At 36.8% G+C, this 72,089-nt stretch overlaps 4 protein-coding genes across 13 annotated transcripts; 2 read left to right on the top strand and 2 right to left on the bottom strand.

Annotated features, from left to right (window-relative positions):
- On the bottom strand, positions 5,509-18,626 carry LOC18778648 (zinc finger CCCH domain-containing protein 13). Of its 3 annotated transcripts, XM_020561277.1 has the most exons (13): positions 18,422-18,626; positions 16,692-18,134; positions 15,862-15,869; positions 13,675-13,847; positions 12,960-13,020; positions 12,730-12,828; positions 11,377-11,471; positions 11,019-11,132; positions 8,750-8,817; positions 7,588-7,698; positions 6,496-6,560; positions 6,329-6,376; positions 5,689-5,801 (listed from the first exon to the last, which is right to left on the bottom strand). In XM_020561277.1, the coding sequence occupies exons 2-12, from the start codon at positions 18,026-18,028 to the stop codon at positions 6,339-6,341; spliced, it is 2,169 nt and encodes a 722-aa protein (XP_020416866.1). In that variant the 5' UTR covers positions 18,029-18,134; positions 18,422-18,626; the 3' UTR covers positions 5,689-5,801; positions 6,329-6,338. The 3 variants fall into 3 exon arrangements, with proteins under 3 accessions (XP_020416865.1, XP_020416864.1, XP_020416866.1); XM_020561276.1 differs by having other exon boundaries at positions 5,509-5,801; positions 6,329-6,560; positions 18,325-18,626; XM_020561275.1 differs by having other exon boundaries at positions 5,509-5,801; positions 6,329-6,560.
- Positions 45,905-48,126, top strand: LOC18778270 (uncharacterized protein At1g10890). Its single transcript, XM_007211803.2, has 4 exons — positions 45,905-46,041; positions 46,163-46,399; positions 46,603-46,822; positions 47,609-48,126. The coding sequence occupies exons 1-4, from the start codon at positions 45,962-45,964 to the stop codon at positions 47,867-47,869; spliced, it is 798 nt and encodes a 265-aa protein (XP_007211865.1). The 5' UTR covers positions 45,905-45,961; the 3' UTR covers positions 47,870-48,126.
- On the bottom strand, positions 51,444-59,481 carry LOC18778402. The gene is made up of 5 exons (XM_007211406.2): positions 59,240-59,481; positions 59,060-59,123; positions 55,854-57,128; positions 54,496-54,570; positions 51,444-51,950 (listed from the first exon to the last, which is right to left on the bottom strand). The coding sequence occupies exons 3-5, from the start codon at positions 56,757-56,759 to the stop codon at positions 51,834-51,836; spliced, it is 1,098 nt and encodes a 365-aa protein (XP_007211468.1). The 5' UTR covers positions 56,760-57,128; positions 59,060-59,123; positions 59,240-59,481; the 3' UTR covers positions 51,444-51,833.
- LOC18781023 (pentatricopeptide repeat-containing protein At5g46680) lies at positions 59,548-63,476 on the top strand. Of its 8 annotated transcripts, none has more exons than XM_020561716.1 (3): positions 59,548-59,760; positions 59,944-61,748; positions 61,949-63,476. In XM_020561716.1, exon 2 carries the CDS (start codon positions 59,991-59,993, stop codon positions 61,362-61,364), a length of 1,374 nt encoding a protein of 457 aa, XP_020417305.1. In that variant the 5' UTR covers positions 59,548-59,760; positions 59,944-59,990; the 3' UTR covers positions 61,365-61,748; positions 61,949-63,476. The 8 variants fall into 8 exon arrangements, with proteins under 8 accessions (XP_020417305.1, XP_020417309.1, XP_020417311.1 ...); XM_020561720.1 differs by lacking the exon at positions 59,548-59,760 and having other exon boundaries at positions 59,767-61,748; positions 61,949-62,010; positions 62,609-63,476; XM_020561722.1 differs by lacking the exon at positions 59,548-59,760 and having other exon boundaries at positions 59,767-61,748; positions 61,949-62,010; positions 62,599-63,476.

Raw genomic sequence — 72,089 nt, 5'->3', positions numbered from 1 at the left:
TTTTATTTTAATGAAATATTGAATTTTATTTCAAGTAATAATATTTAATATATTTTCATTTATGAAATTGACGAAATTCAAACATTTGACTTGATTTGTTAACAGTTGTAAATACAGTGACCAAAATCAGAAAATTGAAATTTTGGTAACCAAATTTAAATTCGACCCTAACCCTAGTGACAAAAAATGTAATTACCTCTTTTAAAAATATCTTTCTAAATGATTAAATAAAATAATATGAAAAAAGTTCATTACAATGAGAATTATACAATAAAATGGTTTTAAAGAGATCTTTAAAAAGACACCAATTTTGAATATATATATATAATTAATAACAAAATTTTCTTTAGTTGGTAAGAATATTATATTAACACTTTTTTTTTATGAAGAATTGGAAGTTGAGATTAAAGGGGAACACATCATAGCACCTCTTCATCAGGTTATTGCATAACAAAACTGAATATGAATAAGTCATTTGTGTATTTATAGGTAAGTAACTAGCCATTTTTAAAGGGAACTAGCCATTTGTGTTTTTTAAAAGTGAAATAAATTAGTAGTGAGTAGTATTTATAATTAGCTATCCTTCTTTTGAAAAGTGAAATAAATCAATAATGACTAATATATATATTAACTAGATGTTTGTTTTTTTTAATGACCGAAATGGTCCCTCAACTATTGCTCCAGTATCATTTTGGTCCACCAATTAAAATTTTCATTTGAACTATCCTTCAACTCTTTATTTGGTATCAAGATGGTCCTACTGTCAAAGTCTATGTATTATTCCATAAAATCGAGGGACAAAACCGTATTTTTAGGTGATTACCCATGTTCTCAAATTTTCTTGAATTGGGGTTATTTGAATAACTAGGAGAAGCATATAACTTAATATTCCACTGAGTATAAACAAATTAAAAGCCATTCCATTCTTGACCACACGGGCTATTTGCAAAGTGAACATCCATATAAACATTCCAATTACAGAGTTTGAGCCCTTCAAAATCAAAACTAGTTAGACAAAGTACATAAAATTCACCTGCCTAGAAAAGTACATAACCCAAAATAGACAACCAATTACACAATTTGAGCCATTCTAGCTCAAAACCAATTCAAAGTACACAAAATCCTCCTGCCTAGAAAAGTACACAACCCAAAATAGACAACCAATTACACACTTTTAGCCTTTCAAACTCAAAAACTAATTACACAATCTAAACTCAGAATCAGAACCAATTACACAAAATCTTCCTTCCCATAAAAGTACATATCCAAAATAGACAACATATGACACCCTTGGCAATAATTTCCCCTATTTTCAGGCCATGTTATTATTATGGGAAGTGTTGTCCATATCTGCTCCTCCATGTGACAGGACCCGACCCAAATTCTACTTTGAAATCCAAGTCGAACCCTGTGCGTGTTCGACACCTGACGGTTACAGGACACAATTCACCAAATTCCCCTTCTAACCAAAATTCAATGAAATTCAAGTACAACTTCTGCCGAAAATTCGGCAGAGTCTCCCCTGTAAATTGAACATTTCCCAAAAAATCCCACCTGTAAAACAAGCATATATGTTTATATATAACCCAACTGCAAGCATGTATCGAATTATATCCAAAAATCAAGCATCATATTATTCTGGCCTCCAGTCTCAATAAATCGAATAAATCATTCTGCTAACAACATTCAATTCAATTTCTTATAACATCCCCAGAACAGTGTTAGATTTCATAATAACTTAACTGGACTACCTTTTATTACTTGACCTCGTGGCTGCACCTTGTAACATTAGGCTGCCTACGTACCCTTACTGAGGGATCAAGCCACACGTAGTTCTTTCCCTTTAATAATGTAATTGAACATCTTATTCACAACTCTACAACAATACTTTGCAACTTCCCAATACTCGTAACAGTCATATACTGATTATAAATAAGCCATAAATTGAACTATCTCTATTTTAGTTTAAGAACATCTCAAAACTGAAATTCTCTCCACCTAGGCGTACCCCCATTCCTAATCCATCAATTCCATCTTCGCATGCCTCGGAGACACCAAGTCTACTTGAACTGCAATCCTCGCAGGCCTCAGAGACACCACTTTTATTCGAGCCGCAATCGTCGCAGGCCTTAGAGATACCATTTCTATCCGAGCTGAAAGCCTCGCAGGCCGTGCTGCAATCCTCACTGGCCAAGCAGCATTCCTCGCTCCGTACGGTTTAGGAGTTCCCAAAACACGTGGGGCATTATTCATAAATGACACTATTTCAAAGCAACTAGGGGTACCCTTGTGGTGGGTTTGGAAAACCATATCCCAAACTTATATCAATACCTAGAGTGCACATTCCATTGGTAGCTGCAAAATTGAAACAACAATATGTTAATTTAAAGTCATAGTTTTGTTGTTAATGCTAAGGACAACAATTACTGAGTTGGGTGTGAAGTAGACAACCAAGGGACCATAGACATTTAAAAAAAACCCCATATTCTGCAGTCAATGTAGCAAAAGACAAACCCACATATAGGAAAACAATCTCTTTACCCTTACTTTAAACATAAAACAACCAAAAAGCCGAACACAAACACTGAAAAAGGAATCTTTTACACATAAAGAAACCACTTACAGACAAGGACAACTCATCTATTTGTAGACAAAAACAATATAAAATGCATTACAGAAGCCCATACCATATTTAGAAGTCTTTCCACCCGAAAGGAATTCAAACTCCATTATTAGCAAGTAGTGAATTTCCCAAAATCAAACCCTAATCCAAACTCCCAAATTCGAACTCCAAAATTAACATTGAAATTACGCACTAACTTGACCAATTCAGCGACTCGCACACTACTAGAGTATCGACCAATTCAGCAACTCACATAAGAATCCTTTTCAGTCCACGGTAATCTTCTAAAATAAGAGAAACATGGACCAAACTGTAGGTATTTTGCTTTTAAAGGATAGAGCTTCTCAAAAAGTTGCATATACCCTTCAAAACTCAATCACGTGATCAGAAGTGACAGAATCAATCAGGGTATGACCATCTTGATACCAAATAAAGAGTTGAAGGACGATTCAAATGAAAAATTTAGTTGGTGAACCAAAATGATACTGGAGCAATAGTTGGGGGACCATTTCAGTCATTAACCCATCAAGAATGACTAGTTGCTTTGAAAAAAAAAAAATTACGGCTAGTTTACACTAATTAAATATAACAAAAAATTTTAAAAGTAATGTTGTCCACAGAAGAGAGAGGCTGTAGAGTTACGGCTCATTTAGGAGTGCTTTTGGAGCAGCGAAAAGCGCTTCTAAATAGGTGAAAACGCTTCTGTCTTTTAAAAATGGTGTTTGGCAAAAATTGCATAAGCACTTTGAGTGAGATCCAAAAGCACGTGGAGTGGTTTTGGAAGAAGCACTTGAGAGGAGCTTCTTCTTAAAAGCGCTACAGGACAAAAACACAGAAAGCACTTGACTCCCCTTAATGAAACTTTTAAAATGCCGAAAATATCCATATTTAATTTTTTTTAATGCCAAAATACTCTCTCTCTCTCTCTCTCTTCTATTAAAATGCCAAGATGAATTGATTCTCTTGTTCTTTGCTCTCAGTATAGGGTCCGGATATTCCACGATTTTTCATTTTGCGATGGTTTTTGAAATAAAATTGAAATGACCCTCACCATTGCGGATGCTCTTAAGCTGAAAAACAACAATTGTCTATCCATCTAAGTCCAAGTCCTTCTAATTCCTAATACACCAGCACTAACCAACTATTCCAAACCTCTTCACACTTGAACCAACACTTATATTTATATAAAAAAGCATATTTACTTTCTTTTCTTGTTTTTTTTTCTGTTTTTAATATTGACACCAGAAAAGTTTTCATTATTTTTTGTTCTCAGAAAAACATTTGTAGAATTACAATACCAAACACATTTTTAGATCCACAACATTTTTTTTTCAAAAACAGTGATTTCCAATTTTGCGAAGAGGTACATGCTATGTTGCAACTTAACAAAGTACAGTCACTTTTTCATATCCTTTTTTTAGTTTTTAGGAACAATTTAGCCATATTATTGTGGTAATTTTTTTTTCTTAATTCATTAGAAATATATTTCCAAAATAATTGTATGGATAGAATGCTTTATTTAATATCTATTTATTGTTTAGATTATTAAATATATTGCAAGTAAATAGTCAAAATTATAAGAAAATATTTTTAAATATATCATGTATCATAAATATTATTGTGGGAGCATATATTTTCGTCTCCAATCAGGGCACGCCACGTGGAAAAGAAGATTATCTCTTAAATTAATTAATTAAACCAGTTTATCTGGCTAATTAATTAATTAGGATAAACATCTTAATTAATATGATATTATCTTTATTTAAAAAGATAATATCATTAATTCAGCCATTATCCTAATAAAGAGAAGATAATATCATTTAATTCAGATATTATCTTCTTAAAAAGAGATAATATCATTAATTCGAATATTATCAAGTCCGATTCCTACGAAACCCTAGCCCCGAGACTTCTATAAATAGACGACCTCATTCATCATTCAAGGTATTTCAGAAAACCTACTCCTAATACCCGAGAAAAATACCCGAAGCTCTCTCTCCCTCTCCACTCTCCATATTTGCTCCGGCCACTCGGTTTACACCCTACATACAACTCCGTACCTTTGCTTAGCTATTGTTTTCCTACAAACACTCGAACTAACTTAGGCATCGGGAGGCCTTTGGCCAACACCCCCCGGGTGTGGTCTATTTACTCCAATCTTTTTTACAGAAATCGAGGAGGAGAGAGAAAGAAGATCGAAGGTTGAAGAATCTAGAAGCAAATATTCTCTCGCGAGATTATTTGCATAAACAATTATCAAAGAGAGTAATCTACCCCTTGAAGACTTTTATTTAAGTTTATTTTATACAAGTGATATTATACTTTAATATAATCTAAATAATAGGAACGAGATTCGAATCTGTGTGCAGAGTGAAGAACATATCTGCTTTAACCTCTAGCCACTAGCCAACTTGACTAAAGCCCATATCTACACCACTTGAAGATTTGAAACTATCAAGTTGTAAGTAAAATATAATTCCTTTTGTAGTCAAACTAGTTTTCGTATTCAATTCTTGACAATTTAGACAATTTAATAGGAGTTATTTACATTTTTATTTTGAATCCAAACAATTTAATAAAAGTACCTTGGAGTTACTCATGGTCACTCTGACTAATGTTATTAATTAGTAAACATGTCGTCAGTCTTTTGGGGAGCAACAAATGAATTAAACCTCATTGACGACATTTCCCAGTTGATTTTAACATTGTTATGTACATTACATTAGGAAAAGTTCCGACTTCTCTTCTTTGTAACTGAATTACTATGTTCAGAGAAACAGAAACAGCTTGATGAAAGCTTGAATGCTTCTCCAAGAAATTATGATCAAATCCCTGGTGCTGGTAAATTATTTCTATTTTTCCCAAAATGGAATCAGAGAACATAATTACAGGGGAAAATGCTTATAATTACAAAGAAAGGGGAATAAATAGTAATATATATAACTGTATAAGCGTCATCATTGAGTAAAATATATTATACCAAACTCATACATTAAATCAGGATGGCAAGAAAAGAAGTCAAGAAACATTGTTGTTCGAACAAATTGAGAAAAATATAAAACATAGGTTAATTTGTCGACAGAAAATGCACCCGAGCAAGTGTATATTCTTTCCCAGCAATCCAAACACCAGTCTGTGACCATTGGACATCCTCCCAGTCGAGATTCTCCTCCAACACCTAACCAGGAAGAAAGCTCAAAAAAACTATGACAAGTAACAATATATTAAGGGTGAAATTTATCAACAAAATAACTAGCAGCAACATGCATCTAAAAGCGTGTATCAGAATTCTAGTTCACATATAACCCATCAAGAGGCACCAAACCAAGCAGCATAGCCAATACCTTCTCTCATAAAAGTAGATGATCTCAAATTGTTGATTCTGTTTTAGCACAGATTCGAAGGAAGAAGGCTTGCGCACGCGTGTATGTGTGTGTGTGTGTGTGTGTGTGTGTGTGTGTGTGTGTGTGTGTGTGTGTGTGTGTGCGTGTGTGTGTGTGTGTGTGTGACATTGATAACAATAGCAATTTGTCTCTCTGCAGTTATTATGCATATTCACCTAAAGACTTCAACATGCAAGATTGGATGGCACTAAATAAAGATTTTCAACATCCCCACATCATACAGTGAAGCAAGAAAACAAAATCACAGAATTTCAGTATAAAGATTATCCGCTTTTGAAACATTATTAAATTTTGGTAGTACCTCCACATATTCAAGGGGCAGTGGGATCCCAACTGACCGTGTGACCTTCTGGGGAAGAGGTGTTTTACATCGAGACCATCGAAAGACATCAATCATAATGTTATCAGAATCATTTCTTTCACCATTGGTGGAATGAGATACATGATTTTGACTTTTCTCTGTCTCACCTTCATGCATCTGTGATAGCTGTGTAGCTTTGACCATCTTCTCTCCGGTAAAACAAAGCTCATACCTTCAGATAATAAAATACAACACACTTAAAGAATAATGTTTTGCTCACAACATTCTACATAATTTTCTGTAAGGCACCTTTTTTATTTTTTTTGGTAGAACAGATGGGCGAAAATGATTCAAGTAGAAACTGCTTCAGACAGTTAAATGCTGTAAACTAATGTTGATTTCAAATGCTTGCCCATGGTCATTTATAACAAGGGATCAAGGAATTAGACCAATTCCAGTTTCTTGCATACTAGAAATGGTAAGCCAACAATTCCAATCAGACCATTGGACATAATGATCTTCTAAAAGCCCCAGAGACCCCAGCTTCTGAAACTCTTGTTATCACAATTCTCCATCCAGATATGGCCCCCAAAAAAAAAAAAATTCCCGTACTTTCTGAAAAGTTTATCTTGAAAGTTATTACGCGCAACAAGACATTTCCTAATCCATGCGATGCATCCTACATCACTTTCTGTATAAACAACTCAATTAATTCTTCTGATTCTTTGTATTGCAGCATCTTTAGAATCCTCGCCCACCACCAAGATACAGTTTCTGCTTTATCTTTTTCCCTAACTAAATGTTTATAACTCACTTATGACCAAGAACCATACCGGATTTGAATGAGGGAAAATAAAAAAGAACCACCAGTTAAAAGGTACAAATTCAATATTAACAAAAGAGGAAACCATATCACATGCATATTGCCAAATCCCAAAGGAACATATGATCATGAAACCAAACAAGATCAGGGAAAATAAGAAGAAACGTAAAAAGGGGGAAAGACAAAGAATAAAGACAGAAGTCCGTATTTTATAGGCAATCAAACTCTCCTCAGTTATGTTGTTTAGCTAAACAAACTAGAAATAGGAAGGAAAATGTCAATGTTCCCTCATTTACAAGTAACTCATCTCCTATGTTACGTAACATTCAGTAGCCAAAACAAATGAAGAAAAATATGTGATAATCAAATATTAGTCCTTAAAACAGATCATGGTCAAATCCCAGATACATAGTACAATATATAATTAGCATTATACCTGCATGAATGTGTTTCTAAATAAAGAACTTCTCCCTTCTTCAAACGGGCAGAAGTATAAAGAGTTTTCTTCAAACCCTTGTCAGCAACAATGCTTATACTGTACTTAATCCTGAAGAAATTTGAAAGAACGAACTTAGGAAGGTGCAATAATCATTGATGGATAGGGAAACAAGAAAGAAAAAATGAGCAGCAAAACACATAAGATGAAGTAAAAAGAAAAAATATTTCTGTGAAAGTTTAAATTTTGAGAAGACTACAATAACAAAATTCCAAATCAGGTAACATCATAAGCTGCGTCCCATTGGATTAGAGTGTTTGGTCCAGCTCTTTCTTATTGTAATTTGGCTGTGGCTTTCTCATGAGCGTATTGTGCATAGTCTTTAATAATCTTTTCCGAAAAAGGAAAAAAAATAGTTGCCATACTGCACACATTATGTTTGAGTGAAGCAGTTAACATGCATTCCTAGGTTGAGCTGTTACAGACAGCACAAGATGCAATTTTGAAAAGATAAGAAGTTTCTCCCACAAGAGCACTAACACTGAGATTCAAGGATTATTCATTAGATGCCTTGAATGTCTGTAACCTTGAAAATCAAGAGTTTTTTTTTATTCTAAAAAAGAAAAGAAAACTTATATCGGATCCAAACAGAAACGAGGTTAATTGAGGTTCATATTTAGTGGAAAGAAACCTCGTTTAACGTATACGGGGGATTGAGTTCAAGAAAAACCAAAAGAATATCTCCACAAACGAACAAATGAGTATCAACCTAGTGTAATATAATTAACCAAAAAAAGTATTATGAATGCATAAAACATTAGTCTGTATGGTAAAATGAACATATAACAAGGTGAGTCATCAACAAATTAAAAGTGGACAATTATTTTCAAAGAATCTGACAGCTGCCCAAGAGAACTGAGGGAGTTAAGGCATGAGATGCAAACATGATAAACACCGTTAAGCACTCGGACGAACCCCTGCTATAATATAAAAGATATTATTTGATAGTTATACAGGCAGAGAATGTCATTGCTTGGGTTAAAATATAGCACACGTCTGAAATTCATTCCACATAACGAAAGAGAATGCAAGTTTGTAGTTAATACAAGCATCTGAAAACCAAGGCTCAACAGAATTAAAGGGTAAGAAAGATGTGGTGTACCAAGGCTCATTACAGAGGTTGTACTGTATTGTAACTTCTCGTACAAATCTTTGTTGCCGCAATGCATTCTGAAGAATAAAGCCATTATGTAAGCTGGGAAATAGTGATGATTGTTGAAAGGTCATGAGTTTTTATAAGATTAAAATCATATGACAATACACAGATATACAATCCAAGTATGAAACTATATCACTGCAGTAATGACTGGAAATCTAAACATAAGCACAAGTAAAAAATCATCTGATGAAATTTAACAAACGAATTTTTTTTTCAATAGTACATGCATATGCATGTAAACTTTAAATTGGTTACGGTGGCGCTGCCTAACCATGGTTATACTGTTTACAAATTACAATTAACTTAAGTGATAGCACCTTTTGCATTAACTTGAAAAAAATGTTGAAAGCAGTTGAGAAAAACTTGACATGCACTTTCAAATAAATCATACATCGGTCAAAATGGCCATTAGAAGTTGAGTTCTTACCTTAGCAAGATGTAATCAAGAAAAGATAGCAAAGTTAGAGGGATAAACCCATCGTAGCAAACAAAGAAAAATGTAAGGCGAGGTGGCATTGTTTAACAAGTATATGTGTTCACCCCAAATAAAGCTTAAGGTTGTTTGCTCTCGCCACCCAGTCTCATGGAGGCCTTTCGTACTTCCATTGCCAATGAACGTTGAAGGCTAGAGAAAATTACAAACTTAAAGGCAGAACACAGACAAAAACTGAAAAACAATAGGGTAGACCATCAGACCAAAGAAAAAAACAGGGTATAGTCTTTATTGCCCAAGAATACAAGCACCTCAGAACATTATAATTAGCCTCCAAAGCAGAAAGTTCTAAACCCTCAAAAGGAAGGAAATTCAACTTAAGTCGCATAAATCATGAGGACCAGAATAAGATGTATTGGATCTCAGAAGACAACCAATAACAAAATTCAACCTCAAACAACTCTCCTAGAGAAACTCCACCTCATCTCACATCTCCAACCCCTCAAACTCTAGTTCCATAAACAACTTTTTAAAATGACGAAACATTCCCAAATACCCTCCAAATAATCACAAACCCGGCATTCTTGCCTGTTGCCAACTCAAAACAAAACACGAGGGCAAAGCTTAAGGCCTGACCTACCAGATCAAACCTGTCTTAAAGCTGTATAACCGCAATGTTGAAGGCTACTAAATGCAAGACCAAAGAAGTTCAAGACATAATTACTATAATAGATCTACATGCCAACCCACTAACAAAAAGGGCACATTATCAAGAATGTCTAGAGCTGAACCTTCCTTTGAGGTAAACGTTATGTGCAAATACAATTAATAATAACAAAGCAAAAACATTGAAAGAAAGTTTCACACATTTGGGAAAATCTATTGCTGATTGATTTCCAGTGTAAACTACTCTGAACATCGTTCAAATTCATTTTCCATACATCTACACTTTATAATACAAAATGCAAAAGGCCTCATGGATTGCTAGAAGGCCCACACCAATTCTGCGTCAAAATTAGTTGCAAGATCTTCAACACAACACATAAATTGCCAGCAGTTTACCAAAAGTTGTATTGGGAGCAATACGTATGGATGAAATCATTGTGAACTCTGCTTCATAAAGATTTCTAAACTAAAATATTGGTCTCACACAAATGCAGCAGATAATATTGTAAATCATTTGAAACATATAAATGCAGCGGCCATATTCAGTTACTATTTGGTATCCTTCATTGAGTCACTCTTCTTGCATAAGATTGCATTTCCAAAGTTTACAACAACTTATGGGTAAATTCTACAACAATAATTTTCCTAACCCAAGTACATATTTGTGTGCATAAATCCTGTTCTGGGTTTGTTCAATAACACACCACATTTTACAGTTCAAAAGAATCAACTCTTTTGTCTGAGTGTAAATTCCAGATCACTGCCGTATTCTATCACAGTATTTTATGTGTCAGGAAAGGGTTTCACAAGATGTTGAATACTTGAGAATATGAAAATCCCCAAACCACTTACATGTTTTGAAGATTTAAACTAATCAGCTGCTGGAGATAACGGCAAATGAAATAGGACATATAATCCAAAAGACAAGTTTCTATTACAAATAAATAAATAAAACTTCCTTAAGCAGTGGTTTGCATGTTTCAAAAATTAAAACTTAAAAAGTGGCTGCAATAATGGAAAATGGACTAGGGGACATATTCCAAAAGGAAGAAAATTTTCAACTAAAATAGAAATAAAAAAACATTTGCTGAGTAGAGGATGTCAGAATAATACCGAAGCTGCAGCCCTTGTAGTCATTGTACGCTCAACAATCACTGGAGCAAGGGTAGGCTCCACTGTAGAAGTGTGCGTAAGACAAGGCTCAAGATCAATGGTTCCTCCTGCCTTCTGAAAACCAGATAATTAGGAAGAAGCATCAGTGCTATAAGCCCAGAAGAATCATTACAAACCACTAGTTTCCAGTTCATGCTAACAAATTATTAAATCCAAGTCCCTAAATATGTACTTAGCATCTGCAAAATCATATGAAGCACTACATAATTTAGCCATTACATAAAGTGTAAAAAAAAAACAAACACACACACACACGCGCTTAAAAAGGATAAATAAATTGGCTTTAAGTTCTTATCACCTTCACGATGCAACAGCGCTCAACACGGTAGCTACAACCAATTGCAGCTCCCCAGGCTCGAGATCGAACATTGTTTCTCAGAGTAGAAATGTAACCTAATAAAATGTTAGAATTAAAAGTAAACAAAGCATTAATTTACTCATTGGGGTGTGTGTAAATGAAAAAGAACTAGCTTAGGTTTTTTAATTGAATAACTGGTGGACTGCCATTAAATTGGAACAAACAACGTGGGCATTTCATTACTATATAATATAGGGAATGCTATCTTTTCTTCACTTAGAATGATAATTCGGCAAGCGCAACCCTTTAAATAGACAATAAACCTATCAACCAAAGACCCAAATTTCAGCCATTTTTATTATTAACTAACAGATGAAGGCTTCCAAGATTACCAGTTCGCTGACATCAATACACCCATAAGCCCTTCTAATACCCTCAAAAACCCTAGACATGCACCACCAGATTCAGACCTCACAAATATTTACCCTTTCATGAACAAGTGCACCTTGGGAGGCACTTTGGCCTTCCATATCGTAAGGAATGGGGAGAAGTTGTCATGCATAACAAAAGAATCAAGAAATTACTCGCAAGAAAACAAACCTAAAGACACAGCAAACTCTCCATCAGCTCTAAAGGATGAAAGTGAGAAGTTCTCAATCAAGGAGAGCAGGGAGAACAGGAGGGGAAAAGCACTTCAATTCCCACCCAAGTAATCCTCCCAAAATTGAGTTTTATCCCCCTCCAAACAGAAAGGCCTTCAGAAATGCTTTGCAAAGCACTGACTCATGCCTCAATCCCAGTTGTTTGCATGTAAGCCATATTTTACTCTGGATGACCAAGTGCCACAAAGAATTGAATTGACCTCAACGGGAAATCTCTCGTCATTCCCTAAAACCATCAAGGATGAGACACCACATTCGAACTCACTAACTGATCCTTTAATTAATGATAGCTAATTACTTATTTATATTTCTTTACCTATTTCTCTCTTCTTCTTTGATGTTATTTTAATAATTTTTTTTTAATAAATATTTTAAATTGAAATTAAGCTATTTGCTTGATAAATATATGAATGAAAAAGTGCTTATATGTATTAACCATTAACATACTTATTGTATTAATTGTTGGGTAAGCAAATGAATGAATGATTAATGATATTCGTATTTAGGAATCTAAGTAGTCCTGAGTTGTTCATCTAATTCAACATCACAAGTACAACGAATAAACAATTGCTTTAAATCATTTTAAATCAAAATTCGAGGTATATTCAATCAAATTTCCATGTCCATATTCTTTGTAAGTAACAGACATTGACAGCGGCACCTATTCACACTAAGCAAGAAATACACTTACAGTCTTGTGGAGGTAGTACTCGAACTGTAGCACGCAACTCTTGGATTGCAGGAGGTGGGGGAGACGCTGTTGGTCGGCAATATCCTGTGTGCATGAGAACTGGAAAGCAACACTGAACCATTAATACTCACTTTCATACATGACCAGGTCATATAGCATATAGACTCACTACTAACTGAAACCAACCATCTGAACAAAGAAAAACTTAAACCAACCCTAAAACCACATACCAGCAACGAGATCTGAATCATCTGTGTATATATCTGTCCCCCACAGCTGGCCACCTCTAACCTGCATGTAATGGAATTAAAAACATAAAACAAAAACAAATCAAAAGAACAAACGAAGAATAGACAAAAGCAAACATTAATGTTTTCCACAACCTAAACACTGATAAGAATGAGAATTGAACAATAAACTTTCAAAACAAATTGGTTCAGAAGGGCAAACAAATGTACAACCAACCCATAAAGGCAGTTAATTAATTTGGAAAGAAAAAATGACTACACTCTAAAAAGCACCTAGTAACAGAAAAGTGTTTTAAAATAAAATAAAATAATTAAAAATAAAAAAATAAAAAAAACCATATATGAAGACTAGATCAGCTGCTAATATCAAATACCTACAGAATTCTGTTCACATCTGACATACCACATATGAAGCAAAGGAATACACAAACAATGAGCAATACTTGTGGAAACCATAAACAGAAATATACCAAAAAGTTTGAACACAAGAGCACTAGAAAATTATCACAACGAAAATGCAAGAAAACAAGTACATTCAAAGGAATACACAAACAATGAGCAATACTCTCTGTGGAAACCATAAACAGAATATACCAAAAAGTTTGAACACAGGATCACTAGAAAATTATCACGACGAAAACACAAGAAAACAAGTACATTGTAGCCCAATTTCGTACGAACATAATTTAGATCTTACTTGGCGATTTGTTGCGGTAACATGCTCAGCTGGGATCCGAATTTCAAGAGTTGGACCAGTTAGACAGCTTTCATTTTTTTCACCTTGAGATACTTCATATTCCTTCCACAACTTTATCAGTTCTTGCATGCATTCACCAACTTTATAAACAACAGAGGATACTTCATTTTTACCTGAAACAATAGCAGTGTTAGCACACAACCAATGTGCAACAATAACCATGCAATACAGAATACTGATGTTGACTATTACAGAAAAGCTAAGAAAACTTTTTACTACATGACTAGAAAACACTCTTAACTCTCTCCTGCTCAGTTTGAGTGTGTTGCATGTTTGCATCTGTTTAAAAAAATTAACTAGAACGGAACCTATTTTCAAAGAATTTAGAAGCTAAGAATGTAGATGTTTTATCATGGAGTGTTCTATAACAATGTAACATACATTGACCCAAGAAAAATAATATCCCCCCAGTCCACCTATCCAAAAGAAGGCTGTGAAATCATTGACAATTTTTCCTCCCTAGGAAAATGCTTATTTATGGATATTTGTCTCTTTAGATTCAATGAATCATGCAACTCTACAAGCAATTGTTCTTATTGCTTCTTACTTTCCGAATTCCAGACAAGGTCAGAGCTCCCTTCTTTCAAACCAGACTACTTCACCATGACGGTAGGGGGACGGCTCCTTTCTTTCGGACCTTAATTCACCATGGGGGTAGAGAGAAGAATTTTTAAATTATGAAAGAGGCTAATTTTTGGGCACGAAAGACAACCCTTAACCAACCAGCATCAACCATAGCAAACATTGTCCACACTGAAACCACCAGAATGAGAGGGTAAGCATGGGATAAAATTGAGAGAAGGACATGAGATTTGGGCATGTCATTTAGGGTTCTTTTCCTTAGTGTTGATCAGTAAATGATTCATCAAACTGGCGAGCAGTTGGGGTCAACAGAGTAGTTTTCTTCTCCCCTTCATTTCAAATGGGATTGCGCAGCAATTTTCCATCCACATGCTCTGTCACTATCATCTAATGCTTGTTTGTTTGAGGTTCTACTAATAGTACATGCCAAACAAAGTCAAACTTCAGGGGATGTTTGTGTAATTAACTCAAACAGAATTTCCAAGGAATTACAGAAAATATGCTTTCCAATCTGACAAAATAACAGAGTAAACTCCACCTCCTAACATGGTATTTTAACCAACCAAATCGTGCAAGGATTAAAATTGGGGAGAGATGGCTAATCTATCAACCTACTATAACAAGATTTACATGCAAAGTTCCCACAGGACCAAGTTTCCAAAATCTTATATCCAGTCTACCAAAATGAAAGGACGCATTTACAAGTGAAGAAAATAGAGAGACAGCTCCACAATCTCCAAACCAGTCAGATTTCTGTGAAGATTAAAATTCAAGCCATGTTGGAAATGGAATAATTTGAGAGTCGGAAAGCCTACAGAGTCGAGGGAGATATGCACAACAATGGAGGCAGACTCGAAAAAGCTGTTCTAAATCTCATTCCCCACCACAATCTCCAAACCAGTCAGATTTCTGTGAAGATTAAAATTCCAGCCATGTTGGAAATGGAATAATTTGAGAGTCGGAAAGCCTACAAAGTCAAGGGAGATATGCACAACAATAAAGGCAGACTCGAAAAAGCTGTTCTAAATCTCATTCCCCACCACAAATGAAGGTAAGGATAGAAAAAGCTAAAACCCTGAGAAATGTTTTTCCAGTGACATATACTCAAACCTTTAATCATGAGATATTGAAATCCCACCCATTAGGATTAAGCCTATACATTAATTGTAGATGATATAATTGCGATCATCAAAAGCAGCACATTGAATTCCAGAAAGATGAATATATGTACCACAATAGCCTCAATCACATCAAGTCTGAAGCTTCATTTAGACAAACACCTCTGGTTTTTGTATATATAATCAAAACAGCAGTGACCACAGTAAAACTATAAGTGCAGACTTATGTGTGTATAAATTAATGTGTACAAGAATGGAAGAAATTATTTATGAACAAGGGATATGGTTGGGATGTTGTACATATACATGTATGCATTTATTGGAGGGTAAAGTGAAGAGCACAAACAAAATAAATTTCTGCTGACATCTACAGAACTTCACCAACAAAAAAATTATTGTTCCACGAAAATGGAATACAAGGGCGCACCTTGGGATCTGCAAAATACAAGAACACATAAACAAAATTAAATTGTGTATGAAACGAGGGACACCACTTCCATCACAAGACAAATGAATATCCATTAACTTCAACATGAAACCAAATTTGACTGTATGCTGACGAATGACATTTTGCTGAAGAAAACAAGGATAGCTGTACGTTGATATTTCAACGCTTTAAGGAAAAGTATACTTTTCATTTAAACTTGATTCTTGAATTTATAATGGTATTATAAGATTTTTGCTTTACCAAGCTATTACCTTGGGCTGCCATTACATTTAGCAAATGACTTATGATAACAAATAAAGTGATGGCAGTAACAAATATGTTTATCATTTATAATTCACACCACCAAATTACAAATTGAATCAGTAAAAACAAAATTAAAAGATAAACCTTTCAGCGAATGACTTACGATAACTGTAGTAAAATTAATTTCAGTAAACAAATGTCCTATAAAGAAGTGGAGAGATAACTGCCACTTTATTTTCACACCAATTATGCTTTTAATATGTGCAGACAGTATATCATTGTCTACACTGCAAAAGTTGATAATCCACTTCCAAAGAATTTTGCATATACCTAGAAAATATATTGCTTGTAGCCATTGCACAGATTACTACAGACGAATAGCTTTTCTGAATCCATATGCAAAACAAACACAATTATCAATCTACTAAATTTAGGTTCAAAATTAGTAGTTTATCTATGCAATATCAAAATGCTAGAGCATATTTTCACATACTTTTTTGAATATGTGAAATCAGTAACCCATCATACTTGCAATAAAATCGGAAAAGGAAAATATTTAAACACACCCTTCATTGTCTTGAGTGCGGGACCTAAAGCGCAGCTCACGATTTGCCACCTGAGGGCTACCCCTTGACCGTTGCATCCTTTTACGCTGCTGAACTCCATAATTACAAACTTCCTTATCTCGGTCTGTGGCCCCTTCACAATCTGCACATCCATCATCTGATTCTTTGTCATAGCCCCTACTGCGCTTTTCAGTTCTATCTCCTTCAACATCAACATCTCTTTCTTTCCTCCTGTCTCTGGATTCCCTATCAACATTTCTCCAACTATCAAAATCTTTCTGTTTCTTCTGCTCTGCTGGCAGAATTTCCTGTTCTGACACTCTAATAGACCCGTCCCCCACTTCCTTCTCATTATTTGAACCATCTTTCTCTACTCCATTCCATGGGTCTTTCTTGGTATGATCCCTTTCCCTCTCTCTTAGTCTTTCCTTGTCTTTGCCGGTGTCCCTCCTCTCCCTCTCCCACCTCTCTGAATCTCTTTCTTCTTTTGCTGGTTCTTTGCACTCACTACTGCTGTTAGCTACTGGAATAGTGCTCCTACGATCACTTCTTTCCTTATCCCTGTCTCCCCATTCCCGGTACTTCATATCTTTCCTTTTTCTATCCTTATCTTTGAATTTATCCTCACCTTTAGAATCAAATTTATTTTCCCCAACAGCCTCATGTGCCTCTACATGATCCCGCTCCTCAGTAGCAAGGACTTCCTTTCCCAGCTCAACATGGCCTTGTGTACTACTGCGATGCCAGGCATCTGTACTTCCAGCTGGGGCATCAGAATACCGTTTTCCTCTATGGTATTCTTTTGAGTCTTTCCAATTCAAGTGACTACTGGGCACAACATAACCTTCCATTTTCAGGTCAGCCTTCACATCATTAAAATTCTCCCTTTCATATTTCGTCTCCTTATTGTCATCCCCTCGACTGTCATACCTCACATCCTTTTCACCCTTAGCATTCTGTGTATCCCTCCTTGACTCACTGTACAAGTCCCTCGTCTCTGTCTTTGTGTCTCGGTTCTCAAACCGAAGATCTCTAGTATCCTTGGAATCTCTGGACTCCAATCTGTTTTCAGAAGGAGCCGCCTGATCTACATGCAAATCATTTGAAGTTGATGGCATTCGATATATTGAATGAATGGGGGATCTTCTATCCAGGTCACGGGATTCTGTACGGGGAATCTTCGGCAAGCGAGAATCTTGAGCCATCTCATAGGGAGGATGGTACTCATTGGAAACCGATGATGACAGCTTCGGGTAAGCTCCTGAATCATCATGTGGGTATTTTGAAGAGGAGGAATGACCACTCTCTTCGTGAGGTCTTTTAGGTGCACCGCTCATGCTCAACTTCCTACAATGTTATGTACCCTACTTGGTCTGAAAAACAAAAATGATAACAGCAGCAGCTTCTCGTCCTTCTTATAACTGGAGCAATGGACGTTGCAAACTGCATAAACAGGTGTTGAAACAAACATTTGAAAGTGAACACATCTAATTTGTAGCCCAAAGCATTCAGACTGCAAAGATATTATTATTCACAGAACCCAGACAACGAGAACTGTAAACTACGCACTTCACATAGAGGTAATAAGTGAAAAATCACTAAAATTTAGTCCACAGTTGCCTAATTCGCTCACCCCCTACGAATTTCGATCTGGATCGAGCGTACTCGCGGTCCGGTATCGATCTGGAACGAAAGATTTAACGACTCAGTTCCAGAGGAGAGAACAGTACCTGATAGACGACGTCGCTGCTACAGAACAGTACCTGACCGCCGACAGCACACGAGCAATCGAGGGCACGGGGGAGAGTGCTATAGCTGATGAGCCCACGTTTGATTCTGGGTCTCTTGGCATAAGGGGAGGGAAGATATAGGGTTCGGAGAGGAATTTTTTGGACGAAATAGATTCGAAGAGGTGGGATGTGTGATAAATGGAGAGTTGTTCTATAATAAGGTCCGTATTTATATGGTCTTCAAGTGACATAGTTTCAGCCGTTGGATTATTTGATGTTATCAAATTCTTTCAATATCAATTACACTTTTTGGAATATGTGTACGTGTTGTTGAGATGTGTGGTCCGTTTCCAAGGTCCATATATGGAAGACTTATTACAGAATTTCGCGATAAATGGATAGCGTAGAATTTTGCAATAAATGAATAGGCGTAAGAGTAATTCCGGCGTACAAACTAGCCCAGGCAAAAGGCCTCCGGTCTCCCAAAATCAGCTCCAACAGTGACATCCAGTCCGGATAAGGCCCAAGACTAGATAGGCACTGACCTCAGCAAAGATAAACGGATTAATTACAATTTTTGTCATTGAATTTTGGCTCGAAATCAAATTTGATGACCATAATTTCAATTTTTTCAATTTTGTCACCGTAATTGCAGCAGTCCATCAGTTTGTTTAATTAAAAAATATTTAATATTTAATAAATCAAATAAATAAATCAAAAGAAAATTATCACTACCTCTCTCTCTTCCTATCCCCACCGCGGATCGACTACCTCCTCCCACATGAGAACATCTCAATATCTCCTTCTCTCTCCTCATCAAACACTCCCAGAAAATACACACTTTGGAGTGCAAAATAATTGATTATGTTGTATACATTTCTTTAAATGGAGGAACTATGAGAAATCCAAAATCTATAACATTTTGATGGGTTACAGAGATAAAAGCTTGTGTTTTGTTCGCTCTCATCCATCAAATTCAGGAATTACTCATAGCCGTAGACATCCAAAACTCTTATAAATTTTTGGGTTCAGTAATAATCACAATTTCACAAACATCCAAAGTATGAGATTTTGAGTTTATAAAGAAGACCCATAGCAATAATCAGCAAAACTTGTGAGCATAAAAATACCCATAGGAGGCACGATTAACGGGTATTTGAGTATTCCCTGAGAAAACAAATTCCAGTAGATTCATCATTCATGTAGACTGAGAAAACAAATTCATGTAGATTCATTTGCCGCATTTGGGTATTCCCTGGAAAAAGCTCAAGTTCGTCGGAGACGACTGAGTTTCGTCAGAGGTGATGGAGGCCGTGAGAGAGAGATAGAGTAGAACTTTGGTGTGTGGGTGGGAGGAGGAAGAAGAAGGATGGGGCGGCGGAGATGCTGGGTATGGGGTGGGGTTGGTGATATTGTTAGAATACCCACGTGCTATTCACGTGTTAGTTTGTTAAGCATTGGCTGTTAGTTACAATTGTATATAAGCTGAACTATGCATTGTAATATTGATTCAGTGAATAATCATACAGAAATTCTTAATACATTCTCTCTGTTTCTCAGTCTTCTTCTTCCCTTATTTTCCAAATCTCTCTTCTGTTATCATGGTATCAGCGCCCATGGTGGTGATCCAGATCTGCTATTCCGCTTCTCTCTCTCCGCTTCCTTCCTCTGTCTTGTTCTTCTCTCTCTGCAATTCCTAATTCTCAGCTTTCTCAGATTTCTCAGTTTTTTTTCATTTCTTCGAATCCACATTTTTTCTAAAACCCTAATTTCTTCATGGCTTCTTCTTCTTTTCTCAAAATTGAGAGTCTTCTTGGCCTCCTTACAATTCGTCTTGCTGATGATAACTTCTTAAAGTGGAGTTATCATATTGAATCTGTGCTTCAAGGCTACGAGCTTTTTGGGCATTTCGATGGTTCTTCGATTTCACCTCCTAAATTCGCCATTGTTGATGAGGAAGGCGAAACTTCTGAGCTTACCACTGCTTATAAGGAGTGGATTCGTACTGATAAGGCACTTTTGAGTTTACGCATTGCTTCTCTGTCTGATGAGGCGCTTGAATACGTCATTGGCTGCAAAACGGCTCGCGATGCTTGGATTAATCTCTCTGATCGCTATGCTTCAGTTTCTCGCGCTCGGATCAACCATCTCAAAACTGAGTTGCAAACTGCGCAGAAAGGTGGAGATTCCATCGAGCGATTCTTGCTTCGTCTCAAACATCTTCGAGATCAACTGAATGCTGCTGGTATCAAGATTTCTGATGATGATTTCGTTATTACTGCTTTGAATGGCTTACCTCCCGAATATGACATAATCAAGACTGTCTTGATTGCACGAGATACTCCTTTGTCTCTCAAGGATTTCAGAGCACAGCTTCTTGCTGCAGAACAAACTGCTGAGGCTCGTATTGTTCATCATACTGCGTTATATGCGGTTAATTCCTCTTGTGCTCAAGGTTCCTCTGTGTCATCTGGACAGGGTATTTTACGTACACCTTCTGAGCCTTTGCCACATGTTTAGTCTTTTGGTGGTCAGCAAAGTTCTTTTTCTCGTGCCTCTGGTTCTCGAGGTTTTTCTGCACATTCCTCTGGTCGTGGAAGGTTTAATGGTGGTCGCCATGCCTCTTCTCAGTTTCGGGGCGGTAGTACTTCTGGTTTTCCTGGAGGTTCTCCTTCTTATCGATCTCATGTGGTGCCTGAGTGTCAAATTTGCAGCAAGCGTGGACATACAGCTGCTAATTGCTATTTTCGTCATGCCAATGCCAATTCCTCTTCTTCTACTCCTAATGTTGTTGAATGCCAAATCTGTGGCAAACGTGGACATGGTGCACTTGATTGTTTCCACAGGTCAAACTACTCATTTCAGGGCCACGCACCTCCTTCTTCTCTGACTGCTATGACTGCTCAGACTTCTTTCTCTCCTGAGCATGTCTGGATTGCTGATAGTGGTGCTTCTCATCATATGGTTGGCAATTCCTCTCAATTGGATCATGTGACTCCTTGTAATGTTGATGAGAATGTTACTGTTGGCAATGGGGCAGGTTTGACTATTCAGAATCTTGGCACTGCTACTATTTCTTGTGCCCAATCTCCTTCACTACATCTTCCGTCTGTTTTGCATGTTCCTAAGCTCAAAGCGAATCTATTATCCGTCCATCAATTGTGTAAAGACAATAATTGTTTTATCACATTTGACGTCTCTAGCTTTTATATACAGGACAAGATAACCAAGGCAATTCTTCTTCAAGGCAAGAGTAATCAAGGTTTATATTCCATTCCTTTTTCTGCTTCTCAAAGATCTCGAGGTGTTTCTTCTATTTCTTCAGCTCCAGTTGCATATCTTGGACAACATGTCAACGTCTCTATCTGGCATCAAAGGTTAGGACATCCAACAAATACCGTTGTGCAAAGAATGCTTCAAGATTCTGCTTTATCTGTTTCTGTTGATAGTTCTCAAGCATTATGTACTGCTTGTTTACATGGTAAAATGCACAAGCTGTCTTTTCCTAAGGATCATGTTAAGTCTACTGTTCCCTTTCAGAGGATACACAGTGATGTATGGGGTCCTTCCCGACAAAAATCCATAGATGGTTTTAGATACTATGTTAGTTTCATTGATGAGTGTACTGGTTACTTGTGGCTTTATCCACTGTTTAATAAATCTGGAGTGTTTGAAGAGTTTCTCAAGTTCTATGCTCTTGTCACTAATCAGTTTAAAGCTACTATTCAGTATTTTCAAAGTGATGGGGGTGGTGAGTTCATTAGTAGGCAATTTTCTTCTTTTTTGGATTCAAAAGGGATAATTCATCGGGTCTCTTGTCCATACACCCCTCAGCAAAATGGTTTGGCAGAGAGGAAGAATCGCCATATTATTGAAACTGCTCTTACTTTACTTGTTGCTTCTGCTCTTCCTGATCAGTTCTGGTTTCATTCGGTTGCTCATGCTGCTTATCTCATCAATCTTATGCCTAGTTCGGTTTTAAGATACCAGTCTCCTTTTCAAAGCTTGCATGGCAAGGCTCCTGATATCAAGTCTCTTAGGATTTTTGGTACTGCAGTTTACCCATATATCAGACCTTATAATGAACATAAGCTTCAGCCAAGAACAGCTCAATGTGTTTTTATGGGATATTCTCCAGGTTATAAAGGGGTCATTTGTTACAATAGATCCACCTCAAGGTTTGTTGTTTCCAGACATGTCATTCATGATGAATCTGTTTTTCCTTTTAAGTCTCATTCCATCTCAGCAGATTCCGTTCCAGTTTCATGCTCTTCCAAGCCCCAGTCTTTACCAGTTTGTGTTTCACTTCCTCCATGTATACATGCTTTAAATCCTAGTGCTATATCCGGTTCTGTATCTTCTCCACCTGTTTCTTCACAAAATCATAGCTTACAGAATGTTTCTATTCCTTCTTTAGAATCTCCTGAGAATCCTGCTTTGTCTTCCAGTGATTCTGTCTTATCTGTGATTAATGATCAGCAACTACAAGTTCTCTTGCCTGTCTCCCCTGTTGTCTCTAGTTCTGTGTCTCCTCCTTTTAACACTCATACTATGCAGACTAGATCAAAGGCAGGTATTGTTAAGTCTAAACAGTTTGAAGATTATCAGTGTTATTATACCACTCTTCCTGTTATACATGATGTTATTGAACCAGCCACTTATAAGGTTGCTTCTCAATCTATTCTTTGGATTCAAGCTATGAAGGACGAAATTGAGGCATTACATGCTCAGGGTACTTGGGAGTTAGTTCCTAAGCCAGTTCATAAAAATATTGTCGGATGTCGATGGGTATATCGAATTAAGAAAAACTCAGATGGTACTTTGGCTAGATATAAGGCCAGATTAGTTGCCCAAGGCTTTAGCCAAGCTCCTGGACTGGATTTCAGTGAAACTTTTAGCCCTGTGGTCAGACACACCATAGTAAGGTTGATATTAAGTATTGCAGCGATGAATCGATGGTCACTTCGTCAACTTGATGTTAAGAACGCGTTTTTACACGGTGATCTTGAGGAAGAAGTCTATATGCGTCAGCCACAAGGTTTTGAGGATCCAAAACATCTCAGTTATGTTTGCAAGTTACGAAAGTCTCTTTATGGTCTTAGGCAAGCTCCAAGGGCTTGGAATGCCAAATTCACAGGTTATCTTCCAGCCATTGGTTTTGCATCATCTCATTCTGACCCTAGCTTATTTGTGAAGCATCTAGGTTCAGATATTGTGATCCTTCTCTTATATGTGGATGATATAATATTGACTGGTTCAAAGGTGGCTTTGGTGCAAGAAGTTGTTGATGAGTTAAGCTCAGCTTTTGATATGAAAGATATGGGGAAGTTGAAATATTTCTTAGGATTACAGATTTCTTATAATACAGCTGGAGATATTTTTGTTAACCAGGCTAAATATGCAAAAGATTTGCTTGCTAAGGCTGGTCTGAGTTCATGCCGATCTTGTCCTACCCCTTGTAAACCACATGGTCAATTGTTACAGACTGAAGGTGATGCTTTGGCTGATCCTACAATCTACAGAAGCATTGTTGGTGCATTACAGTATTTAACATTTACCAGACCTGAAATCTCTTATGATGTTAACACAGTATGTCAGTTTATGACAACTCCTTCAGAGCTACATTTTCAGTTAGTTAAGAGGATTTTACGCTATCTTCAAGGTACCTTGGATCATGGACTTACCTTTACTAGTGGTGCTTGGGAACTTAATGCCTACAGTGATGCAGATTGGGCAGCAGATATTAACACTAGACGATCCACCACTGGTTTTGTGGCTTTCTTAGGCCATAATCCTATCTCTTGGCAATCTAAGAAACAGAACTCAGTCTCCAGGAGTTCAACCGAAGCAGAATATAGAGCATTAGCTCATACAACAGCAGATTTGGCATGGATCAGACAAGTTCTGCTTGATTTGAAAGTGTTTCTCCCTCAGCCTCCTACTATACATTGTGACAACCTTTCTGCTCTAGCATTGAGTTCTAATCCTGTATATCACTCACGGATTAAACATCTTGATATAGACTTTCATTTTGTTAGAGAAAGAGTACAAAGAAGAGATCTCTCCATGCAGTATATTCCAACAGATGAACATGTTGCAGACATATTTACAAAAGGGTTACACAGTCCACTCTTCACAAAGCATTGTGGTAATTTGCGGCTTGGGAACCCAACTGGATTTGAGGGGGAATGATAGATGAATACATTAGCTTAGTATTGTTAGAATACCCACGTGCTATTCACGTGTTAGTTTGTTAAGCATTGGCTGTTAGTTACAATTGTATATAAGCTGAACTATGCATTGTAATATTGATTCAGTGAATAATCATACAGAAATTCTTAATACATTCTCTCTGTTTCTCAGTCTTCTTCTTCCCTTATTTTCCAAATCTCTCTTCTGTTATCATGGGCTGGGGGGATTCGGTCGGGATTAATGGTTTTAATTGTTGTTACATTTTTTTTATATTTCTTTTAGATAATGTTTATTTTAAGTTAATTATTTTAATTTCATATTGAATATTTTTTTAATTAAGCAAATTACGGAATTGATGAATTGGACTTGTTAACTGCTGCAACTACGTTTGACGAAATTAGGAAAATTTGAAATCACAACGACAAAATTTGATTTCGACTCAAACTCCAATGACCAAAAATATAATTAACATAAAAAAGAAAAAAGAAAAATCTGAAAAATTATCAAAAAATTTCAAATATTTTATACATACCTATCAAATTTTTATTTATTAATCTCATACATATAAATAAAATTAATCCTATGTAATAGTAATTGCCCTTAGGTTGTCATGGCAATGGGTGAAAAAGTACCAAAAAAATTGCTAGGTCGTATACTATTGATGGGAGTCTCAAATTACATTTTTTTAAATATTATTTTAGAGACTTTATTATATAAACTTGGCTTAATAAAGATAATTTCACTTGCTGTTACATTTCATTCTCACTAATTGGATTTATGAATTTTCTGTATTAATTTGGTGAACTTATTAGGTGAATTTATCTTTTGTAGGAAGTTGAAAAGCCAAAATATGAAGATATATATTTGTCCAAGTTCAAGCCATGTGCAGAGAATTGCTGACGGATTTTATTGAAGAATTGATTGTGGGATTATTGTGGTTATAAAGAGAAGTAAAAAAGGAGAAGAGAAACAAAACCGTTGAAGCTAAAAAGCCTATTTCATGTCATTCATAGCCATTTAACGCCGACTACCTCACCGTTATTTCTTTTCTACTAACTCTCCATCATTAACACATGTTTAATCCAATTAATCTCTCACTTAAACCTTTCATTACCCACCATGAATGTATTAACTTTCCACTCACCTCATTGATTATAAATCACCCATCAACTTATTTGGCAAGGGACTACAACAGATTTCTTTATCCATTTCATTAAAAATTCAGTTATGTTTTTCTTTGTAATGAGTTGCTAGAACTCTAACTAAGGCTAAAGGGAATGTCCTTTGAGTAAGTTTGTGAATTGTTCTTTAATCCAATATACAGTATGAATTGCTAAATTCTTTTATTTTTGGTTATTCAATATTTTCATATCCTTTTATTTTGATTGATGTTAAGTGCTACTATCTTTTCATGAGTTCAATTATATTTTTCTCAATGTTAAGAACTGACTTAGCATACTTTTAAATTAAAAAAATTAGATATTAAGCATTTTTTTTTTGAACAATCATTAATAAAAGATAACATTGAAAAATTAAATTAATTTTAATTTCTTTATCTTCCGGTTAAAGTTTCTCAATGATAATTTTAATCGAGTTATAATTTGGATTAAAGAGCATGAAACATATTTTGCTTAAAGAATTGAACCTTGATGCCTTAGCATTTTCATTATTGATATTTCGTTTTTAAACTCAATCTCTACAACACTCAAATCAAATTACTTTTTCAAATTGCTTGTCACTTTTATTTTGGTACTTTTAATTATTTCTTTGTGTGCAGACATTTACCTTCCTTCTCCTTGAGGATACGATACTTGGACTTCCTAGATTATTACCACGTGCGACTACTTGCACTTGGGTAGACACAACAACTATTCAAGTAAACTTAACCGCTCTTACTTGCCCTTACTCTTTGCCATGACAAATGGGTGGAAGTGCTCTAAGGAGAACGTATAAGAGATTGGGTGGGTGGGTGTGTCCATATAGTAAAAGTATTGCTTCTAGTTTCAACAATTTAGTCTTTTTCTCCTGGACCCTATGGTCCAAGGAAATTGTGGTTACCTACTATTAGATCTAATCTAACGGTTGAGAAGAAATTGGTTTAAATATCAATATGTCATCTTTTATTTTTATTTTTATTTTTATTACAGTAAAATAAAAGATGACATAGATAACCAATAGGAATTAGAGTGAATCTTAAACGACACGTATTCTTGATTTTCGTTTGCAACACCGGAGTTGAAGGTAGTTGTGAACGACAATGGAGGAAGAACATGTTCTTGGTTTTCTGAGAGAGAGCGTGTTGGAGTGATTTTTTCTTTTTTTAAGCTTTTGTTTTTGTTTAAGTTAAATTAATATTTTGTACACTAAAAGTAATAAAATAATGACATATTGATATTTAAATAAGTTTTTTTTTCAGCCCTTATATTAGATCCAAGGGTGAGTGACCAAAACTTCCTTAGATCCTGGAGTCCAAAAGAACGGAACTGTTCAAGAATTGCTAGGAAAGAAGGAAAGTCACAGTTCTTTTAATACATTAAACAAATAAAATACATAACTGATTGAATAAATAAAAAACCACTTATTCATAAAATAAATATGTTCATAATTAAAATTGCATGTAGGAACATAAATTAAAGTTTATTGTTGAAACTTCAAACCAAACAAAACGGAAATTGAGAATACTTAAAATTAAAAAATAGCAACTTTAGCCAACTGGTCATTTTTCCTTCGCTTTTGCACTAGTCCTTGTGCTTGAGCTCCCTCCAAGAGAAAAGTGACTGGGCATAGAGGATGGTGAGGATGATGCTTGGTTGTGAACACTTGCATAATCGCCCTCCAACCCTTTCCATCTCATTTCCTCCAATTTTATAGCAGTCATCTAAAAAAGAGGATTCTAGATCAATATCTCATTTCTTGAAAGGCTCATCTTTGTAACTCTCACTGAAACGTGATTGGAGACAGATACTGGAATGGGTATAAACCAATTGATCAGCTATTGCAAAATTCTGCTAGTTTCTCTTAACATTATGGATGTAAGAATATGGACTCCAAATTCTTTCCACAAATGAACTTGATATCGGTTGAGCCAACACCTTTATCATTTGTTAATATATATATAATTATTTAAGATAAAAAATAATAATTAAAAAATATTGAAATTAAATTTATACCTTTTTAGCAACCTTTGATAATTCTATTGTTTCTGCACCATATGTTGACCACTAATCAATGAGATCCATAATCATAGCATCTATTTGAGCCTCTAGTGAACCATAAAAACCTTTTTGTTCATAGAAGCGAGCGAATTGTTCTCGTAGCAAACAAGCCTAAGCTTTAGTTTATGATATCTAATCACAGGCTTTCACAACATTTGTCATCACTTATATGCCTTCATTAGAGCTTGTGGGGGCTTTTTTGTTCAGGCAATTATTTGTGGGCTTGGACTGCCATAAAGAGAGAGTGCCCGAGTTCAAGAATCAAACCCCAAAACACTCCGAAAGAATGTACTACTCAAGAAATGCTCTAGTTTCTTCTCACCAAGCTGATAATGATTGTTGTGAACTTAGATTTTGGCTTGCTTGAGAGGCTTGTGGCATAGGGAGCTAAGTCTACATGAGTTTAACAAGAGAGCGTTTGCTTGAGTTGAAACAGGGTATTGAATGAAGAATATTTTAGGGCTTAAACTAGTTTAGGGATGAAGAAAGGACAAGACGATTTTAAGAAGACGATGGTTTCTTGAAGAAAGAAGAGGATGAAAGGGCTTGAGTGTTTCCAGCAATATGACTATGGCTTGCTCATATTGCCGTGTTGGTTCCTTTGGGTTACCATTGCTTCCTTTTATAGCCTTTGGAGCTCAATCAAGCAATGAATGAGTGGCTCAGTCCCTAGGCAGAAGTTGGCGACACAGTAAATCAGTTTAAGATGTTTGACTGAGGTTTGAGTGATAGGCAGTTGGGGGTTGGGTAGTAGGCGCTGGATTAACTATGGGTAGTAGTCCCTAGGCAAAAACTATGGTCATACTTACTTGTAGCACAGTAAGTATGACCATAGTTTTTGTGCTGGAAGGTAGGAAATTGGAGGTTGGGTAATAAATGCTAGAAGAAAACGCCTCTCTACTTACCCACTCAATGGGCTTAATAGAAATGGGCCTGTGTTTTGGTGCTCCCTGTTAAATTCAGAGAGATGGACCAGTGGCTCACTACTAGCAACACCAACATTTTCCCCAACTTAACCACCTACAAAGCTCAGTAGGTGTGGGGTTTTATCACAAAAAGCCTTGATGTTATTAGGAATGGAACCACTTATTATAAGTTGTAGTTTATTTAGTCAAGTTTCCGATGTGAAACTTTATATTCTTCAACACGCCTCCTCACGTGGGACCTCCACATAGTGGACCACAAGTGGAGCCAAATCCATATTTAAGTTAATCATCTGGGTCCATGTGCATCAAAAGATTCATAGGTTATAGTCTAAGTCAGAGTCGGTCGGGTTAATGGCAACACCCAGTCAATGTGTGGCCAGTCGGTCAGGTCGGTGACTATTGAATACTAAATTTTTTTGGAATAGAATTATCATTTCGAATTTTTTTTTATTGAAATTGGAATCCCCTCATTCCTATTTGATCCATCCACAAATCAGCCATAAACTTGACTTATTTTAAAAATTAACTCAGGTCTGCAGCAGATTTTCAAAGCCGCTTGGACCTCGCTTCCTAAAGCTACTACGAAAAAAATATAAAAGCTGGTTCTTTTAATGAATATTTCATTTTTCCCATAACACCCCGAAAAAGAATATGTCATATGAGCTCCTATCATGCTCTTCTCTCACTCTTCTTCTCACTGCTAGCTCCTTGCAAGCTCAAGCCCAAAATAAACCCACAACAATCTAAACCAATATAGTTAAGATCACGGATAATCAATCTCCTTTAGATGAGATCATATAGAAACCCTATTGAAATAGGGAGGAAAATAAAAATGAAACAAGAAATAGAAAACAGAATTTTGGAAACGACATCGTATAGATTCGAACCTCTAACGAAGACCAGAGCTTATTCACAATGTCCAACAAAAGCTGTAAGATTCTAGAGAGGAAGAGAGAGAGAGAGATATATATATATATATATATACAGTCCCATTCTATTGAGGGATTCCTCAAATAATTTTATTTGAGGGACACCATTTAGGGTACCGCACGATTTTTTTTTCAACGATCCAAACCATCTATTTTTTAAGTCTATATTTATAGATCATCATTGCAAAAAATTAGACAAATCGGAAAACATTTCGACATCCAATTGTGTCCTACAAAATCAATGAACACGATGCTTCAAGAAAGTATTAACATTTCAAGTACTCAATTGAGTGGTCAAATTATATCATATTCAAGTGATTTTTATTTTTATTTTTATTTTTTATAGAGATGATTTTTGAATTATTATATAAAAAATAGATGATTTGGATTAGTGGAATACAATGTGGAGTGGGGCCCTACAAAGGTGTCCCTCAAATAAACTTATTTGTGGGATCCCTCAAATAAGAATTGCTTAAAGTTTTATGAAAAGGTTTTTAGAAAATACAGGGTTAGTATGTTCATTATACATATGTTCAAAACTTTATTTTCTTTGATTTGCGCCCCTAGGACACGCAAAGACAAGGTCGAGCTTTTAGCCACTCAAAAATTTCAAAAATACGCTCACAATATTAATTGCACAGTCCTATTTGAGGTACATTGAATTTTTTTCACAAGTACATACCACTATTATATTGGAGAATAAATTACTTCAGACATATTTGAAGTTTGAATTTTGGTGTCTTAACTTCATAGAAAAATAGTAGACGTCATTATGAGCATGTGGTATTTTTCATAACTCGGAAGTAATTTTCGAAGTTGGAAAATAAGAAAATTTAAAATATCTACAACAACGTGTCATTGTATGATTAGCTGGTCCAAACCAATCATTGAGTCAGACTTTGACTCAGATTTTTTTTAAAGATACAACTAGGTTCTATGATGCTATTTCGTGAACTCATTTAATCTTGACCAACGATCTATTCTAGGATTAGATCAGGACCGTGGATCAAATCAAAGACTTATGATTTGATCTGGGCCATTAGATAGGTAATTGGGAATGCATCTGGACCATCAATCTTCACTACAAGAAAAAAAGTCCTTTAACAACACGCAATGTGCGTTGTTAAAACATATTAACAACATGCGGCGCACGTTGTTGAAGCCGATGTAGTTAAAAAGTTTAGGGCTTTTGACAACACGCATTACACCTCGTCGTTCATTTTTGCGCTCGTTGTGAACAACATTAACCACAACACTCACACGTTTGTGGGAGCAATTAACAACAACGTGCCTGGCGCGTTGTCTTATAATATTACGACAACGTGTCTGAGCTCGTTGTTGTTTATGTTTTGACAACAGCCAATGCGCGTTGTTATATCAAATATATATATTTTTAATAATTATCAAAATTACCCGATATAATTTATCTATAAATTGAAGCTCTATGATAAACATAAATATTTCCTTACTTAACATTCATACAACAACTCAAAATACAAAGCTTTCATTCAAAAGATAATTAAGGAAGCACCTGAAAAAAGTAACATACATAGCAAAAAAGAGACTAGTATGTTATATAGAAACTTTGAATGTTCAGCAATGTCAAAGTAAATAGAAAAATACCTTAGTTAAGCAATTTTATACAGCTTTTTGGCCATGCAACAGTACTTCCTAAAGCTTTACCAAGTCTTCGCGCTTCATCTGTGGGTCTATACAAGTTAAGTTCTTCATCAAGCACTTCATCAACCCAAACCTTCCAACAATCACGTCCAATAGGCATATGATGAACTTTAACAGTTGGGTCTGTTGAGGCAATATGTCCCTCACCTACAACCCTCAGCTACAACTTGCTCCAACTGAATATTGTACCAGTGTAAAAGTTGGCATCTTCCATATTCAAGATTGCTACTTTGACCACATCTTGCATTCACATTGTAACTTTTATCTTGTACATGACGGCTTCCTTGTTGTGACTATATGAAATACAATGGAAGATAACAATAATTTAGAAATTATAAGCTATCTCACATATTACTATATCATGCTATAATTATCATGAAAAATACTTACTTGAGGAGTACATGCATGTGCACTTATCATATCCTCTACATTCTTATTGTGAGGCTGTAAAAAGTTAAAGATAAGCTTGAGACAAAATTTGTGATTTAATAAATAACTATATGAATAAATGCTTCATAGATTATTTTAAGAGTTTTATACCTCTTGAGACATTTTAATAAATGCTTCAACTTTGGCTTCAATTAGCTCCATCCTTTGAGATTGAGATTGAGATTTCACTATGGATTCAAGTTCTTTAACTCGTCCGCTGCCTTGAATCACTGCATCTACTCTAGAGGGTGTTACACCAAACCCAAGCCCTCGAACTTGGCCACGAGTTTCAGGTCCTAAAACTCTTGCTATAGCGTCATCTCATATAAAATTTCTCGCGGGTGGATTCTCTTTCGACTCATTGCACGTCTTTATATCTTTCTATAACATATAAAACATAAGCTTAATAAACTAACATCACTTATGCAGAAACAAGAGCTTATATTCTTATAAAAATTAATGCATCATAACCAAACCCCAACACTTCAACAAAAGAAATCCCAGCAGCTTCAACTGACTAAGTCACACAGACAAATAATATTAATTTGAAACTTCCATTTGGTTTCTTACCAATATGTTGCTAACAACTTCGTTAATTAGTGTACCATCCTTTCTCTCATGCGCTTTTGTCCACAATGTCACTCTATTTATTTCTTCAGGATTTGGATGATTTAATTTCTACATGAGAACAAATTAGGTATCTACTCGAAAAAAAAAATTAAATTAAATATTTGGTAATATGCTTAGTAATCATACCATGTCATACTCCATACGGGCATAGCCTTTTCGACTCATTGTATGTGTACTTTTTCTTCTTTCTCATTGCTTTAAACTTTTCACTCAGTTTCTACAAGAGACAACAAATAGTTACATGAGTAAAAAAAAAAAAAGTTAGAAATTGATAAGAATACCTGAAAGTATAATTATTGCTAAGAAAGAAATACCCACTTGAAATGCCGCTCCAAGTCTTTCTTTGACAAATTTGTCCCAATCTTCCTTTGACTTTACATTGTCTGGCTTCACAAGGGAAATGGCACATGCCTTATGCTTTCTTTTACTTGCTTCACGAATTGTTGTTGTTATTTTTTATTTATATTGTCTCCAATATTTCCCCATCATCCTAAAAATAAATTTTTTATGCTCATCTCCCACTATGTAGTTTTGCTATATTTTTCAAATACAATAGTAGTTTAGTTTCTAAATAGAGAACAAATCAAATAACAGTTTGGTATATACAAAAAGAGAAAAAAGAAAAAGCAAACCTGAAGTAATGACCAAAGCTCATCCTTGTTTTTTTCTTTAAGGTCCTTCCAATTTGACATAACAATAGGCACATGCGCTCGTGTTAAGACCCCAAGAAATGAGGCAAAAGACTCTGAATTTGGACCACATAGTTGTCCCCCGAGATTGAAACAACTTCTAACTGTGATTTTTTGCCTTGGGGAATAACTGTCATTCTAGTAGGACCTCGCTTCTTTTTTTGTTCTTTGGTTTGTGTAACATTTTGAGCTTGTGCTGGCTGCTCTTCTACATCAGTAGCTGGATGAGTAGATGAAGCATTGGACCTCACATTAGATGTTCTAACCTCATTTTCACGATGTCCTCTCATTGTAGTTTCCCGCTGCGAATTGTCTTGTTGTGTACCTCTTGGTTGTTTCTCTTTGTTATTCATCCTTTCATCACATATACGAATTCCTAAATTTCGACGTTGAGTTGCAATAGCCAATGTTGCCTTGAGTTGCTTTGTTGTTCGCTTTGCAAAAATCTCATAAGACTTCACAGCAAAAATACATAAATAAAATTATTACCAAGTATTATTCATTTTGAAGAAAAGTAAAAAAAAAAATTAGTCCTACCTCACAACCAGACATCTTGCGATATAATTTTCAAAAGACTTTGATAGCAACCAACCTGAAAAACAATAAGAAGTACATGATTTAGCTATGAAGTGACATATTATCCCTATATACTATCAACTGAGAGTGAAATTTAATAAATCACCGCTCATTGAAGTATAGTAGAATACAACACAAAAAGTTAGAACTCATTTGTTTCATTGAACACAACAATACAACACAAAAAGTTAGAACTCATTTGTTTCATTGAACATAATACACCAAGTGAAGACATATATTTAATATTATCCTTTCACATCCAATCTTAGACGATTCATTGCACTACTCATCAAAAAACATTCCATCAACGTCCATCCCCACATATTGTTCACCCTCATTATCATCATAATCAAGTCTTGATACATCAAATGGGGTAGATGTGCCACTTTCCATCTCATCGGATATCTCCAAGTCTTGAAATCCTTTGGGTGGTGCTTTCATGACAACATACCAACTAGATGTCTCATCCTCCCTAGAATAAAAAACTTGTTTAGCATGTGATGCTAAAATGAAAGGATCCCTTTCAAACTGACTTTGTCCTTCGTGGAGATCAACTAAGGTAAATCCATCATCTAGTTTGATACCATTCACAATGCTTGCCCAATCACACTTGAATAAGGCAATATAAAATTCATGATATGACAAGACTATGACTTCTCTCAAAACCCCCATAATAAGCTACTTTCCCTGTGACTGGTGTATTATCTCTTGCACTAGATATATAAATAGTTGTTGCTTCAAGTGAAACACCGCTGTCTTGTGTAGATTTCTCAAATTCTTTAGTGTGAAACCGAAGACCATTGATAACAAAATCAGAATATGAAACTGTTTGGGCCAACAAATTACACGCCCAGCCCAGCAATAGGAGCCTAGGAAGACAAAACTCAGGACCCAGGCAGTTTGGACTAGAATTGGAATCGAGGGCCCAAAGTCAAAAAGACCAAACCCAAGTAAGATTTTTTACCAGAACTCAAAAACTGGAAGGAAGCCCAGTACATACTAATTGCTCAACCCTGCTCAGCCCACAGCCCCAAAACTCAAAATTGGGCTTAACATGGATGAATATAGGGAACAACCCAAAATTGAAGAAGCCCAAAGGCAGTTTTATCAAAACTGCCAGCTCCCTACCCAAATTGAAAAGAGGGCCAAAACACCACTTTAAGCAAGAAGTGAGGCACTCAGCCCTGAATCACAGAGAAACCCACGTGACTATCTGACTTTGAGAGGTCAACAATTTCAACTAGTCACATGAGAAGTTGATTGGGAATTAATGAAGACAGGATTTCATAAAGACTTTTCTAAGACTTTGCAGCTAAAAGATCAGAATCCCTTTCTATATAATTATGCATAAGAATAGGTAGTCTTCCCAAGAGATAAGCATACTACAATTTTAAGAGATAAGTAGAGGGAGTTGTTCAAACAAGAAAAGCAAACTAACCATCATGGCAGATTGTGTTCTTTCTCCTTACCAAGCACAAACAGAGAACAAAGAAAAGACCTCCATAAAAATTGACTACTGATGGTTCTTCTCTGCCAGAATAGATAACTTCCCTTTTTCTTTGCATTTTAAAATAAAAGATCTTGTTTTTGGAAAATCTGCCGCCCATTATTAAAAGATTAGAAGCCCCACTCCAACATTTTCTATAAATATGAGAGTAGGTGAACATATCAAAGGATAGCCAAAAAATCAATCAAAAACAAAAATTCAAAATGATCACTTGATCTCAAAGAACCTTCAAACAACCTGAAGCAACCAAAAGCTCATTGTGACAGGACCCGATCCAAATTCCGCTTTGGAATCCGAACCAGACCTTGTGCGTGTCCGACACCTGGCGAATGTCGAGCACAAATGATCTATTTGCCCTTCTCTACAAAATACGAGAAAAATAATAAGGTGAACTTCTATCGAAAAACCGGCAGAGTTCGGATTCCAAAGCGGAATTTGTATCGGGTCCTATCACATTGAGCCACAAGAAAGAAGCCAGCTACAAATCAAAACTTCCAGTTTCAGACTTAGAGAAATAAGTAATTCAAAACGAGATTTTTCTCATTACAAATTTGGTTCAGCATAAGCCAAAAGACAAGCAGAGTTCGGATTTTTACAAATATGAAAACCTCACTAAATTTATGGAGAGCCCTGATCAAGCAGAACAGGTACCACAGTGCAGTTCCAGCCCAGTAATCCTCAAGTCCAGCCACTTCTGCCCCTTTCAGACTGAAGAAGCCGCAATTCCGCCCGTTCAAGAAGCCTTCCAGGGCTTGAAATAGATTAAGCTCTGCCAAACTCGAACGTTGGTATCGATTTACAGCTGAAACTTAGCAGTTGAAGTTGTTGACAGTCCAGTCCAACACAGGCATGCCCAGTCCAGCCCGGATCAGAAGCATCTATCTAGGCAGAAATGGAAGTCCAACCCTCTTTTTGTCTTTCTAGAGTTGGTTTTTCATTCTTGAGTTTTGTAAAAGGGAGTTCTGCCTAAAACAGTTCGCCATCTTATCATTTATTCTAGCCAGAACTACCAGTTTTGTACCGTGAAAAATTGTGAAAGTCCTCACCAGTCTGATGCAAGAAACGAACTTACTTGGGAGATATTCCTCACCCAAATTCACAATTGCTTGCTTAGAAATTAGTAACTTGGGGTGCAAGTAATCTATTTTTGAGAAGTTTGCTAGAATTCTTATTACTAGCAGTGGCACGCTCGCACACTAAACAAAGTTGACTTATTGACCAGTCAATGATTTTCAAGGCAATGAAGAACTTTACCCTACCATCACAGGAACGAACATAAAACGAGTGAACAAAAACTGCATAGAGACCAGGCTCACGTGCAAGCCACTTTAAAGCATTTGACACATTGTGGACCATCTCCTCTGCCCTAATCTGTCCAAAATGTAAGCATGTTTTAGAGATAAGTGTCAATTACACAAAATTAAAAATCCACTAAGTATGATAAGATCTCTTACAACCTTATCATCCAACCATATGCCAAATGACTCCACGTGCTTTTTCTGTAATAAAGTTTCATTCTTTAATAAACGTCTATTTGAATGCCTAAGTTCATCCAAATGCATCCTAACATAGTAAGTAATTTGTTAGGAATTTCTTGAAATGTCACTTGCATGCAAGTTGCAAATTAGTAAAAAGGTTATAAAAACTTACTCTATATAGCGCTGCACTTTTGCCATATTGAGCAACACTTGGCGATGAGCAACTTGTAACATCTCATTTGTAAAAATTATTCATTTTTCTTGAGATATTGGACGCCCTTCCAGCAGTAAACCATTTTCAAACTCTTCATTGCTCGCATTCCTAGAGCCTATATCAGCAGCTTGCTTTATATACTTGCTACATAACAAAGCACACTCTTCAGCGAGGTAGGGTTCAGCCATACATCCTTCTGGTCGTGCACGATTCATAACATATCCTTTCAACACTTTCATATACCTAAAACACCAATGAGTTAGAATTCAAACAAATTTCATTTGAAGTTTAAAATGTACATTATTTTTAATAAATTGAAAACTACCTCTCAAATGGATACATCCAACGATATTGAACCGGTCCGCATAGACGAGCTTCCCGTCCTAGGTGGATTGTCAAATGCACCATTACGTCGAAGAAAGAAGGGGGAAAGAACCTTTCTAACATGCACAATGTATGTACAATGTCTTCCTCCAATTTTTCTAGTTTGTTTCTTAAAGCGTGCGCACGACTTTCGAGGAGTTCTTAAGGTCAATCTAATACTTTTCGAAGGATGAGACGACTTCGGAAGACTCGCGGTCAACCGAGCTGTCAAACTTTCCATATTGGTCAATCGGGCCCTTGGGCCCACGATCTCCAATTTCCGATCTAAAAGTTCCTAAAGGTCCAACAAAGTCCACAAAACAAGTCCTGTAAGTTTAGTCTCAATCGAGCGGTTGGATCTAAGCCAATCGTACGATCAGACGGCGATCATTTCACCTGAACCTAGAAGCATTAATTCGGAGTATTGGGAGTCCGATTCTAGATTAGTGAATTCTTACACGATTCTAAAGGTACAGAGAACAACATAGTTGAAACTAAAATCGATCGAATGGTCCACACCTATCGAACCTGGATATCGGATAATAGGCGTAATATCCGTTCGATAGTCACATGATAACCAACTCCAAATTCGAGCATACTGTCATGCTCAGGACGACGTGGGGAGTGTTTTTTTTTTTGTTTCTTTTATACAATGGGCTTCCACTCAGTGGCCCTAGCGGCGCCACTCGCCACTAGCAGTATGTAGGTGTCTTGAGAAATTTCATTCTCAGAGACGGAAATTTCTTGAAACTCCCTACAATACCTATACTAACCGGACCAGCACAACTAGGGAAACAGGTTTTGGTCTTGGACCATGGCCAAAAAGTGGCTAGAGCTTGCCAAAAAAAAACACCTTAACAGCCGGCTCAAAACCTAATCTTTAGATTTGATTCAAAACTCCCAAATCGACCCAAACCATCTACCAAAACAGCTAGAGGGCATTGAGAGGATGAAGAACCAGACGAAAATTGTTGTCGAAATCACTAGAAACGACGAGGAAAAAACCGGCCAAAAAACAGTTGATCTAGTCACTTCTGATCGGATTTTCGAGCTACGAAATAGGGTGGGGTGGGTGGAAGAGAGAGAGAGAGGAGAAATTTGGTACAAGGGTTTAGTCACCGGACGGCTATGAAATCGCGGTTTGAACATCTAAAAATTTACGCGTGGGGGAGAGAGAGGGCTGGTATGTTTTTAAAAATTGAACTTCTAAAAATTTACGGTTGTGCCACTGCCGTTGACCACAACTTCTTTGTTAAAACTTCGATTTGGGTTCACTACATTTTTAAGAACTCGTAAGAGGGAGCTATAAGAAATAGTGCCACTCAAATCCCAAAAATCCTTACGGATCGAAAAGTGACTAACGTGACCCTACCCCAAGGGCAAAATTATAAATTCTACAAATTAATGAAATAATAATTAATTTGGGTCGGGATGTTACAGATCCTTCCACGCTTGTTGTGCCTACGAGCATGCATTTTGGAAGAGAGTGGTCCGGGAAGGAAAAAAGGTCTTGTTTTCGGGATGGGATATCTTGGTTTTAAAGTCAATTTTATTATATAAATATGTATATGGGTATTTGTGTGGGTATATTTGTGGATTTGTTTCCAGGTTGAGTTTTCTAAGCATGTGCATTGAGACTGCTTTGCATAGGTATGAATTTTTGAAATGAGGTTTGGATTTGAGATTGGGTATTTGCAAATTACTTGACATTTTATGTTTGCAAGCATACGCCTAAGTAAGGGAATGGTTGCGGGAGAAAAAGGATATTTTGTGTTTTGATATTTATATTTTACATTAACGGGTTTATTTTGAAAGTTTCGATTATACGGTATTACAACAAAGACTAAATTATTAAGTTCGTATTTTCCAAGAAATTGAGAAATATTAATTAAATAGATTTCTTTATTGTATATTTTGTTATTAGTATACTGAATTGGATTATTTTCAAGTATCAGTTCATATATACGTACGCATATAAGGATTTTGTAGCTTGGCATTATTTTCTAAAATGGAGTGGTTATTTATGTTGCATATAAATTATGTTAAACACTTTGTTTTCGTCTAATCACATTTTATGTTGTGCGTCCCCTAGGTCCTAGATATCCGAGGTCGAGACCACCAAGTCTAGACATCGCAGTTGTCCGCTTTGTAGGAACTTTTCCTTTACTTTTCTCTACTCTCTTTTCCTCGGGTTGTAAACTAAATTCTTTAGTTGCTCTACTTGCTCTATCTGAGTTTGGGTAGAGGGCGTGAAGCCCATTTAATTAGTCTTAATTGTTGTGTGTGCCTTTATCTTATCCATGCTGGAAGTTGGGGTTATTTCTGTACTTGTTTGCAGGTATTGTAATTCGGGAATTGTTTATCCATTTAAAGTAGGGCTACAAGGTTTTTAGTAAAGTGGGTACGGCATTGGGTAGATGTCGAACGGGAAGCAGGGTTCGTCACGGATTTTGAGGGGGAATCCGGGGACGGTCGTGTAAAACACATTGAGTTTTTATCAGTTGTGTTCATTGACTTCTGTCGTCAAGGTACTTTACTGTTATAGGTGACAGGACCTGACTCAAATTCCACTTTGGAATCTGTGTCGAACCCCGTGTGTATCCAACACCTGGCAGGTTTCAGGCACGAATAACCAAAATACCTTTTTGGCCCTAATCCCAAAAACGGCTTTAGGGTTTGACTTCTCCCGGAAAATCGACAATCTCCCGTGAAAAAGGCTCAAAACCCAAAATCAACCTATATAGTTTCAATGGGTTTGAGGCGCCACCACCCCCTTCCCCCCCGGCCTCGGGCAAATTTAACTTGACAAAATTGAACATAACAAACTGTAGGGGCTTTTTTATTCCAGCAGCTACAGATGGCCACAGGCAACTGTAAAGAGCAAATGGATGGAGTTGCCCCTTACTTGAGTTGAATAATTAGGCCCCAAGAATGCTTCAAAAGGTTCGTGGAGCCTTAGGAAGCACTTTGGTTTCTTCCATCAACAAAACCGACAACTGCTTATAGATTAATATTATGGCTTAACCTGAGAACCTTGTGGTATGAGAGCTGAGCATTTATGAGTTTAGCATTAGAGAGAGAAAGCTTGGATTTCTCATGAGAAACAGAGGTTCAAAGCAAAGGGAGAGGGAAATTTTGGAAGATTTGTTGAAGGAAGAGAGGGACAGATGAGGATGTTAAGGATGGGTGGCTTGAGTAAATTCCCAGCAACTTAAAGAAAGTTTCGTCACACTCTTGGATGGTTTGCTCGAAGAGGAAAAAGGACGATGGGAGAACAAGGCTTGAAATTGAAGGTTCTAGCAGTGAGTGAGGATGCTTGCTCACTCTGGATGTGTTTATTTGCTAGGTAGGAGATGCCCTCTTTTACAAGCGCTGGAAGCTCCTCCTTTCCAAGAAACCCTAGCTTGTTTTAACGATGGTTTATCTTGGATGTGGCTCTAGTCATGTGTTGGAGGTTTCTTGGGATATTTTCAAGTTGCTTGGCCACTTCCTAAGGTGATGGGCCACTTTTCCTTAGGTGATGGACCACTTTTTCTCTCTCATGCTTATCCATATGTTTAGGCTCAAGAAATGGGCTCGAATTTTGGTGCTCCTAAGCAGCCCAAAACTTCCATTTCTTGGACTATCAATGGGCCTCGTGAATACCCGTAACCATCCATACCACACTCTGCTCAGTAAGCCCTAGGCATTTGCGTGGATTGGGCCTACTTAAGCTTGTAGTGTGGCTTGATGTCAAAATAAAGATTTTTGACTTGGTGTTGCGTGTTTATTTGGCGTGCTTGTGCTCGAGCTTTGCTGTATTGTAAAGGGCTATGGCCTGGCCAAATGGTGCTTGACGGGATAATAAGCACGTGTTTATAGAGCCAATATGTTTTACGGGCTTTTCACAACCTTTCTGCGTGGCGGGTTATGTATTCGCTTGGCGTGGCACGTAGGCCACAACTCGTGCAAGCGTACATGACGAACTCTTGCGTACCCAAGTAGGGCTTCTTCCCTAGTTAAGTGTTGTACTGGGTCGGAAATATATTTGGGCCTAGCCTTGAATATTTTGGGCCTCAACACAAACAAATCATAAACTTGCAGCTACACCTAGGTTAGACTAGGTTGCCTACGTACCATTACTGAGGGATCAAGCCACACATAGTTCTTTATACTAAAATCACAATTCATATAATATAATATTGTTCAATAAACCAACAATAAAATCTAAAATCATTCTTTACTTTGATTTTAACAAGCTATATAATTGAACACCATGCCAGGAAATTATGTACCTAACTATTCAATTAGTTTATCATTGTACATCCAAACACTTACATAACCAAACATTTTACCAGAAAGCTATACTTACAACCATCCATATAATGCATATACCCTGTAATCACCCACCAAGGGGTATATGGGAATACCATCAAATTCGTAGGCAACAAGGGAAGAGAAAACTAGCTAACCACTTGTGTAGACAAGTCGGATAGGTGGCTAGGGATCCTGGCCAACCCTGTGCAAATAATATGAGAAGGGTGGTGAAGAATATCTTGTTAACTATTGTAGGGGCTTTTTCTTCCGGCAGCTACAAATGGGCTGGGCTGCCGTAAGGAGCAAATTGATGGAATTATCTCATGTGTCTGAGTTCAAAGATCAAGTCTCAAAAATGCTTCGAAAGAACAGTGAAGCCTTAGGAAACACCTTGGTTACCTTCACCAACAAAAATAACAACAGCTTACAGATAGACTTTTAGCTTGGCATGAGAGGCTTGTGGCATGGAAGCAAAATTGTCATGAGTTTAGCATTGAAGAAAATTATGCGTTCCTGGGGGGGAAAAGGGGGTGTTAAGGTAAGAGAGGAGCGTTTGCAGGAAGGTTTGGATGAGAATGAGGGAAAGAGAGGAGAATGGGTGGCTTAAGTGTTTTTCCGGTAGCTTGACAGAGGCTCTGTCAAATGTTAGAACAGTCTGCTAGAAGAGGAAAAATGGGGGAGAAGGGTGAATAGAGCATGAATTTGCTGGGTTTTACAGGTGAGAGAGGAAGCTTGCTCTCTGGATGTGGTTGATGGTTGTTGGGTAGGAGGTGCTTCTTTTATAGCCGCTGGAAGCTCCTCCTTCCCAAGAAACCCTAATGGTTTCTATCCAATTTGGCCAAATCTTTCCCTTCCTTTCTCCTCTCCTTCCTTGACTTATCCTATCTTGGTGAAATTCCATCTGCCCAATTGCACAAAAATAGGGATTTTTGGGAGCTCAATGCTCTTTCCCCAGCTGCCTCAGTGGAGAACTTCCATTCCCAGCCATCCCCTTCCTTTCTTTTCCTCCTTCTTCCATGGCCAAGTATGATGAGGGAAAGAAATGGGTATGCACGCTGGTTCGAAGGGTGACTTCCTTCCTAGCAGTCTGCGCGCCAATATCCCCTAGTCCTTTGAATGTTTTTGCTTGAAACTTGTTCCCTCCCATGTGCTGGAGCCTCCCAATAGCTCTGCACACATGAACCTCCAGGCTCCCTATGTGGCTTTGTTCTCTAGCCAAGTGCTGGGGCTTTTGCTGCTTTTTTTTTTTTTTTTTTTTTTCTAATTGTATGGGCTTTCTAAGACAAAATGTTGATTTATCAAATAAATGGGTTAACCTTATCAAGTGTTGGGCTATTTTCTCTTTTATGCTCACCCACATGTTTGGGCCTAAGAAATGGGCTTGAGTTCCGAGGCTCCCAAGCAACCCGGGACTTTCATTTCTTGGCCTATCAATGGGCCTCATGACAATTCATTACCGTCTATACCACAAACCCACTCAAGTAAGGCTCGAGCATTTGAGTGGCTTGGGCCCACTTAAGCTTGTAGCGTGGTTAAGTGAGAAATAATGATTTCTTGCTTGGCATGGCATGTCGCTTGGCGTACTTTAATTTTATGGTCCTTGAAGAGGGACACGATGCTTAATTAGCATGGGCTTGTAAAGCTAGTGTATTTTATAATCTTTATCTCAATTCCTAGCATGACAGAGTATTTATTTGGCATGGCACGTGGACTGTGAGTTGTGCATGGCGGACTTTCGTGTGCTCCAAATTAGGTCTTTTCTTAATAAGGTGTCGTGTTGGGCCGACAATTTATTTGGGCCCAACCGTGGATTTTTTGGGCCTCAACAACTGTGCCACACGTTGGTACTACACTATTCTCTACAAATGTACCTCAAACACAATCCATCAATTCCAATAGCATACTGTCAATTCCAAGTACGACACATCTCGCAGAACTCGAGAGACACGAGGTCGGCCAGAGACACAGTCCTCACAGAACTCAGGGGACACATAGTCAGCCTGAGACGCATTCCTCGTAGAACTCAAGGAGATATACTCAACTTGAGAACGCAAATCCTCGCAGAACTTAGGGAGATATACTCAACCTGAGAAAGCAAATCCTGGCACCACACGGTTCGGGAGTCCCCGATACTCATGGGGCAATGTCATACGCGCGTAGACAAATTCGAAGGCAACTAAGGTGTTCGAAGACAATCTGAAGGCACCATATGTCCGAAGACATTCCAAAGGCAATTGTGTGTCCGCATACATCAATATTACCTAAGGCAACAATATTTCCGAAGGTAACCAGGATTTCCTAAGACATCAATTTTTTTTTCCAAAGGCAACCAGGACGTCCGAAGACATTAATATTTCCGAAGGCAACAATATTTCCAATTTCAAATGATTTAACACATATATTAAAATAAACATCAACATATCATGCATGAAAATTAAAAGCGATAAAACAATAATTCAAAAACAGTTAATAAAACTCTCATAGCAAAATACCAACTTAAACTCAAACAAACAGACCACAAACACCTCCTAACCAAAAGGGTCTCGATTGGGCCAATGAGGCCCACCATCTAGTCAATTGGACTCGCGGGGCCCACGACCTCTGATCCAAAAGTTCCTATAGGTCCAACAAAGTCTACTAAACAAGTTCTGAAAGTTTAATCTCGATTGAGCGGTCGGATATAAGCCAATCAGATGACGATTGGTTCGCCTAACCCTGGAATCATTGAATCGAAGTATCTGGGACTCTGACATCAACAAGTTCCTACACGATCCTAAAGGTACACCCCACAATACTAATATACCAACAGATCAAGCATAACTAGGGGAACACTTTTTGTTCTTAGACCACGGCCAAAAACTGACCTGAACTAGCCAGACAAAGCTAAAATTGTCGGCCAAAATGGGTTTAAGAATCAATCTGTAAAACCTCAAAATCAATCCAAACTAAGTACATAAACAAGTAGAGCATGGTGAGGGGATGTAGTTTCATACCTTACTCGACGAAAACCATCGCCAAAATCGCCGGAGAAACTAAAATACCTTCGGAGACTAAACGCTTAATTTTTTATCTGAGAAAAGTACTGGGTTGTGTAGAGGAGAGAGAGACGAAAATTTTGGAACCAATTTCGTGGAATTTGGTCACCAGACAATGAAGAAATCGCCACATGAAAATCAGGTGTCACGTGGTAGAGAGAGAACCTAAGAGAGAGAGTTGTGGGGAGAAGAAGATAAATTGAAGAGGCCCAGGACTGAAGCAGTCTGTTTGCTATAGTAACAAATTTTAAAATTTCATTTTTGCCCTTTTCGTTTCTAGACATTTACACGTTCTTTAAAGCTTGGAATTGAGCATGCTGCTTGTCTACGAACTCGTATTGTCGAGCTCTAAGCAATGGTGCCACTCAATTTCACAAAATCCATCCCAAACAAAAAGTGACCAATGTGCCTCTACCCCAAAGGGCAAAATTATAAATTCACAAATGAAAATAAATTGAATAAAATGATAAATTGGGTCGAGGTGTTACATAAGGTGCTAAACTAAAGCTCGGATACCATATTTTGTGCAGGTCTCGATTAAGGTTTCTAAAGGCCAAAATAACAACCAGACATCATGCTTAGAACATGGAACTAGAACATGAAACTGCAAAGACGCCAAGTGAAAGGGCTATGGAGCATAAGGTGCTAAACTAAAGCTCGGATACCATATTTTGTGCAGGTCTCGATTAAGGTTTCTAAAGGCCAAAATAACAACCAGACATCATGCTTAGAACATGGAACTAGAACATGAAACTGCAAAGACGCCAAGTGAAAGGGCTATGGAGCAGAACTCAGAGGTTTCTTGACAGACATCCAGTTATTGTTATGGCAATGATCAAACATGACTAAGTGCTCAAACAAAGTATTGATCGTTAGTTTAGCAAGATAATAACATAATTATAAAAAGTGTTTCCTTGTTTTGGACAAGAAGTCTACTAAGAAAACTAAAAATAAAAGAGAAAAAGACTTACTTAATTGCTTATGTTGCTGAAATTGTTATGACTAAATATTAATGGTGGTAGGAGGTATTAACACGGTTGGAGTAAGAGAGTGTAATAAGAGAAAGTATATGAACAAATGAAGTTTCATTGACTGAAAGCTAAATCAGAGTATTGAGATTTTTTCTCAATCCCCCTTCTCTGGAAGAACGTAAAATTAGATTTTCACCAGTATACACCCACAAAGTGGTTTATGGATAGTATTTACCTAGATTGAGCATAGGAAAGAGCCCTAGGACTTCGATATATTTGGTGCTAAAGAGAAGGGGTTTTTTTGGTCTTTTTGAAAATTTTTTGGGTTTGTTTGAGAGTTGGGGCTTTTTCACTAAGAAGAGCCATGACAATAAAAAGAAAAAGAGAAAAACAAAGAAATAAAGGGAGAAATGGGACGGAGCATATCAAGGTCGCCATCCTACAGCAGAGGGAGAAGCCGCAGAGATCGAAGCCGTTCACCCTACTCCAGGTCAGTTCTCAAATTTCCCATTTTTAAGTATCTCACGTCGCCGGAGAGGGAATAAATTGGGTTGAATTGGATTAAATTAAATTTGGTTGTTCGTAATCGCAAATGTTGTTGGGAAACATAGAAGAAATCGTTCTAGTGGCTCCCCACGTCGCCGGAGAAGTCGTTCGCCAAGTTACAGGCGGCGCAAGAGTCGTTCGCCGACACCCAGACGACATAGACGACACAGAAGCAGGAGTAGGAGTAGAAGTAGCTCTTTGTCTCCTCCTCCTTTACCCAAGTCTCCAGGGCCCCGTCTAACCTCAACTGAACGCAAAAATGGTGCTGATAAACTCAAGAAAGAGGAGGAAGAAAAAATCAGGTAACTTTATTTACTGCCCAGCATTTTCTAATCCATAAACAATTGTTAGTGTCTTAGTGACTGGTCAGGCATGCTTTCTGTGGTAGTGTATAATATATGAGTATGATCATGTTACAATGATTTGATGAGAATTTTGTTTGCTGCTCACATTTTTCTTCTATGGTCTGTATATTAAGTCTTTTGAATGTGCCATTATCTGTCAGGCGTCAACAGGAGGCAGAACTCAAACAGTTAGAAGAAGAGACTGCAATGAGACTTGAGGAAGCGATTCGGAAGAATGTGGAGGAGAGGTTGTCTTCTAATGAAGTTAAGTTAGAAATCGAGAGGCGTATAAAAGAAGGTCAGAAGAAATTGTTTGATGATGTTAAAGCTCAACTTGAAAAAGAAAAGGAAGCTGCTCTTGTTGAAGCAAGACAGAAAGAAGTAAGCAACTTGGCTTCTGACCATTATCTTATCCCTTTCATCTGGGTTGATATACGAACACGAAATGAAGTCAAGTGAATGTGTTTATTGCAATATTTGTTTGAGGTTTGATCACTGATTGAATTTTTTTTTTTGAGTTAGTCGCATTAGTAGTCCTTTTGTTTTGTTCTGTTTTTTTTTTTTTTTTCAATTGAGGAAATGGAGCAAAGGAAGATGTGAAAGAGTAGATGGGTGAAGGAGTTGAGAGGGGTGGAGAAATGTGAAACAAAATTAAAACAAAAACCAATTTAAAACTGGTCTTTGTTTTTAATGAAGGAACAAATGTGCTTCACTAGAACATGAAAAAAGAAGATTATGAAGACCAAATTGCACATGTTACCAAAGATGGTTGACAAATATGAATTTATTAATCAAGATGGCTGTTCAGGTCAATAATCACCTGCCTATGATGAGCCCCATGCTACAAGTACAAGTGGCATTCCATCTTAGCTTTGGTAATTTTTGCCCTAGAATAGTGACTGTTTAATGAGTAAACTGGATTAAATATCATCGGCGTTGTCGTCAATGCGGTCGCATTCTCTCAGTTAGGTTGCGTCTAGTTCAATCACTGTTTCTCTACCTTTTGTTGTCATAGCTGATGGTTTCTTGTGCTGTGCATATGATTAAACCACGTGCATTTACTAATACATATGCACTCATATATATATATATATATATATTTTACATGTTATGTTATCATTTTTGTGATCTATATGATCCTTTGATATGGTTCCCTACATCACTCAGGAACAAGCTCGGAAAGAGAGAGAAGAGCTTGATAAGATGCTGGAGGAGAATCGGAGGAGGGTGGAAGAGGCTCAGAGAAGAGAAGCTTTGGAACAGCAGAGCAAAGAAGAGGAACGGTATCGAGAGTTGGAGCTGATTCAGAGACAGAAAGAAGAGGCTGCAAGGAGAAAAAAGCAGGAAGAGGAAGAAGAACATGCAAAACTGATGAAGTTGTCAAGTAAGAACAAATCTCGGCCAAAGTCTTTTGGTATTGGTTTATAATGGTGATATGTGCCACTGTTTTCGTAGTGTTCCCATAGGCTTTTGACTGGAAGTCTGATTGACAAATATCACTGTGATATATTGTTTTCTACTGCATAGCATTGTTTCTCTCTTTGATTGCTTCAGGATATAAAGGCCCTCAAATTGGTCAGTTGTTGACATTCTTGATTGGGTTAAGGTACTAGGACATTGAACTGATTTCTATAATTTGGATGTCTTTAAAGAAATACCTTCGTGATGGTTCTAGTTCTTGGTTATTATTTCCTTATTAGAGAACTTACAATAGTAAATAAATCTGTGAAACAATCCACCATCATGTGTGCAATCCATGAGTCTTCAGTAAACAGTTAATGCAGGACAATGTGGGAATTTAAAGGACGCAGAAGAGAGAATTATGATTGGGAGAAAGTGAGAGAAAGGGATAGATGAATTCAAAGATAAATAGAAACATGTAAGATGAAAGTTTAGAGAGATAGAGAAAGTTAATTTAGGGGTGTCAAGCAATTTGAAACTGTTAAATTTGGGCAAAACTCAATTGAAGCTAATGTTGGCGTGTTGTTATAAGTTTGGAATGCAATTGAATCCAATGTCGTTTGGCTAGGATCAAATTGGATGGTCATTTTTTTCAGGAAGATTCAAAGTTTAAAACAAAAATGTTTTGGTTTTAAAATGTGCACAAGCATAAAAAGGCTTAGGTCATTTATAGTTTGGTCTATTGTTTCAAATGCTTATAAGATGCATAACATTACGAAATCAACTCAACTGGATTTGTTGGAAGTGGGAAATCCTTCAACTGATTATATTGGTTTTCATATATTTTTAATTCCAATTCAATCCAATCCAATCTGTCAAAGTCATCGAGAAATCGCTAAGTCGGGTTTTCCTTTTCTTTATCCCTTTTCCACGCACTATTACATAGTCAATTATAATGAACACAACACCTGGGCACACGTATGTCCTTAGTTGGTAGGAAATTAAGTAAGATATGTAGAAGGTAAATCTGTCTGCACTGGTAATATTTTCTGGTACTTTCATAATGCGGCGACTAATTATCTGCATTTGTTTTAATGTTAGTATCAAAATGTATAAAGATCAGGGGCCCTTCCACTCTCAGCTAGCGAATGTCAATATTTCATGTAAATAGTCCGCAGTATTCGATTTTAAAATATCATTGTTTTTTTTAAATCTCAAATTTAGAAATATCATTGTTCGTTCACATGTAATTTTCCAAATTATAAACAAGGATTTTTAGAGCAATGGTCGCTGAATTTAGGCCCAATCAATACTTTGGGGGCTCGTTTGGTACACAGGACTGCCTTGGCATGGACTATGTTTAGGGATTGGTTTGGCTTGGCTTGGCTTGGTCTAAGTTGGATAACACTTATCCTGCGTTTGGTGTATGCTTGGACTAGGACTAGAATTTTTTTTATTTTTTCAAAAATATCTATATATATGTATATATGTATTTTATAATATATATATATATGTATATATACATACATATAATATATATATATACATGTATATAAGTATATTATAATAATATTATATATTTTAAATAATATAAACGTACATACATATATATAAGTGTATATAGGTGTATCTATGTATATTATAATATACATGGGTATAATACATATACATATATTTATATATATGTATGTATAATATAATATATAATATATATGGGTATGTTATAATAATAATAATATACATGTATATACGTGTATATATGTATATTATATATGTATTTATATATACATATACATTATATATATTATAAAATACATATGTATATATAATATATGTATATATATTATATATTATAATATACATATATATACGTATATACATGTATATAATATATGTGTATATAGGTGTATCTATATATTATAATATATACATGGGTATAATACATATACATATATATGTATCAATTGAGTGGTCACATGATATCGGATTCAAGTGATTTTTTGTAGAGATGATCTTTGAATGAGTATCTACAAAATAGACGGTTTGGATTAGTGAAATACAATCCGGAGTGGGGCCTACAAGAGGTGTCCCTCAAATAAGCTTATTTGAGGGATCCCTCAATGGAAGCTCTCTGATATGTATATATACTTATATATATTACATATATACATGTATGCTATTATTATAATATTAATATGTATGTGTATATGAGTATATTATAATAATAATATACGTGTATATATCTATATGTATTTATATATTATATATGTATATATGTGTTTATATATATATATGTATATACGTGTATATATGTACATTAATATATAATATAATCTATATATATAAAGCAAAAGGCAGAGAATGGTGAAACATTCAAAATACCAGAAAATGCCCTTGGTTAATGCAAACATTAAGAATTCAAATTATTAATTAAATGAAGATAATATGGTAAATTCATACTTTTTCATATTTAAAAAAATTAAAAGAAAAAGAAAAAACAGATAATGTATCCTTTTTTTATGGAACACAACTACCCATTATCTTTTTTAATTCTAAAATAAATTTACTTATTTTTTTTAAAAAACCTCTCGCAAGCGCAGAAGCGCGTGCAGAAAGGCTAGTATATATTACATATATACATGTATACATGTATGTATTATTATAATATTAATATGTATGTGTATATGAGTATATTATAATAATAATATATGTGTATATATCTATATGTATTTATATATATATATATTATATATGTATATATGTATTTATATATATACATGTATATGTGTATATACATGTATATATGTACATTATAGTATATGTGTATGTAATAATAATAATAATAATATATGTTATTAATATTACAATATAATATATGCATCTTATATATTGGTGAACATAGGACTAGCTAATCCTCCCTTTCTACATGGGTTTAGTAGTCCCCTCTTAGTGAGGTATTTTTGGTGGGCCCGGTATTAGCAATCCCATCTAAGACTAGAATTAAATGAAACAAACATGGTACTAAATTTAGTCCAATCCAGTCCAAGCCAAGCCTGTGTACCAAACGACCCCTGGTTGTCTAACTCAATTATTGGTTATGCTAGCCCCTCAACTCCACTTTCACTTTAATACCGTTGGTCCTGCAGTTATATTTTCTGTTGAACCTATGTGCTCGTGAAGTATGTTGAAGGTTTTGGGGTGATTAAAAAAGTTGTCAGCTACTTGGGTTGGTAGTACAAACCCAAAAAATAAACTACACTGCATGTAATAAAGTGTATTTTTTCTTCCTTTTTGCTTTAAAAAATATGTAAGTAAGGTTGGGCGACCAAACCGGATCAGACCCTAATCCCTGCACCGACCATGTCGGTATGTCCTTTCTAGATACCGACGTTGAGCCAACAATCCCCTCAACTGAGTACAACTTTCAATTTAACGCCAAATTCTAAATCATAGACTAGATCGCGTTTGATTTAACGCCAGATTTTTGGAAAAAAGAAAGACACATATCAAACTGTACTGGTTGATCCAGTTCAGCCAATTTAAATCAATGGAAATGCCCACCGTATATCGGATTAGCACAAAAATTCCATGCTCATCAATCTGTGAATTTTCCTGAATGATTTTATTCAAAAGAAGAGCATAATCCATGAACTGAGGTATAATGACCCATTAACATGTAACATGAATTTCGAAAGGAATAAAAACCATAAAAATGCTGCCAATTATATCATGCAACCCCCTTTTTTGGTTGTTGGTTGTTGGCCACATCATGTGATTGCAAATATCTTCTTCTTGAAAAGGGAAAATACACAGTATATTCACATCCTACAGTGCATTTAATACATCTATAGCTCACCCACACTTTCCCATCGATGGCAGCCAACCAAATAATCTCTGAAATATAAATGAAGTTCTGTAGAGTTTCTTTGCAAGAAGAAAAAAATAATGGATTTATATGCATAAACTATATATATATATATATATATATAAATCATGTTGTATGAGAACTGTGTGTCCGTGAAGCCCAAATACCAAAGACAAGAAACCAAAAGACGAATAATATTGCCCAGTAGCGAGCAGGTCCATACTTGATTCTGGTGAGCACAAACTGTCACATTTAAAAGAAAAAATATTATTATTGTTTTTATATAGGAAACAAATAGAAGATTATTATGGTGATTTATACATCTCATTGTCATTCGGTCCATACTTAATACTCGTGAGTTAAAATTATGACTGCACTCGAATTCGTGTGTATAATCAAAATTTCCTCAAAGCTTGTTCATAGAAAAACTTCTCTTAATACATCTCTTTAGTTGAAACAGAATGGAGTAACCAAACTTCCAATCTGCGAACTAAATGTCTTAAATCAATTAAAAGCCGCCCACAATTTTGCATCCCAGCAATTGCTGGCTTGGTCGTCTTCTATTTCAAGGTACTAAAAATTTATACAATAAGATAAAGAATACAGGATGGAGATGAAACAACATAAACCAACATCCCACCCACCAACCATCTCCCCTCACGCAAAAGATAAAATAACAGTCAGTCTACTTACAGTTTCAGAGAACAGAACAAAGGTGCAGCATATCTTGAGCATATTATTTCATTCTTTTCTCTTGAGTAGGTACATAATAGTTTCAGGTTGCCAAAGGAAGTTGGCAAAGTTGTTTTCAGTTTGCTACTGCTAACATTTAGGACATGCATTTATGCATGCGTGCATACAAAATAAAATCCAAAGAGAAAATCATTATCAATCAACAGGTCATCTGCAATCCTATCTATGTAAACTAAAGGGCATCCAGACACACATGCACACAAAGTGCAGCAACCTTGATTATAGCCTTTTATATTTTATGAGTTTACTGTGAAAATCAAATTTGTGATTTTCTTTATTTTATAGTGGTGCGGTTCAATTAAGGAGAGTACTTTACCAAGAAAGCATTTTTATATTTATCTTACTCAAATTTGTGAATATAATTTTTTTAGGCTTAATTATCGATATGCCCCCTGTGCTTCACCGAAAATCTCACTTTGCCCCTTACACTTCAGACTGAGTCAATATGCCCCTTGTGCTTTATTTTTGCATTCCCCGTTACCTCATTCCGTTAGTTTGGTCACTAAAATCGTTAACTTGCTGACGTGGTATGGGTATTTTAGTAATTTTAACTATTAAAAATTCTCAAAATTTTAAAACAGTTTAAAAACATTTTAATAATAAAATAAATTAGAAAAGAGGGAAAAAATAAATCCCCCAGCACCCGAATAGAACCCCACCACCACAACCCAATCCTTCCCCATCGCCAACAACCACCCCCAACCCATGCTTACCATTCCCTCCCCATCTTGCCATCCTGATTTCTCCTCCGCCATGGTAAAAAAATAATAAACAAAATAAATTTCTTCAAAATGAGTTTAATGTTTGTAAACTCCAATCGCATAACCCTCATGGCTGCACAGAGAATATGTGAAAATGACAAGCATGAAATCAAATCAAACCCAGTTGGAGAAGATAATAGAAGTTCTTGCGCCTTGGGGTATTGGCGTTCGGGTAATTTGTTGGGATGGCTACAGCTTGTGGCAGATTGGATTTGTGAGGTTGGCTGTGGATTTGGGGTGTCAGCTCGGGGTGAGTATGGCTGGGGTTGAAAGTGGCTAGGTGGGTTGGGATTGATTGTTATTAATGGTTTGGGGTGGGTGCATCACCTGGGTGGGGTATCATATTTGAACAATGGTGGAGTGGTGGCCATAGGTTGAGGGCAGCGAGTGGCAGTGGAGACGGGTTGGGTTGTTGTGGTGGTGGGGCTATTCGGGTACCAAGGGCTTTAAATTTTTTTTAAAAGAACTTTCTAATTATTAAAATGTTTTAAACAGTTTTTTAAAAATTTAATTTAAAATTTGAAAATTTTTTAAAACTAAAATATCTAAAATACTCATGCCACGTAAGCAAGTTAACAGTTTTACTGACCAAACTGACGGAAGGGGGGTAACGGGGGACACAAAAATAAAGCACATGAGGCATATTGACTCAGTTTGAAGTGTAGGGGGGCAAAGTGAGATTTTCGGTGAAGCACAGGGGGGCACATCGATAATTAAGCCTTTTTTATATATAAAATTTTATATAAATCTCTCAACCAACTCTCCCACACCCTTAGCTTATGGTATCAAATGCAGAATGAGTTAGAGAGTTGAAATAGGGTTATTCTAATTGAGTTTCCTAAACTATTTGTTAGCTTCCAGTTCTTATTACTTTCCTGTTTCTACCAAAATTAGGTCATTATAAATGCATGCTTTGTAATTCAATTGAGGCAGACTTAAATGACTGAAAAACAGATTTTCTCCTTAAGTATCCCTCCCTGTGTCTTCTCTTCAAAGATCTATAAGTTCTGTTTCTAATTCTCCCCTTGTTCTGTCAATTTATTCCTCTTCTCTTGAACCTAATTCCTTTTATCTTCTAAGATCCTTTCTCGTTGGTTGTTCTACATCAGTATCTCCATGAATATCCATTAATTAATAAAATCATATATACTGGAAAACATTGAATTAACCCAACCATATTAAATCCTAATGTAGCCATAGTATGAGCCAATGAAAATCAATCAAATACAATGTAAACACGCATGATAAATGAAGGAGAGATATAAGTTACTTACAAAGCGGAAGAAAACCACTACTGTTAAAGCACAAATTCCTCCCAGGAGAATATGAAGACCGCTGCTGGCAGTTTTCTGCACACCCAACTAGAGTTCATCAGAAATATAGGACAGAAAAGCATTGCATAACTTGATGTGATAAAAAAATGGCCTCAATAGGCAAATATGAGGATGTTGATTCAAATCCCATGCTTTGATTCGAGATGAAGACAAGAACTTTATCTTCACATGTCCAAAATGTGAATGACCTACGAAACACTTTGATTATTAAAAATTTGGTAAAAGGGTTGGCATGTTGATGTTGTCCGCTTTCAAAAATTAAGGTGAGTACATCTTTCGTCCTTTCATACAGAGTTTATAGGAAAGTTGTTTTTCTGAATTACATGTCAGGTATTGGCAAGCAAGGGCCCTTTACTTCATTGGGTATGAGGATGTTTAGGAAGGTGAAGGACATGAGAGTAGGTTATCAATCTAATGTATACTTCAATGTTTGGATGGTTGGGTTTCTTTATATGTTCTGTCTAGAGAAATATGTTATGAAGCTTGGGGGATGCGAGGGGATATTAGCTGATCAGATTTCAGTCAAAAAGTTAGGGAATTTCGTGGAGTTCAGCGCTCTGATGTATGTGCTGCTAGTGGGAGTTGATTACACAAGGTCCAATAATCAAGAGTTACTGTCAATGTTAAGAGTGAATCCTTTATTTTCTATGGACAAGGAGCCCTTCCCAGATGTTTCGATAAGCTTGCTTCGAACAACCATTTCAAATCACTGGCCACACTTGTTAGATTGTGGGGGCTTACACAAGGGTAAGGCACAATTTAATTTGATTGAATATGTGAATTAACTCTTAAGGTTTTGTGGAGAGATCAGAGGTTCACAGAGGGGGTTATAATCTTGTGCTTTAACCATGCCTTTGTTTTCGAAAACAAGCTTCAAGCTCTCAAAAGGACTTGAAATAGTGGAACAAGCAGGTGTTAGGTGACAAGGAGGTGGTTGGACTTCTTAATCCAGATGATGGGTCATCGAAGGAGACAGAAAGGAAAAAAGAACCAGAGAAGAAAAGATGGAGTGCATGGGGATTATAGCAAAGATCCATTTTTAGCTTCAAAAGTCATGCATACTGTGGCAGAAGAAAAGTGATGGGAGTATTAAATCTTTCTCCTTCTGGTCCCTCGCATGCAATTTGGAAGGTCAGTCAGCTCATGTTTGTGAAAAGTTTTGAATTTTACCAGCATGTAAAGATAAGTCAATAGACAAATAAATTAAGTTTCCCCACAAAACTTGCAGGATGTTGAAGAAATATTTTCCAATCTGTACCCTTTTTTTAATAAGCTGAATGACACCAATTTTGACATACCTTCCCAACACGAGGAGCTATAAGCCATGCAAGAGTAACAGTAAGCAGCCCTGTAGCAAGCAGAATCCCGGTACCTTCCACAGCCCACTTGGTTGCAGGATTTTCAGCAGGGGCAACAACAGTATTCTGAGGTTGTTCTGATACAGCTTGTGAAATTGAAACAGAATTGGTACTTGTATTGTTATTATTGTTACTATTATTATGCGGGGTAAACCATAGTGAAATCTCACTCAGTCTTTGCCTTCTGATAGCAGCTACAGCATCAGGATCTATACCTGTACTTGTATTAACCTGTGTGGCATCCGGTTCCCCCCTAGCTGTTCTTTCCCTCAATATTTCATACTCCTTCAAGGAAATCATAACCTTTTTGAAGTCTGAAATTCTGATATTTTTTGCTAGACGTCCACAGATTTCACAAACAGTGGACCCATGGTTGATAAACCATTTGAGTGCACACGCATAGTGTACCAAAGCAAGGTCATTTTTGCAAGAGCAACCAAGCTCAACTAATGTGTCTTCATGGTGACATGAACCTGTCTCTAAATCAGCACCACAAATGAAAACCTCTCCATCAGGGCTTATAAACTCCAAAAACCCAGATTCTTTTCCAGCATTTTTCTTGACATACATATCACCTTCAGCATCTTTAAGGGCTACCCTGCTATCAGGCTTTACTTGCCCATGGCTTATACATGTTTCTTGTGTAGGAGGAGTGATACCCAAAAACTCTAAAGCTGCATCTCCCCTTTTGTCAGATTCAGCACATTGGCACACGCGACAAGTTGATAAGCCGGCCTCATTGTCAAGACTATGGCGTGAGTGAGTACCTAAAGAATCACTCTGTCCAGGTGAGTCACCTTCCTCACTAGCTCCGATGCTAGCTTCCGATAAGTTTTCCTTACCCATCAAGTCAGTTGGCTTTTAGTTCAAGAGTGCAGTTTGTGCTTTGAGTTATTGCACCACTTTACTTTGGTATAGTTCCGACATCCAAGCTAATGAGGTCATCCATTGTGCAACTATACGAAACGTAAGACAAGAACTACCATTCCAATAGGAAAATGGCAGCTAATAAAGGCTTTTGTTCCAGCTGTAAAAGGAAGTTAACCCTCCAAGCATAATACAATGCCTTGGTGTCAGAGAAGAGGCTGGTAAAGACACCCGATGAAGACAAAAACATCCAACTTCATATCTCATTCATTGTAGCTTCTGATGAGACTTTAAGCTAATTATTGCTCCAATGTAGAGTTATTGTAGACCTTGTTATTGTTAGATCCACTGACATGCAAAAAAAGCAGTACCATGAGAAAACAAAACAAAATAAAAGCATGCTACCATAATAACTGAAAATCCACTTAAATTTTCTTTGGTCGAAAAATCTACTTAATGGAGCATCAACTTAACAAGCACACACAAAATCAAAATCATAACATATTAGGAAAGAAAAAACAAAACAAAAAAATGTAAGTAACCAATAACACAATTTCAAATGTGCTTGTAAAAACGCGGACCATTCTAAAATAAAAATCATGTTGAGTAAATGCACAGCAACTGACTCGCGTATCATTTTACACTTTTATGAATTTGAAGTCAAAACTACCCTTTGGAAAACTTCGAAAACCCCAAAAGAACAAAAATCTGCATACAAATATTAAAATAGAGCAAGTTCATTTTAAAAAAATTGGACAGCTTTAAAAATGAGTCTGTAAAATTTATTTAAAATAAAATAAAATCAGCAGCACCTACGTTCCTTCTACTGTTCTATATCACCAGCCAACTCCCTCTCCACCCAATTTTCCTCCCCACAAATGGGTGAAGCTGAGAAAGGTTCAGTACTAAAGGTAGAAGCTTCAGAGTCTTTGTATGCATCTTCTATAATTCTTTTTCTTTCTAGAAACTATTTCCATTATTCTTATGCCTTTTCTCTTATGTAATGGTTTTTCTTTCTCTCATTCCATACTTCCAATTATTTTAGAGTATAGAAGAAGCATGTCTAGATCCAAAAGACGAAATGAAGCACCAGTTAATAGATTTAAAAAGGCATCAAGGTAATAGATTTAGTATTTCATCAAATACCTGATATTCAGTTTAAATGTTGTGAACTGGCACAACAGATCTCCTTGTATAGCCACAATAGTGGGCTTCATCAATTAGGAATTCTAATCATAAAGGAATCTGAATAACATGTTTATAAAACCTGAGAATAGGATTCATATCCTCCAAGACTATTAGTTATTATTTTATTTTTTTTAAGAAAAAAGGAACAAAATTTTATTGCATATAACAATAAAATACAGAGCTGGTCAAGATGACCACAAAAAGAAGGCATAAGCTTAGGAAACTCATGATGGACTGGAAAACCCAACACTGTTATAGTTGTAAGGTGATCAATTTCTTAACTAGATACCATACCTCAATTTATTATATAAGAACCACATTTTCAACAAGGAGAGAGGAAAACTACAAAACAATGGACAAGACATCCACAGAGTAAAGAACTAGAGAACTCCGAAACAGAACCAACAACAGCTGCACTACAAATTGAAAAAAATGCAAAAAGGAATTATCCTTAAACGTTTTATGCTAAGTAAGTGCACTATGAAAAGTCAGCTTAGGAAAACTACAAAACAATGGACAAGATATCCACTGAGTAAAGAACTAGAGCACTCAGAAACAGAACCAACAACATTAAAAAGAACGTAGTACCAGCCAAGAAATAAAAGACACTAATAAACAGCTGCACTGCAAATTGAAAAAAATGCAAAAAAGAATTATCCTTAAATGTTTTATTCTCAGTAAGTGCACTATGAAAAGTCAGCTTAGAAGACGCAGAAGGGAAAAGAATGATATGCGAAAATAGGCAATAAATAGAACAGATAAACAAAGGGAAGTGCTGATTTATGAAGAAACCACCTTTTTCAGAAAATCCACAGCCTTGTCACAATTTGAGTTAAACATGTGAATACATAGTTTTCCCCTTCACCCTCCAAACAAATTCATAACCCAACATACCAACCCAAATCCCTCACTCAGAAATTAGCACAACCAGAAGATCCATTAAATCTCACAATCTATTAAAAATCATACCCATATTATCAGAAATTCGAAACCTACGAACAGAACAACAGCACAAGACTACAACTACGTATAAGTCGCAAAAATAATAATGTATAGAAATCAATAAGCAAAAATGATGAAACGATACTTACATTGCCATTAGTGTGAAAGAAAAGCTTGCCTCTTTCAATTTTGTTATTCTGCTGCCACAGTACACTGAAGAAGCAGAACACAGAAATTAGTGCATATACATATGTGCGTTCGTGTGTGCTTGCGTTCAAGTCTTGAAGAAGAGCAAGAGAGAGCGAAAAAGGAGCTGAATTTGGGTGTACCAGAAGCGACTGATGAAGTAGTAGCTGAGTTGCGAAGATTGAAGATTGAGAAGGAACAGTGAGAAGAGGAGAGATAAGGGGCAAGGATTTGGGATTGAGAAAACGAAATGCGAGAGTAAAAGGTAGGAAGATGCAGCCGTCGGAGAAGTGAGGTGAGGAAGAAGAAGCCGTCGGAAAAAGGAGAGGTAAGAGAGATGAGATCGTAGGAGATGGAGGGAGAGGCAGGCACTAGATACGTTTGGAGAAGTCTCTTGGGTCATGTCATTAGTGTATTTATTTTAGTATCCACATGTCATCCACGGGATCCATATTTTTAATTCTCTAAATTAAATAAAAAAAATGTTGAAAAAACCACCCTAAAACTTACCCCCAGTAGAGTAGGTTGCACCAAGCCCGACCCGACCCGACAGTGCCCCATCTTGCAGGTTGCAGCAGCAGCCGCTCCATTTCCAGGGTCCAGCCTCCTCTCGTCTGTTTCTTCTTGTTTCTCCGTCAGTAGTCTCCATACTCCACGGGACCTGGTGAGCTCCTAGCCTCCTCGTGTTGTCATTTAATTTCTGATTTTGTTCCTAACTTCATATTTAGGGATTCAGCTAAGCTAGAATTTAGGGATTTCGGGATTCACATCATTTGATTTGATAACACTCTTGTGTTGTTTCACTGACAAAAAAAAAACGAGTTTATTGTATTTTGGGATATTGTAGGCTTGGCTTGGGTTTCTCGTAGGAAGTCATTATGTGTGATGATGTAAATGATGGTTGGTGGATTATCGACTAAGCTGTTGAACATATGCATAGCTTCATTTTGTAAAGTCCGGCTATTGGAGAAAGCAGAAGCCATTGTAATTGACGGTATAAGATTAGGGTTGATTCCAGATGTGGTAACTTACAATACTTTGGTTAGTGCCTATTCTCGGTTTGTTAGCTTAGATGCAGCTTATTCTGTTATTCATAGAATGAAAGAAGCTGGGATAAGTCCAAATGTCATTACTTACAATTCTTTGATGTCCGGGGCGACCCAGAATTGCTTATTGTCACGATCCCTGGATTTGTTTGAGGAAATGTTACTAGCAGGTGTACATCCTAATTTATGGAGCTACAACATTCTGATGCATTGTTTCTTTAAATTAGGAAAACCTGATGAAGCCAACAAAGTATTTCAGGATATTTTACTTAGCAATCTTACTCCCCACCCAGCTACGCTTAACATAATGATTAATGGCCTTTGTAACAATGGATACATCGATAATGCCCTTATGTTATATAGGAATTTGCAACGCCATGGATTTGTTCCCCAATTGGTGACATACAATATTCTTATCAACTGGCTATGCAAGACACGCAGATTGAGACAAGCAAGGAGAATTCTAAAGGAACTTGGGGAATCAGGCCATGAGCCAAGTCTCATAACCTACACTACAGTTATGAAATGCTGCTTTAGGTCCAACAAGTATGACAAAGGGCTTGAGATTATGTCAGTTATGATGGGTAAAGGGTATACTTTTGATGGCTATGCATGCTGCACAGTCGTTGCTGCTTTGGTTAAGACTGGGAGGATAGAAGAGGCAAATGCTTGCATGGAACAGACAATAAGGAACGGCGTTGAACTTGATTTAGTAGCTTACAACACCTTACTCAACATGTATTGTAGAGAAGGTAAGTTTGAAGCTGCCTATAAGCTGTTGGATGAAATGGAGAATGGAGGTCTGCTGTGCGACAAGTATACCCACACAATTATAATTGATGGATTGTGTAAGGCCGGTAATATTAGCGGGGCTCAAAAACATTTACATTATATGAAAATGATGGGCTTCCATGAAAACTTGGTTGCCCTCAACTGCATGATTGATGGCTTATGTAAAGCTGGTCAAATCGATCGTGCAATGGAATTGTACAAATCAATGGAGACTAAAGATTCATTTACCTACACCTCCTTGGTGCACAATCTTTGCAAGGCTGGAAGGTTTCGATTGGCATCCAAGCTTATGATGAAATGTTTAAGACATGGGAAGAAAATACCCAAGGCTACCCAACGGGCTGTCTTTGATGGTCTTTATAGTTCAGGGTTTACAAACGAAGCAAGGAAGCTTTGGTGGAAAATTCGAGTGGCTCGAATATTGCATTAGAAACAGGCTATGCTTTTGGTTCCGAAAATGACATAACCTAGAGAACTATCCTAGTTGGATTGGCATATTGGTCAGCACCATGAAAGAGGCCCCCTTTAGCCATATTATGTAAACACAGTTTTTTTGGGCTGTTAAGCCTGCTCTACCAAGCAGAGATTATTAATATTGAAGTGTAATGTTGAATCTGAATGAAAGTTGACTAACTAGCCTGCAACTGCTTTGCATTGCTAGACTGAAAGTGGTTCTGCCTGTGTGTATGATGGGAAGGCACTAGTTGTAGTAAACAAACAACTTGCAATAATCATGTATGACTGGACAAGTCCAGAAACATTTTCTCAAAGTCAACTGTCAGCCACACTGGTTTCTTCAGTTGATGGGCCCAATGTGAGTTTCTGTTCTTATTCCAACTGATTTAATAGATTTCCCTTTTTCTATTTTGTGATAGTGTTAATGTATTTTCTTTGCGTCGTTAAATGAACTGATGCTCTTGGAATGTTACTGAAAGAACATCTGTTTTATTTTTTCTCTTCGTCTTTTTCATATTTTGGAAACAATTTTTGAAATCTATCTGTTACTTTTGGCAGGGTAACTGGTTAGCATTATTAAGAACAGTTTGGATAAAACTCTAGAAAACTACTCCTGAGAGGTAAACTTGTACTGCGGCCTACTTTTCATGTGAGTATTTTGACATGAAATTTGGATAAACTGGTTTCTCAAATACATTCATGGTTGCACGAGAGAGAATGATAGAGCTTTCATCACCCAAAAGGGAAAAAGGACAATTAACCTTTACTTCCTAAAAGTTAAGGATTGCAAACTTGTGCATTTTCTATTTTAAAAACAATTCCGAGGAAATCCATGATTCTCTATGCTATTTGTTGTTCTGTTCCTTGACTTAATACTGGAATGATGTTTTGGCAATTCTTTTGGGGCGAGATCTGAGAGATAATATTTTCAAATAATATTCTTCGAAAGAAAAGTATATCCAAAATTTTACCAAAAAAACGTTCATCGGTTACTTTATTTATATATGTCTTCCTATATCTTTTCTCTCTTCCAGACTATCTTTTGTCAACTTGTTCAACTGTGTTGATAGAGAAGTGTTAAATTCAAATAGTTGATGTTGTTCTTGTCATTTAAAAGAAGTTTATGTTTGATGGGTTTCTGTTATTGTGTATTTGTGGGTGTGTGCGCTTATACACTGCAGAAAGAGAAGGGCTGACTATATAAATAGTTTTCAACAGATTGAAGCTGAGATGCGCAGATGCAAAGATAGAAGTTGGATATTGTTCACGGAGATTCAGATGTTAAGCTCAGAGGTTCAAACCACATGTGTTATTATCCAGATCCAGTGGTCCAAACCAAAAATGGTCACAGGGTAGGTAGAAAGAAAAAATAAATAAAAATAAAAACAGATGGAAATATGGATTGCTGTTTAGCAGAAAAAGCAGGGGTGTCTTTCTGTGGTATTCGTGATGTTTTTAGGTCGTCCGGTCGATTTATTTATTTATTTCATCATTAAAGTAAAAAGGTTTTTCGCAAGCTGCATTGGATGTTATCCTGATAACAATTATTGATGAAAAAAACTAAACCTTGAATGAAAATGCAAGAGAGGAGGGATCAGTATGGCACTTCTCTTTATAATGTCTAGTATGAGACTTGTCTTTATATAGTAGAGTAAGGATTTAGGATTCTTCGACATCAGATAAGATTAGTTAGGAGCTGACTTGGACTTCTAGTAGCTCAGGCTTCTGTAGAGTCTATTCTATAATACTGAAGTTGGAACTTGCTCATCTTGTGTTGCCGTTCTACTGCTGATGTTGGTTAGCTGGGCATCAAGCATCTCTAATTGAAGATTCAATTTGCAGATATGGATTGCGTTTCAACCAGAACCCTGTCTATGGCCAAATAGTTTCCTCAGGATTGAATTTAATTTTTTATTGGAATATGAACCCTCATTGGAAATTCGGCTGGCATATAGCGATCAGTTAGCGTACAGACTACCTAGTTTGTAGTCTGTATCGCTAGCTGATCCGTTTTTCCTTTTGTTTTTTATTTTGTCTGTTTAATAAGAGATTGATTTGTATTTGAAACGAAAACATTTTTTTCTCAGGTGTGACCTATTAGTTTCCAATATGTTCAGTGAAAGGTATCATATGCATTAACATTTATTTACTTCATACAATCGAAAAGGAAAATCAAATTCGTATCGAATTCTTAGAGTTTACATAATTAAATAGATACTTAGCACAAATAGTTAAATCTAGATACAGAATGAACTTACAAGCGTCTTCAAGCAGTCCCAATGAAATAATCAGATTAGAAAGAAAAAAAAAACTTAGAATCACTATTGAACTAAACAGATTAGAGACCTTTGTGCTGAAAACAAACCTCGCATTGGCTAACAGTCCTTGAGACTGATGGTGAAGAAGGCATGTTTGGTGGAAGTATAGCTATGAGCTGCAGGATCTCGATACATGTCGGTAAAGAGACTCATATCTTCGTACTGCATAACGTGCAATTCATTTGTTCTTCTTAAGACCTGTAATTTAGTCCATACGGTTGTGTTGGCAGCTGAGCTAACACTTTCAAATGGGGCAAGCTTGTGGAATGAATAGTTGGATAAGGACATATGCTGAAATGGAACAAACCTGAGCAGATTCCTAGCATGTAAGCTTCTGTGCAATACATCAAGCATTGTAGTTCCAGAAAGATTCATACACAAGAAGAGCAGGAGGTGGTTGTCCATAACAATCTCACAAGGAGCAGTTTTGGCAAAAGAATGATAGGAAGTGTTGTAGCTCCATTCAGCCTAAGGCAACCTTTTTAGCCATTGCTTAGGCTGAAAACTACAAAACCTCTCAAATAGGTTTTCAGGCATCTATTAACCACTTCAGTTTGCCCATCCGTTTGTGGATCGTATCTGGAACTCAGGCACAACTTAGAATCCTGTAAAGCAAAAAATTTCATCCAAAAATCACTGATGAAAACATGATCACGATCACAAATGATTGTAGAACAAGGAATTCCATGAGACTTGAATGAGCCACTGAGGAGAAACCAGGAGGCCAAAGTCTCAATATTTGTGCTGCTGTCAAGTGGGACATTCTACTACCATAGTTACGATATCCTCCTTTTTTTTCTTTTTTCTTTTTTTTCCATTCCAGGCCACTGAAAGGATTTAGACAATTTTTTGGGGTCGTTTGGTACGGCAGACTGTCATGGATTGGACTAAATCCTGGGACTGTCTTGGATTAGCTCGAATTGGCCTAAGCTGGATTAAGTACTGACTTACGTTTGATGCTGCGTCGGACTAAAAAGCTGGATTGTAAAAATGGTGAAAACCTATGTTTTGTGTTGTATCGGACTAAAAAATAATTATTTTAGTATTTAATTTTAATTATAAAAATAAAATTCTAATATTTAATTTTAATTAAAGATTGCTAAAACTATCTTATCTTTTCTTCTCTTTTTTCCTCTTTTTTCTCCTTTTCTTCTTACTTTCCTTCCCATCCCCACCTTTCTTTTTTTTCTTTTTTTCTTTTTTTCTTTTCTTTCTTCCTATTTTCTTCTTCCTTCCCAATTTCCTAGGCCATCCCTTTTTTTTTTTCCTTTCTTCCTCTCTTCTTCTTCCTTCCTTCCTTCTTAATCAACTGTCTAGATTGAAAACTGTAACCTTTACTGAGAGAGAGAGAGAGAGAGTGGTTGATAGGATTTTTAGTACTTGTGCAAACAATGTTAAAAATCACATAAAATACTTGCAAGAATACAAGGCTATTGTAGTATAGATGCTCATGCAAGGTCGTTTTCCTCAAGGACTAATTAGCAATTTATGTAAAAACAAATTCCAATTACTACTTAAAATAAAAAGTCAAGAAAGATGATTATAAATTTGGTGGATTCTAAAAAACAAATATTAAACAAAAACAAATACGATTGAGAGAAAGAGTTTTGAATATCAATTTATAAAAACACTAGGGTTTGACCATCACCTAGCAATTCTATGAACTTTTACCAATTACTTATGATTTGCACATGCCACTTTGAAGGTTAGGTTTTCCTAATGTATATTCTACTTGGAACCTCCAACACAGAACGTATATCCAACATGCAACCCGTCCGGACGTTCGGATCAAATCTGAACATGAAAGACTCATTAAGTTTTGTGAAAACCCTTTGAAAAACCATGCAACCCTTAAGACGTGGTGTTCATCTTAAGTGAAATTACAATTATTAATCACAAGAAGCTAGCATCAATTTCAGGGAACCTTCCGACCAAAATTGCATCCAATTACTTTTCTAAAGATCCTAATGGTGATCAGGCATTAAGACAATTAGATAGTTTAAAACAGTGATTAACAATTCAAAATACGCATGCACTCATCATAAGCAATTAAATAAAAATCACATATTCATGCTAAGGTTCAAGGCTTCACCCTAGCAAAAGAAATTTAGTTACGCATACTCATAATTGAAATCCAAGAAAATATCATTAAGAAGAAAAGAACGAAAACACCTGAAAGTTGTGAAAACCCAAAACCCTAGCAATTGCTCTCCACAATACAAAGTTCAAAAGTAATTCAGAAGTCCTCAATTCCCTGTGAGAAAGAGCTTAAATACCCCTTAAAACCTAGCTGCCAATGTACAACTTTTCTATCCCCACAAGGAAACTAATTAAAATAAAATAATACTAGGAAATAAAGTCCAAATTGGAATAGGAGAATCTGCCTAAAATCTGCCCAGCCACGTTTTGGCCCCAAATCTCCTCCAAATCTGGCCCAAGAGAGCTTGTTTTAAAGATAAAAATGTTCTGAACACTTCTCTAGAAGGCCACGAACCCATCCGAGGTCATCTTGGGCTCCAAAAACGCAATAAAAGCCCAACACGTCACTATTCCAGCACCGCGCACTGCTCCTTTATTTTATTGCCAGAAAATAACCGCTTGGAAGAAAAATCTGAAATTTTGATACGATCAAGCTAAGTGACTCAAGAACGTCCTCCAACTGGAATTACTCCAAAATTCCTCAATTTGATTATGTTTTGCTCCAGAGAGAGTCGAAAGTCCTATATTGAAAATATAATTCAAAGTATCAAAATTCTTCCAAAATATTAACCAAAATATACTAAGAATGAGGTTAAATATATAATATAAAATATGTCCATCAAAATACCCCCAAACTTAGCTTTTGCTTGTCCTCAAGCGAAACAAGACTCAAACAAAAAATAAAAACTTAACAGACTAGACATCTGGCTAACACTTAACCAGGACAAAATTTCCATCTTCAAGTTGCAATCCATAGAAAATTTTAAAAACTAGAACATCCTTTCAATAGATCCAAGTAATCCCACCACAGAGTCTGAGCTATTTAGACTCAATTAGAAAAGAATTCACAAACTTCCTTCGGTGTAAAGTGAACCATCATGGTTATGGAGACTTGACTAAAACCCTTACCACTCATCCCTTTTATTCATACTTCACACACTCCACACTTTTTATTTTCCCTTTCTTCTTCTTTTTTTTTTTCTTCTTTTTTTTTTTTTTTTTGGTGTATAAATAGTAACAGTAGTGGTTGTGCAATGTTGGTTCCTTTAAGCTTTCGATCCAACCGTGTAGCGAGACTTAGGTCAATGTCTCCCAAACCACTCGGGTTTTAGGGCACTAGGTGTAGAACACCCCTAAGGACTTATTAACTCAAGCTGAAAAGGCTACGAAACCAACTAACCACCCTGCCTCATGCCAAAACTCTACCTTTTGTCTCGAGAATCACTGCTGATTAGGCAGGACTGGCTCGGTTACTAGCAAAGTTTCGGGTGAGGCAATTATTACTTTATAACACATACTAACTTTATTTATATTGAACAGAAATTAAAACACACTTGGACAAAAAGTAAGTATTCCAATCTCATTCCCCAAAAACCATGTTGGTGTGATGTGCAAATTTCAAAGTATAATTCATGAATTAGTGTCTAAGCAACAATAAATAGAAAAGACTCTACTGTGGGATTGATTTTCACCATGTCCATTTGTTCTAACGTTTAAAATAATCTATGGATATTGACTGAAAAAAAAAACGAAAATTTGTAAACAAGACTCAAAAAATGAAAAATAAAAAATTTACGTTCCCACCCCCAAACTTAAAGCACACTTTGTCCCCAAGGTGTGGAAAATAAACAAAGGAAACAACTAAAGAAGTAATGAGGAGAGAAAAATAAATAATAATAAAAAAGAAAAAGAAAAGAAAAGAACATAAAACAGAAACAGGAAAAAAAAAATCAAGACAAAAAAAAAACCAAAACGAAATAAGAAAAAAAATGAACAAACCAGGGATGTGGAGGTGACGCTTCAGTGAGTCGAAGGCAGGACCTGGAGCGGGATGCAAAGAGCGCTGACCAACTCAACCACGTCCACACTTGCGTCAAATATGAGCGACAGCTACAATATAACCTGGTCTAGCTGCTGCATCTGTCATTTGAAAAAAAATATTGGATTCCCTTCTCCTAGCCCGAGCCCAGAAGGCTCTCTTCTGTCCATTCCCAGCTCAGACTGTAAATCACAAAAGACACTTTTTTTTTATTTCACTCAGTTTCAACCCATCCATTTCCACCCTCTCCCCTTGTCATCTATAGCAAGAACTCAAGAGCCTTGGCTATCTTTCAGAGCAGAGTCGTGTGGGTTCATCTGTGTGAGGGTGCCAAATCCAGACAACCCTCAACAAAATCAAAATCACCATCCGCTGCGGCTTCGTCGAAGAGACAATCGGATGCTCACCGAGATCCGTCCCAACTTTGACCCCAACGACTCAGATGAGCTGACCCAGACGGAGTTCAACCCCAACACCACATACACTCGTAGTTCCTGAGCTTGGTTAATGGTAAGCTTCGCGTTGTGCTCATAACTGGGTCACAGTGTGGGTATTGTTGTGTTGAAAGTAATTAAGAGCAAAAGTGATTATTGCAGACTTCGTTGCCTTGTTCTGAGATACTCATCCCCGTCTGTTGGTGGATTTCAGCAAGCAAGTCAATCTTCAAGTTGGGAGCAGGTATAATATCGAATCCCTGCAAGTTGTTTTCTTTTTCTTTTGTAGATCTGCATTAATTCATGGGTCTTTCTGGATTGTGAGAATTTCTGCTGATTTGTGTCTTTTGGTTGGTTCTGAGAGCGATACTCAATTGTGTGGTGTCTGGTGATGTAAACTGAGTTGCAAAAATTAACTTCTCAAAATTATATCTATGTGCTGGATCCGCAACAGCTTCCCCCAAACTTGCATCTTCGAGTGAGCTCGAGCTCATGTGAATTGCTTTAACTTCTAGTATAGTGTAGATGTGGTGATGGTAATATAGGATTGCTGCTGGGTGCATGATTCCAGCTGCTGCTGGGTGCAAGATTCCAGCTGCTACTGGGTGCAAGATTCCAGTATAGGATTTTCTGTTTTTGATGCTTGCTGATGATGGTTGTGTCCTGCATTGAGTCATAAACGGCCTGCGTTGAGTCAATGATGTGTTAGGAATAGAAAGAAAGAAAAACAACAATTTTGTTTTTTGTTTTTTTGTTTTTTTTTTTTTTGTCTTGAAAATAAAAGAAGTAAAGAGTTTAGAAAAATTGGGTTGCCTCCCAATAAGCGCGCTATTTTAAGTCTGTAGCTAGACTTTGCAGAAGCCTGGTGGTCAAATCACTGGTTCCTTCAGAGTCAAAGACTCGGCTGCAATGTCAAAGGGTGTCTCCACGTAGGGTTTTAGCCTATGACCATTCACCTTGAACGTGTTGCCTTTATCTTCATTAGTGATTTGAACTGCTCCATGAGGAAAAACTTGAGTCACTAGGTAGGGTCCAGTCCAGCGAGATTTTAATTTCCCTGGAAACAACTTGAGCCTTGAACTAAATAACAGAACCTTTTGCCCTGGCTGAAATTCCTTCCGTAAAATTTGACTGTCATGAAATGCCTTAGTTCTTTCCTTGTAGATGCGAGAACTATCATAAGCACCTTGACGAATTTCCTCTAGCTCATTTAACTGCAATTTCCGCTTTTCCCCAGCTGAGTCATATGCAAAATTTAACTCTTTAATGGCCCAGTAAGCTTTATGCTCCAGCTCCATAGGTAGATGACAGGCTTTCCCATAAACAAGTCGGAATGGTGACATCCCAATAGGAGTTTTATAAGCTGTCCTGTATGCCCACAAAGCATCATTTAGTTTGAAACTCCAATCCTTGCGTGTAGAGCTCACTGTTTTCTCCAAAATACGCTTTATTTCTCTGTTTGAAACTTCAACTTGGCCAGATGTCTGTGGGTGGTATGGTGTAGCCACGCGATGATGAATCCCATATTTTGCCAATAGGTTAGCAAATGGTTTATTAATAAAATGCTTCCCCCCATCACTAAGAATAACACGCGGTATTCCAAAACGTGGAAATATAACCCCCTGGAGGAACTTCAGGACCACTGATCCTTGATTAGTTGGTGCTGCAATGGCCTCGACCCATTTTGAAACATATTCCACAGCCACTAAAATATATTGGTGCCCATTAGAAGATGGGAATGGTCCCATGAAATCAATACCCCAAACATCAAATAGTTCAACAATTAGGATACTTTGCTGGGGCATCTCATTCCTTCTGGATTGATTGCCGACCCTTTGACACCTATCACATGCCTTGCACCAATTCTGTGAATCTCTAAAAAGTGTTGGCCAAAATAACCCACTCTGTAGGATTTTCTCTGCTGTCCTTTTCTGCCCAAAATGTCCTCCACAAGCGTAGTGATGAGCAAACTTTAAAACACTTTCCTGTTCAACCTCCGGAATACACCTGCGAATAATCTGGTCTGCACAATACTTGTATAAGTACGGTTCATCCCAGAAATAGTGCTTTACATCAAATAAAAACTTCTTTTTCTGCTGGTAGGAAAAATCTGGATGCACCACACCCTTAGCCAAATAATTGACAATATCTGCAAACCAAGGTGTGTCAATTTTGACAGCAAATAGCTGTTCATCTGGGAAACTTTCACTCAATGGTAGAGAATCTGCCTCTGTAGCTGCTGGAATAATTAATCTAGATAAATGATCAGCCACAACATTCTCACTGCCCTTCTTGTCTTTAATCTCTAAGTCAAATTCTTGAAGTAAGAGAACCCAACGAATCAATCTAGGCTTTGCATCCTTCTTAGACAACAAGTATTTAAGTGCAGCATGATCTGTATAGACAATTATTTTAGCCCCAACCAAATAAGACCGAAATTTCTCTAGTGCGAACACAACTGCCAACAATTCCTTCTCTGTAGTTGCATAGTTAAGCTGTGCATCATTGAGAGTACGACTTGCATAATAGATGACATGGGGAAGCTTATCTTTTCGCTGCCCTAAAACTGCCCCGACAGCATAATCTGACGCATCACACATTAGTTCAAATGGTAAATCCCAATTTGGTGCAGCAATGATGGGTGCCGAAGTTAGGAGGGCTTTCAACTTGTTGAATGCTTCTAAACAGGCCTTATCAAAATTAAATGGTGCATCCTTAGCCAATAAAGTGCACAAAGGTCGACTAATCTTGGAGAAATCCTTGATGAACCGACGATAAAAACCTGCGTGTCCTAAGAAGGATCTCACACCTTTTACTGATGTAGGAGGTGGCAGCTTTGCAATAACTTCAATCTTTGCCTTGTCAACCTCGATGCCTTTGCTGGAAATTGAATGACCCAAGACAATTCCCTGTTCAACCATGAAATGACACTTTTCCCAGTTTAGCACTAAATTTGTCGCTTGACATCTCTGAAGAACTAATGATAAATTCTGTAAGCACTGATCATATGAATCCCCAAAAACAGAAAAATCATCCATAAAAACTTCCACAATATTTTCGACCAAGCCAGAAAAAATACTCATCATACAACGTTGAAACGTAGCAGTGCATTGCATAATCCGAATGGCATCCTCCGATAAGCGTAAGTACCAAATGGACAAGTGAAAGTAGTCTTCTCTTGATCCTCTGGTGCGATTGGAATCTGATTATACCCAGAATACCCATCAAGAAAACAGTAAAAAGCCCGCCCAGCCAACCTTTCTAACATTTGGTCAATAAAAGGCAATGGAAAATGGTCTTTTCTCGTCCCTGTGTTAAGCTTCCGATAATCTACACACATTCTCCAACCCGTAGTCAATCGTGTAGGAACTAACTCATTATTATCATTTTTCACCACTGTAATACCGGTCCGTTTAGGCACAACTTGAGTCGGGCTAACCCATTTACTGTCAGAAATAGGATAAATCATACCTGCATCAAGTAATTTCATAACCTCTGTTCTGACCACCTCTTTCATAATTGGGTTAAGGCGGCGTTGAGCATCAACTGTTGGCTTTACGTCGTCTTCCATTAATATTCTGTGCATACATAGTGCTGGGCTGATTCCCTTGATGTCCGCAATTGTCCATCCCAATGCATCTTGATATTTTCTCAATACACGAAGCAATTTATCCTCCTCTGTCGGTGTTAAATCTGCTGCAATTATAACTGGCAGCGTCTCTGCAGCTCCTAAATATGCATATTTAAGATGTTGTGGTAAAGGCTTCAGCTCCAATTTTGGTGGCTGTTGTCTGGATGGTTTAAGGGGCTGTTTGGGCTCTCCTAAACTCTCATACACATTCCTAAATTTTGGCAACACTGTGGGCAGACTGTTCAATGCGTGTATGTACTCATGAACACCTTCATCTTCAGAATCTGTCTCAAGTTCC

This window comes from Prunus persica, chromosome G4, assembly GCF_000346465.2.
Source record: "Prunus persica cultivar Lovell chromosome G4, Prunus_persica_NCBIv2, whole genome shotgun sequence".
Taxonomy (NCBI): domain Eukaryota; kingdom Viridiplantae; phylum Streptophyta; class Magnoliopsida; order Rosales; family Rosaceae; genus Prunus; species Prunus persica.
This window is presented reverse-complemented; position numbering and strand designations above follow the sequence as displayed.

What these genes read in the sequence shown, in the direction of transcription:
- LOC18778648 (XM_020561276.1), bottom strand. Translation starts at nt 18,028, where the DNA reads ATGAGCGGTGCACCTAAAAGACCTCACGAAGAGAGTGGTCATTCCTCC. An exon ending in TGATTCAGATCTCGTTGCTG is followed by an intron (nt 12,829 to 12,959) that starts GTATGTGGTTTT and finishes GTTGCTTTCCAG; the next exon opens with TTCTCATGCACACAGGATAT. An exon ending in AGCGCTGTTGCATCGTGAAG is followed by an intron (nt 11,133 to 11,376) that starts GTGATAAGAACT and finishes TCTGGTTTTCAG; the next exon opens with AAGGCAGGAGGAACCATTGA.
- LOC18778270 (XM_007211803.2), top strand. Translation starts at nt 45,962, where the DNA reads ATGGGACGGAGCATATCAAGGTCGCCATCCTACAGCAGAGGGAGAAGC. An exon ending in AGCCGTTCACCCTACTCCAG is followed by an intron (nt 46,042 to 46,162) that starts GTCAGTTCTCAA and finishes TGGGAAACATAG; the next exon opens with AAGAAATCGTTCTAGTGGCT. An exon ending in GAGGAGGAAGAAAAAATCAG is followed by an intron (nt 46,400 to 46,602) that starts GTAACTTTATTT and finishes ATTATCTGTCAG; the next exon opens with GCGTCAACAGGAGGCAGAAC.
- LOC18778402 (XM_007211406.2), bottom strand. Translation starts at nt 56,759, where the DNA reads ATGGGTAAGGAAAACTTATCGGAAGCTAGCATCGGAGCTAGTGAGGAA. An exon ending in TAGCTCCTCGTGTTGGGAAG is followed by an intron (nt 54,571 to 55,853) that starts GTATGTCAAAAT and finishes TTGGGTGTGCAG; the next exon opens with AAAACTGCCAGCAGCGGTCT. An exon ending in TAGTGGTTTTCTTCCGCTTT is followed by an intron (nt 51,951 to 54,495) that starts GTAAGTAACTTA and finishes TAAATGTGACAG; the next exon opens with TTTGTGCTCACCAGAATCAA.
- LOC18781023 (XM_020561716.1), top strand. Translation starts at nt 59,991, where the DNA reads ATGATGGTTGGTGGATTATCGACTAAGCTGTTGAACATATGCATAGCT.